The 72,089-nt window shown below is 44.0% G+C and overlaps 1 protein-coding gene and 1 long non-coding RNA gene across 2 annotated transcripts; one reads left to right on the top strand and one right to left on the bottom strand.

Annotated features, from left to right (window-relative positions):
- The first annotated feature begins 430 nt into the window (after positions 1-430).
- Positions 431-2,671, top strand: LOC144586260 (uncharacterized). The gene is made up of 3 exons (XR_013540983.1): positions 431-517; positions 2,168-2,212; positions 2,533-2,671. It is a non-coding gene; the product is annotated as an uncharacterized LOC144586260 (long non-coding RNA).
- A 17,921-nt stretch (positions 2,672-20,592) lies between these two features.
- On the bottom strand, positions 20,593-63,395 carry SKOR2 (SKI family transcriptional corepressor 2). Its single transcript, XM_078384151.1, has 8 exons — positions 60,761-63,395; positions 54,463-54,523; positions 53,311-53,385; positions 44,640-44,705; positions 44,112-44,210; positions 38,493-38,560; positions 25,932-25,997; positions 20,593-21,350 (listed from the first exon to the last, which is right to left on the bottom strand). Exons 1-7 carry the CDS (start codon positions 63,317-63,319, stop codon positions 25,935-25,937), a joined length of 2,991 nt encoding a protein of 996 aa, XP_078240277.1. The 5' UTR covers positions 63,320-63,395; the 3' UTR covers positions 20,593-21,350; positions 25,932-25,934.
- Between the last annotated feature and the right edge of the window lie 8,694 nt (positions 63,396-72,089).

Raw genomic sequence — 72,089 nt, 5'->3', positions numbered from 1 at the left:
AATGTTCTGTTACTGAACTGTTGAGTTGGACAGGACCCCAAGGGTGATGGAGTCCACCACCAAACAAAGAAAACCACAGTTAAAGCATCTCTGACAGGCGGCCATCTAACCTCTTTTTAAAAACCTCCAGTGAAGGAGAAACGACCACCCTCCAAGTCAGTCCATTCCACAGTTCAACTGTTCTGGTTGTCATTTTTTCTGACATTATGTGAGATCTCCTTTCTCATAATGTAAATCCATATACTTTGGGTTCTACCCTCTGACATTAAAGAAAATGAGCCCCTGGATCTCTTCAATCCTGGAGAAAAGATTATTTGTAGTTGGAAGGGGAGGGGAAACAACTGAAAGAATTATAAATTATAACTATACAAAGATAACACAAATATACACATGATTTCAACTCATCATTGCAAGGCAAGGCAACACACTACAGCAAACACACCAGAGACCAACAACAATTGTCATGGATTTCCTTCCACGGATGCAAATTGGCACAAAGCTGGCTTGGCTCAGTTGGGTGAGAACATTATTTAATAATCCTTCATGTGTGTCCAGTAATATGTTTAAAGCAAGCAATCCTTGCTAAAGATTACTTAAAATTATAATTCTTTTTTTGCTTTTAAATGATGAATTTTAGAGATGTATTCTCTGCCTTTTATTTTCTGATGATGCCTTCCAGAGTATAAGCTCTTACATTGTTGGAATGTAATTGAGACATTCTTGTTGTTCTTTTTTACTCTTAAATTGTATTTCTACCATGTTTTGGATTGAATTATGACTTAAGTATTTGCCTGCAACTTAATTTTAGTTTTCATATATTTTTAGCGTATAAAGCATGCTGCTATGTGCCATAGCTGTAAGACTTTGGGATGTTTTCAGTTTTTGAAATATTTTGTACATACAGTATAGCATATAGAGGCAATGTAGGTAAACAAAGCTTGTAGAATTAGAAAAGCTACTCTTGCTTGGAATCATTGCAACAACGAAAGGATTTATACCTTAATAATACTCAGATGAATTTTGATATGATTGGAAATGGTTGTCTGATTTCATTCTGGAATTAACCCTTAATTGGGATAAATGCCAGCTGTGACAAATATGGTATTCTGATTTTTCCCTGGAGGTCTATAAGGTTATGTAGGGCTCTTAGGGAGAGCTGACATGTCAGAATCCCTGACCTGACACCAGAGTGCAATATAGAAAGCTTCATGTCAGCCACGCTCTGAGGGCTTGTCTATACAGGCTCATTTAGAGCGGCCTGGCACAGGCTAAATAGGGTCATTTAAGGTAGGTATGGCATTGGGTGTTATCCTTGCATCCAAATAGCATACTCACCTCAAGGAACCCTTTTTGGTTCACCAGCCTGTTGAAAACAGCAACAGCAATCACCATCTTTGCCCCATTTCTCTCTTGTCCCACTTCCGGGAGGAAGTTTTCATTTTTAAAATATTTTTCCGGAGTGATACAATGCATTAGCACTGCCCTAATACAGGTTTTTAAAAAGAAAACAACAACAGTTTTTACTTCCTTTGTCTCTCTGCAGAACAGAGGAATTGTTTTATTTCACATTATTGTGAAGCGGCTAAGCTGTCTTCTTAAGCCACTTAACAATATGGGAAATTGAAAGAGGAAGGCGAATTTAAAGCTGCAAGTTCTGCTTTTTTAGTTCATTTCCTGAGACCACATGCACTGGAAACAAACCAAAACAAAACAATCTTACCTGCACCAAAAAAGTAGTAACCCCTGGCAAGGACCCAGAAAGGTGTATGTAGGAAAGCTCTGGACAGGCTGGTTCCCTCCAACAGTTACGTTGTGTGGTCGCTGAAAAAAGGAATGAACCAGCCCATCCTTGCAGCTGACCAAACAGCAGGACAAATGCTCATCCGATTCCACACCGAGAAAAGCAATTGGCTGTTTAAATAATGTTTTTTTGGTATTTTGAAAAAAGCCTCCATTGAATTTTTTTTTATTTTTTAACATGACTCTTTCTTGGTCGGTTCACTAAGAGACATTTATTGCCAGTAATAAAATTGTATTGATTGTGAGTTTAATCCGAAACGATTCAAATGAAACATTAATACGTCCTCCTCTGTCCTCTTTTTTGGGGTCTTTCTATGTCCTCCTTTTGGTACCCATGCATCTGGCAACCCTATGCTCAACCTTCCAGAGCTGGGCAATGTGATACACCTTTGGCTACAGACCAATGTAACTTGTAAGTCTTTGTTCCATCTTTCCTCTCAAGTAGTTCCTTTCTTAACAGGACATATGATATAAAGCAGAAGATGGATGCATACTGTTGTGCCTTCCTATGTAGCATGCAGGTTTTCTTCCTCACTTAGCCAACACAATAGATTCCAAAAGTGTGAATGGGACAATTTCCCAAAGTCGAACTGCCACCTTCCAATCCCACCCCACATCTGGCAAGTAGAGAAAAGATCCCATTTGTAGGGGAAGTTGAGATTTTTCTGTGATGGCAACTGGGGAAGGAAAGCGTTTCTGACATTAAACCCCTTGTTTCTTCCTCTTTCACAGGATCATCAGTTCAGAGAGACCCTAATTTAAGAAATTCAATCCGAGTGCCATCATGGATGACAGAGCTGAGTTATATTTGCTTCCCTCGATACACATGTGTGAATCCCATTAGTGTAAATGGGATATAAATGTGTATATATTGAGGGTAAGATAGACTCACAAGAAAAATACATGGGCAGGTGTTTGATCTGTCTAGAATATATGGCATTAAAATATGGTATCTATTGGAAGAGGAGAAAGAAATAGAAAATTTTGTGATTTCAAAGCTTTCATTCTGTCATTAAAGTAGTCAGTATCATCCAAGGTTACTAACATTTTTAGTTACACAGAACATTGCATAGATCTCCAATGATTGTGTGTGTGTGTGTGTGTGTGTGTGTGCGTGTGTTATTGTTACTGTTGTAAAATCAAATACATGGTTTTCCATGGTGGCGAGTGATGCTCTCAGTGTTCAAAATTAGCAGATTTGCAAAAAGAATGTCCCCTCCCCAAGAATCCCATGCTTAACTGTGTGAGTAAGATGAGCTGTGTTGAAATGTTTTAGTCTAATTCAGAATTTACAAGCTGTGCTGACTGTGGGATTCTGAGGGATTCCAAAAAAGAGCTTCTCCAATCTCTGTATTTAACACAATCATGGTTTCTTTTAAACAGAGGGAAATTTCCACCCCCTGTCCCTTGTATTTCTTGATCATGAAGGATCACAATGCTTACTGGGATTTGTGTCTAAGCCTCCATTTACAAAGGACACCCGCAAAAATAGCTTCTCCTCAGGGAATCCTGAAATTTCTTCAGACATTTCTTTCAAAAGAAAAAAAAATCTCCTTCCGTGCTGGAAAAAATTCTTTTTCTGCTTGTAGCTAATTGAAAGATAATTGAAAGCTTCTGACCAGGAGGCTCTTGACTGCAGAAATGAATTGCAGTGGGAAGTGCTGTAATGTTCATCTCCACCAGCAGCAGCTTGACAAAAAAGCACAGAGAGCTACAGATTTTTTTTTTTGCACTGTTCTAACCATGATAAGGCAAACATGCTCTGAATAGTGGGGAAAAAAATAATATCAGCATCAATGTTGTGTCAAGTACAGTACACTAGAGAAAACCATTTCTCTAGTCTTTCTGTTGTTGTTGTTTAGTCATTAAATCGTGTCTGACTCTTCATGACCCCATGGACCAGAGCATGGCAGTCCCTCCTGTCTTCCACTGCCTCCTGGAGTTTGGTCAAATTCATGTTGGTCGCTTTGATGACACCGTCCAACCATCTCGTCCTCTGTCATCTCCTTCTCCTCTTGCCTTCACACTTTCCCAACATCAGGGGCTTTTCCAGAGAGTCTTCTCTTCTCATGAGATGGCCAAAGTATTGGAGCCTCAGCTTCATGTTCTGTCCTTCCAGTGAGCACTCAGAGTTGATTTCCTTCAAAATGGATAGCTTTGATCTCTTTGCAGTCTAGGGGACTCTCAAGAGTCTCCTCCAGCACCACAAAATTCAAAAGCATCAATTCTTCGGCAGTCAACCCTCTTGATGGTCCAGTTCTCACTTCCATACATCGCTACTGGAAAAACCATAGCTTTGACTATGCAGACCTTTGTCACCAAGGTGATGTCTCTGCTTTTTAAGATGCTGTCTAGGTTTGTCATTGCTTTCATCCCAAGAGTGGTCGAAATGACTAGATAGGTGGGGTATAAATACAATAAATAAAATAAATAAGAAGCAGCCATCGTTTAATTTCGTGGCTGCTGTCACCATCTGCAGTGATCATGTAGTCCAAGAAAGTAAAACCTGTCACTGCCTCCATATCTTCCCCTTCGATTTCCGAGGAGGTGATGGGACCAGTCTTTCTAGACAAACCTTATGTTTTTGGTTGGCTGGACAGCTCACTGAATTAGTACCTGGCTGCAGAGCCAGAGGTTAGCAGTTTGATTCCCTGCTCTGCTAACTGGAAGAAGAGCCAGCCTGTGTGGTCTTGGGCCAGCTTGGGCAAGCGGGAGGGGGGGCAGAAGAAAGGAAGGGTAAACCACTTCATAGTACTCTCTAGCTAGAAAACCCTGGAAAGAGTCGGCATGAGTCAGAATTGACTTGACAGCACATGATGATTATTAATGGTTGGTTTACAATTAATTTTACTGGGGGGGTGGTTAAAGCCAAATATGGTTGTATCTGTTTTATTTGTTTAAGTAAAATAATTGCCTTGAAGTAAGCTGTCTTGAAGGCTACCTTTTAGTGGAAAAGCAGGCTATCAATGTAATAAATAAAACAATAAACAAGTAAGTTCACAAGTAGAGACTGATAGACGTCCCTGTCCTCAGTTCTGAGCACTTGGCACGTGGGACATAGAGCCTAACCTATCAGGTCTATTCTGCCTGTGTGGCTTGCAATGAAATCCTGTCTGAAGCCTTTTCTCTCTGGCATCTGATCTTCCTTTGGAAACAACTCTGTTCATACTTATAATTTGGCACGAACCTGCCAAACTAGAAAAACTACAAGCATGATTTCTTGACAAGGAATATAAGTGTGAACAAGTACAAATCTGAATTCTTAGGATGGTATCCTGTGCAGTATTTATGCACATGCGGCACTCCGGATGCGGAAGGTGCCAGGGTGATCTGATGGAAGTCGTGGTTGCACAGAACAATTCACATGGCCGACACATGGTCAGATGGTCACAGCAGCCTCTGCAGTGGAAGTTCCATGCACAGAAATATTGAACATGATGCGTGCCTAAGTGTTCCACCACTGAAGGAGCTTAATTTATGAGAATGATTCATTAATGGGGCAGAGGGACACCCCAAAAAGTTTGTGGGCGAGGCATCTCCTGGCTGCCTTTGCACCTTCTATCTGGGCTTCAAATTCATGCAATATAAAGATGCATTAGCAGCTGCTAAACAGTTGCAGAATTCCTTTCTCTGAAACCTCATCTTGATTTTTTCTTAATTTATTAAAACAAAAAGATCTATGATTTTGCACCAAGGTGAATAGATAAACAGCCAAATCAAGTGCTGGGCTGGTAGCCTGTCGTGGTCTTATTCCTCTGAATTCATATCAGGGCTTGGAAGAACTACTTTCCTGGACCAAACAGCAGGGGATTTGGGGGTTTGTTGTCCAAAAAGTAACTTTTCCAACTTTCTGCCTAATGGTAGTGGGTGCAGGTTTACAGCCCAATCGATTCATAACTTCATCAAGTTAGTGAGTTTATATTTGCAATATTCAGTGCCTTTATTTTATTTTCAATGTTTAAATACTTTACTATGAATATATCAGAAGCACTTCACAGTACTTCCAATGAAAGAAACATAATGCAATTACAAATGTACAAGACACAAACCCATAAGGCAGAAAATAGTATAAAAATCATATCAGATTGTATAAAACAGCCATATAGAAGCAATGAAACACTAAAGGAACAGGAATAACCCCTTTACCTGTTGTCCGGACAGTAAAAGTTATTATACATGGAGATCCCCCCAAGACAGCACTCACAACAATGTTGTAAGGAATGAAATGCATTATGCTGGCTGGATAGCTCAGTGGGTGAGGTCTCTGGTTGGGAGTTCAATTCCCCACTTTGTCTCCTATGAGTACAGCCAGCCTGTGTATCCTTGGGCAAGCTGCACAGTCCCAGTGCTCCCCCTAGAGGAAGGGAAGGGCAAACCACTGTACTCTCTACCTAGAAAACCCTGAAAAGGGTCACCCTAAGTCAGAATTGACCTGAAGGCATGCAATTATAATTAATTAAATGTGTTAAGTATGAAAATACTGGTCCTATACACAGTGTTCCTAATCGTGGGTGCTGGAGTGGCACCAAGTGGGACATAGTGCCTGTTGCTCAGTTATTTTCCACTGTATGAAGAAATGGATTGTAATGCTTAAACTGCAGTCCTATAGTCAAAAACTTTGCTCACAATATGAGTTGATCTCTGTGGATTCAGGTAGCTGGCTCAAGGTTGACTCAGCCTTCCATCCTTCCAAGATCAGTAAATTGAGCACCCAACTAGATTGGGGGGGATGTGTAGACTGCATAATTACTGTAACTTGTAAACAGGCCCAGTGTGTGCTTTAAATGCTATGGGGCAGTATATAGGGCCTCACACTTGACTTTTAATCCAGAAAAGCTCACACAGCAATGAGTGTGTTAATTTTAAAGGTGCCACACCTCACTTTTGTTTCTATTTTGTTATTGTTGATGAAGAAAGAGAGTAATATCTCAAAAAAGATATACCTTTTTGTATTTTTACTATTATTTTTTGGACAGCTCCTAGAATACCCGGTAGAGGAATTCTGGAAACTGTAGTCCAATAAAAGGAACTTTCCCAAGCTCTTGATGAAGACTGGAGCAGAGGACACATTTTCTTGTTAAGCAAAATACAGCCACTTACATATAGGCCAGCTCAGGGTTTCAGGGCAGTTCAAAACCTCTCGTGGGCCTGATTCTTCAGAATAAGCAGAATGCCACAAGGAACAAGTCATATTTACCTGTGTTTTTCATATGTGAGAGAAAACGACAAATACAGCAATTCATGTCAACAATGTAGTGATGGAAAAGCTGGAAAGTGGTTTTTTTTGTTTTTGTTTTTGCTATTGGAAAGAAAATGGGCTTCTGGGTTTTGCTGCATTTCATGTTCCAAGTTCATAACATAGGGCCTTAGTAGCTATAGAAAGAAGGAAAGGACTACATTGAGCCTTATGGTGCAGTGGTTAAACTGCAGTATTGCAATCAAGCTTCTGCTCACGAATTGAATTTGATCCCAACAGGCTCCAGGTAGCCATCTCAAAGCTGGCTCAGCTTTCCATCCTTCCAAGGTCAGTAAGATGAGTACCAAGCTTGCTGGTGGGCGAAGTTGTTGTTTGCATGATTATATTGTAAACCGTCCAGGGAGTGCTTTGGTACTACGGGGCAGTACATAAGTCAAAACAACAACACATTGTTGTCCGATCATAGTTTTTTAACAGACCGTTGTTATAGATGAGTCGGAAGAAGCTGTGGTCCATTCACAATTTTGGAGATGTGTCTGGTAAAATGACAGAAGGTGTGAATGAAACTTTATCACCGTCAGGCTTCGTTTCAGAAGTGAGAACATCACAGAACGGTTTCTTCTTCTCTGATATGTAACTGACACATGCTGGACCCATAATCTCTGCCGTAAAGATTTCTTCACCATCATGGTCCTTATTTGGCACAACTACTTCGGCTACTGAAAAAACTTTGATGGAAGCTCTCAGTTTAGCCTGCCTGAGACAAGAAAAAAGAAGAATGCAACATAAAACTAAGAGGCTGATATCTGCGCCAGAGATGAGAAATGTTACTTGGGGGAGGGAAGAGGAGTACAATTCCTGAAATATTCTGGAATATTCTTTAAATTATATTCTGGGAAGGCAGCCTTTCCAGATTGTCCTGGAGAGTTGAAATGTGCTGACATTGGCTTTTGTGTGTTGACATGAATAATGTCATCCAAAGTTTGGTGCCACCTATTTCCCTAGAACAGCGATACCCAACCTTGGCTAATCCAGGTGTTCCTGGACTACAACCCCCAGAAGCCTTCATCACCAATTGTGATGAAGTCTTCTGGGAGTTCAAGTGCAAGAACATCTGGGGACCCAAGGTTGGGAACCACTGCCCTAGACGATAGCAATGATGAGCCACTTCTTGTTTGTTTCACATACCATTGAAAACTCTATTGTGGTCACTATAAGTAAGAAGTAACATTATGGCGCATAGCAACAGAAAAATTACTTATACCTAGTTGCTTCTAAGTTCTGCTTCTGTGACACAAGGGGTTTTCAAGCACTTTTCTGGGTATACTTTCAGTCTGTTCTACACGTAAATATGAAGACAGAACACAAGTCTCCAATTCTGCATAAATACCTCTGAAAATGCAGTATTCGCTTTCAGATTGTCTGCACTGCAATGACTATCACAGCAAGCAAGAAGAGACCTCCGGAGAGGAACACCATGATGATCTCATAGGTTTGGCAAGAAGGTCCTAAACACAAAGGGACAAAGATGAGCTTAAGCTTAGCTTATAGCACTGCATGCCTTACATCGCAGCTGGAGCAGGTGGAGATCTCTGGCCTGCATAGGTTTCTAGTTTGTTCCCAACTGTTCTTGTCTCCTGGTAGGCAATGGAGACCTTTGCCAGCAACAGTGCCTGTTTGGCCAGAAAGGAGTTAAAAAGTTCTCCTCCTCAGAGTCAACTACTGTAATTGGATCCTTACTGACAGGGGCAAAAGTTCAGACTGCCCAGACCTGGAGCTGATTTCCCTTTTGAAGACTTATGTCAGGAGCCTGATCTCAAAAATCCTGAAAGAAAATTTACTGAAAGCACTCAGGGCTGGGACAAACACCATTGCCCTGTGCTTTTGTAGTGCAGAAATATTTTGAATATACCTTGCAAACCTATATGCAAATTCCCTGGAGATATATTGCAAAAGTCACCCTTTCTGGAGGACTATCACTCCATTGCTTTCTGTAAATAAGCCTGCTTTTTTGGCTCTTCAATAAAAATCTATCTTTTGACTCTGTTTCCATGACCTTTCATTGCCCTACAGCCTCCCTCCCCAAGAAACTGCCACATTGTATCAACTTTGAAAAGCTCTTGCTGGTAAGCCTACCCCATGCATGCTCAATTTATAACAAAGATACTGTTTCCCCCTTTTGAAAGGCCTTTTTTGAAGACCAGTATTTCAGCTCCTGGAGCCTGGATTCTTTGAAATAAAAAAAGGGGTAGTACCAGCCATTCACTTTCAAGATAAGCACATTAGAAAGACCTATTTATATCAGCTATTTTAAATCTGGGGATGTTTAAGGATGGTTATTTCAGGTTGGAGTGCGGGTGTAAAACAGTTTAAATTTTAAAAAATCATAACTTGAAACACTCTGCCCAGTCTTCCCCAAATTTGGCACTGGGTAGGAGCAACGTATCTCTTTCACCTGTGCCATATTTGGTGCTGATCTGATGCCCAGTTTCAAACTTATAGTTTTTGTTTGGGCTGTCCACATTTTTAGAATCGTCTTGTAGAATGTGTGCTGCACAATAACATAGCTGCACTACTTTAGAGCTATAATGCAATTATTGTCTTCTTGATTCCATTTCCTTTGCTTTGATTCCTCACAAAAATGCACACCATGTGTATAAACCTGTGGCCTAGACATTATACTCCATGGCCAGCATCCTATTGCAAGTTCTAACTGCAGTAGATCCACTATATATAAGTGTTGACTTACAGTTCAGTAATTCAATGGACCTACTCTCTAACTGAGACTAGCAATGGGATCCTGGCTCTTGTGACTGAAGAAATGATTGTAATCCACAAAAACACACACTGAAATAAATCTGTTAGCCTTAAACCCTTCAAATGTTTTTCATGAATTGAATGGATTAATAACGTAAAATGTGCTGCTTATGTACCACCCCATAGCACTTAAAGCACTCACGGGGTGGTTTACAATTTATGCAGGCTACACATTATCTCCCCCACCCCCGTGAGCTGAATTTACCAATTTTTGGAGAATGGAAGGCTGAGCCAAGCTAGCTGCCTGAGCCCGTTGAGACTGAACTCAGGTCTTGAGCAGAGCCTTAACTGCAGTAATGCAGTTTAACTACTGTGCCATGCGGCACAATTAATCATATTGACTTATAATGGTTTTACACAGCAGAATACCTGCATTTTGAGGAGGAGGTGATCCAGGAAGTAAATTCTTTGCAGGAGTAAGTGTGCTGTAACACAAAACAGAACAGGATACACTTAGAAATATAAAGGGCATTCATGTGATCTGTTAGAGGAGGCCCAAGTTCCTAAGACAACACAGACCAGAATTGTATTTATTTTTCCTGTGTGGTGGTTGTGCGGTCTGTCCCCTTGCACAAGCAGAAGCCCCATTGCTGTGAATGAGGGGGGATGCTGGCTTTCACAGCTGCAAGACAGATTTGACGTGGAGCACATGGGGCAGGCCCGTCCTTGCAGCCATTAATGTTCCAGGCTTCACAGCAGGCTATTACTAGAAAAGTGTTATGGGTCTGTAAAAGACCAGAGGAAGTCAGTTATGGCACATGGTGGTGATCTTTCATCGAATGACTTGCCTTTGTTGCACAGTGACAAGCACAGTGACAGAATTCGCAGAGAGACTCTGACTAGGTACCGCTGCTGTCAGTATCTTGACTAGACTGAACTCTCAGTTCTATCAGTGCACAGGTCTATCACGTTAAGCTTTTAAGTCTCTACACAACTCCAACTCTTACGGTAATGCACAAACATCTGGTTTGATGATAAACCCTACACAGGCAAAGCGTGGTCTCCTCCATGACCCACCAGGCCTCCTCTGCTATTCTGACCTTCCAAAAATTGTCCCTAAACTGCGAATTTCATCCCCCTGAGACCAATCAAGGGGTGATTTGCCATTTTAAAAATAATGTTAAAGAATTTGTGTCGAAACCTCGCACCAAAAAGGATCCCTGGAGCCTCTACCCAGATTTTGTCACCCTCTGTTGAAGAAAGAGAGTTCTGTGAACAGAGTGGGCTCCTCTCCCTAAGTTGGGGCCCTGATTTCCAGGGCTCTGACTGATGCGGAGTGTTCCCACGGGGAATGGGAGGCTGTCGCTTTTCCTATGCATCCTATCCTTGGGGAGGAAGGGGACAGAAGGGATGATGATGTGAGTGGGGCTAGAAGGCTCTCCCCACAGGTGAGCATTCCCCATGAGTTTCAGTGACTCCACGGGGGCCCTCTCAGCTTCACACTATCCTGCTAGATACTTGTATCACCCTTCTTCTCTCCTCTGTCTCAACTAATCTTCAAACATTCTGCATCTGGCAATCATTCTTCACCCATTCTTCACCCTTACTGCACAGAGGGGGGGAGCAATCTTCAGAAGTCCAGCAGCCATGCCTACTTATTCCCTAGATTTTGGATGGCCACACCAATTCCAACAACCCCCATTTCTGCAAAACAAACAAATAAATAAAGGTGTTTGAATAAACTTTTCCTTGTACCCTTGAGTGGCAGGAAAATGGTTTTATGAAGGTTTGAAAAGCGGAGGCTTCGGGGGGGGGGGAGGGAGGAGCTGTAAGGTTTGCTTAAAACATGACAAAATCACCCCCATGCTCTTAGAGGATGCAAGGGAATTTCTTTTTTCAAGCTAAACTATTTTTGAACATAGCTTTGGAATTTTGGGCGTGAAGTGTGCCGGGATCCTGAAGGGCTCTGGTGGACACCTTTGGCATTGAAACTTGTCTCACATCAACATCACAGATGATGTTTCATAGACTGTAGTCCACTACATCTGATAGATGCTTTATGCGGGTTATTTGTCCAGTATATGTTGGCATGATTGGCAACCGTTGTATGCTGCCTTTAAGAGGGTTTGGCTAGGAGGAAACTCTCTGGGCTGCCAATCAATCCAGCAACAAGCAATGGTTCCCTCTCTGCCTCAGGTTTTGAGGAAATCCATGCCTCTCTACTCGAGAGTTCGTTTCCTGCTATTTTTTCGTCAGCCAGTCATGTAGTGAGTCTGTCATGAAATTAGTTAGTCAGTAAAGTTCTGTTCATATCACCAGCCAGTCCCCCCCTACAGAATGTGCTTTGTTTTGATCTATGCAGAACTGTGAGTAAACTGAACTTTTATTTTTTTCACTTACCAGATGTATCAGAATGAGTTATTGAGACAGTAAGTGCCAGTTGAGGAGAACAAATCAAAAAGGGTGGTCTACTGTGGGGTGAATTTGAAACTAAGTCTGCTCTGTAGCTCCCTGAACTTTTACTGTATCTACCATGTAGCCAGAGGTTTTTTTAAAGCTACAATAATTTTCACACTCTGCCAAGAGTATATACATGCATGGATGTAAAAAGGAATAAGATGTAAAGGTAGGGACGGCATGACAGTGAAGATGTAGCTAATCTTGACTAAACATTTCTGCGGTGACCATTTAACCAGAGCTTCTATTTCTGCAAAATAAATTTACAGCAGAGATAACTGATTTGGTTATAGTTAAGACATCTAGATAGACAGAAACATAGCTCATACTTTTTACTTTACTTTTATTGAATTTATACCCCGCCCCTCTAGACAAAGTCTACTCGGGGCAACTTACATGAGTAATAAAACAAGATAAAATAACATACTGTACATAGTAAAACCTAATATCAAGTGTCTATATACATATCTACATTATCAAAATGGGAATAGTTAAGAAACAACAACAGAAAATAAGTTAATTGACTGGAGGGAAGGCCTGCCTAAAGAGCCAGGTTTTTAAATGGCTTTTGAAAACACCCAGCGAGAGAGCCAGACGGATTTCCGCTGGGAGCGTATTCCACAGCCGAGGGGCCACCACCAAGAAGGCCCGGTTTCTTGTTCTTTCCTTCCGGGCCTCTCTCGGCGTAAGACCCCCTCAGCCGTCCCTGCTGGCTTTGTCGAGGGATTCGGGTCGACCTGGGTGGGAGAAGGCAATCTGCCAGGTATCAAGGTCGTTCATAGATCACGTTTCACCTGCTTGATGTCGTGCCCTCCGATCCACAAACGCTTAAGCTGTAATACAGTCAATCCGATTTCAATAAGAAACCACAAGGTGCTTTGATGAATCTTTGGCACCGGGCTGCCTGGCCAGTGTGTGGATATTTTCCCACTGAGCACAACTTCTGTGTAGATCTACTCAGAAGTATTCAGAGCCTGGATAAATTCTCTCTCTCTCTCTCTCTCTCTCTCTTTTTTTTTTTACTGCAGTGCTCAGAATCTCTCAACCACAATGAGCAGGGATGGGGGCTCATATTGCTGGATTCACTCTCACGTCAGATTTAAGTCACACGCCTGAACTGACTTGGGTTCCCCTCCCTTCCTTCAATGACTCAGACTCAACTAAGGACTCTGAACCCACCCACCTATCCCCTTTTTTCTTGGGGGAAAAGCTTATTTTCCATAGGAACGATTCTGGGAGCACCCCCTCCCCAAGAGTAACTTTTCTGGCACTGGCTCAGATCCACAAGGGACGCTCTTTCGGCGTGGTTCATTCCCATCCTGCCCAGAGCACCTCGCCCATCAACACGGCTGTCTTTTCTCCCCCTGCCCCCCCACCCCACCAAAGAAGAAAAGCTGGCGAGATGAAATAAATGTGGTTACTTATCAGGAGAAATAATATACGTGACCACAAAACTCCAGTTAAACATTATAGCAAATAATTTCAGTGCCGGTTCAGTTCTGAGCCTCCATTAAAGCCGTGGGATTTAAAGGCCTTCCCTCGCCCATCAATTCATCCTAAGGCATTTTCCGTGTGTCACTTGCGCGTTAATATAGTGGCTTCCTTGTGGCATTTATGCACTGACCCCAGCTGCCCCTTATTCCAGATTATAAATGAGGTGTGGAATTACAGGACGCGTACCCTGATAGCACACGCGTTTAATAAATATGTTAATCAACTGTCTACACGGCATATCCCCGGGTGGTGGAGAGAGTCTGCGCCGCCCGTTATGTATGGGCCACTTTAAATGCTATTCTCTTTGCAGCGACAGCCTTAAGTTAAAATGGATTTACATTGGTGGGGATGGTGGGGAGAGAATCCATTCGCCAGGGGTTGCATATATGAAAAAGCAGGACGATGAAAGAGAAAAGAAAACTTTAGGGGTAGAGGAGAGGGGACTAAAGTCAAATCAGGAATCATGTTGCCATTGGAGAAGAAGCAGCCGTGACAGGTGGCCATCGTGGTCGGTGAGGAGGAAGGCCAAGCCAAAGTCAACCTCCTTCTCCTGCTACCCCCTTCATCCTAACCACTCTCGTGTCACACACTCATATATTCGCATAGTGACTGGGAACTGAGGAGGAGGAGGGGGACCCAGATGGAGTACTGACGCTCTGTCTCTGATAAGGAGGCGGGTCAAGCAAAGCAAAGTGTGTTGCTTATATACTGCCCCATAGCACTTGAAGCACTCTCTGGGTGGGGTACAACATAATTTTGCAAGGGACCCTTTGCTCCCCATCCCCAGCAAGATGGGTACTCGTTTCACTGACCTTGAAAGGATGGAAGGTTGAGTGAACCTGATCCAGCTGCCTGAGCCCACCAGGATCAAAGTCAGGTCTTGAGCAGAGTCTTGACTGCAGTACTGCAGTTGAACCACCGCACCATGAGGTTCGTGTGAGGTAGGTAGGGCTCTTCCACTGGACATGGGATTGGATATAGCCCAAGTCTGATGTGGGGCATTGCCCCATTTTCCTTAACTGACCAGCCACCAGGGAGTGAGTTTGATGGCCAAATAGAGATGTCCACCTAAGGGATCATCTGCCTTGTTGTGAACCTGTCAGGATGTTAAGAACTTCAGCAGAGGCCCTCTTAAAAAGTTTCAAGGGCCTTCCTACTAAGCATGTGGGAGACAGCCTTCTCCTGTGTGATTATGCAATGTACTCCCTTCCAAATTGCGATCTGTTTCTACTCTGATTGATTTGAAGAAGGGAGTAAAACCACATCTTTCTAGACTAGCGTATAATGTGCAACTGTCCTGCTGCATACTTTGCTGGTTTTAATAGTTTTAATGTATTCACTGAGCTGGCTGGGTAGCTCAGAGGTTTATGTCTCTGGCTGGGGAGGCAGACGTTGGGAGTTCGATTCCCTGCCATGCCTCCTGTGAGTAGAGCTGGCCAAACCCTGAGAAGCATTGCTGGACATCAGAACTGATCCGATGGCACATGATTATTATTAATGGTTTTATCCTGGGGTTGGTTTACAATTCCTTTTAGTTTTTTTTAAAGTTAAATGTGGTTATATCTATTTTTATTCTTTTAAGAAGAAGAACTACCATACCTTGAAGTAAGCTGGCTTGAATGCTCTCTTTTAGTCAAAAAGCAGGATATAAATGTAATAAATAAAGTAATAAATAAGTTCAAAAGTACAGATAGAATTCACTGTGTATTCACGAAGGCTTTCACGGCTGGGATCTGATGGTTGTTGTGGGTTTTTCGGGCTCTTTCTGAAGGTTCTGAAGGTCGTTCTTCCTGACGTTTCGCCAGTCTCTGTGGCCGGCATCTTCAGAGGACTCCCCGAAAACCCACAACAACCATCAAAGTTCACTGTCTTCAGTTTTTAGTGCTTGGCATGTAGAGGTAGATTTTTCATAAATCCAGATGCTTCACTGGACTGGTATAACTCACAACAAGAATGGACAGAGCCTTCATCCAAGATGTACACAAACTGCTACCAAGCGCTTTGCCTCAGAGACCACATAAACTTGCAAGTTGACATTAACCCACCCTGTGTCTCAAGGTGGTCTTTTGGAAGGGCATCGCGGTGCCTGTAAACTCTTGAGTCGAACATATTACTCTGAAAGTGGAAAGCAAAACGAAGCACAATTTAAGACTGAAGAAGAACCCCGGACTTACCTTGTGGCTGTAAAATATCCTTCCATTGGTTTCTCTTGACGGGATCCTGAGAAAAAGAAGATCTTCTTTCCAATATAATCATGCTGAGCTTTCGGATCGCTGCCTTTCCGTGGACACTTCCACTGGTTCCTGGTTTACATGGAATTCACTTTTCTTTAGCCTTCTGTTGAATAAAATCAGGAGAGCAGTAGTAGCTTTCTCTGTCTTTTAACCTGCTGATCAATTTCTTTGTACAGAAAAGCAAAACTCACGCTGCTAGCTCCATTTTTGCACCGATGAACTGGCTGGAAAGCTCAGTCAGTTAGAGATCTGGCTGTGGAGCCAGAGGTTGGGAGCTCAATTCCCTGCTGTGCATCGCAGAAGAGCCAGCCTGGGTGGCCTTGGGCCAGCTGCACAGTCCCAGAGCATCCTCAGAAGAAGGGAATAGCAAATCACTTCTGAGCACTCTTTACCTAGAAAACCCTGGAGAGGGTCATCATAAGTCAGAGTTAACTTGGTGACACTACTAGTAGTAGCAGTCACCGCATTTAAAAGTATAGTTGTGTGTTACTCATTTACTCAGCAGTTACTCATCTTCCTTTTTCATCTGTTGTCCCTCACAGATATGAACCCTTATTTTAAACAGCTTTTTTTTTTTTAAAAAAAAGGTTCTATCATAATCTTCCTCAAAAGGTAAGATGCTGTTGAGCTTGGCAAATGATTTATACATGAAGAATCCAGCTAGCATCTACCAGGAAGAGAAAAACGGGAAATCCAATACACAGTGCCAGATCTTCCAGCTGAATCTCTTTATCTGAAAGAAACTCCGAAGGATTTTGCAATTTATTTCTTCTTGGCTGAAACTGTTCTGTACAAAGATAAGATAAGGGTGACCTAATAAAATGACTTGTAGTGGAGCAAATTACCTAGCTAGAGATGTGAAACTGGATTTGATCACACGGTTGTCTTACTGAATGACTCACTGGATTTCACCTAAAAATATTCAGAATATGTAACCAAAGGTGAAGATGTTCTTCACAGTCATGAGGTAATGCCCCAATGGAGCTGATCATATACTGTATTTTCTGCAGCCCCAGATAAGCCATTAAGCAAAATAAGCATGTGCTTAGGGCATCAACAAGGGAAAAGGGCACCACAGTGTTTTTTTCAATGCCAGAGTTACCATGGACCAAATGGTGCACCTTCCTTAACAAACCACATCCATCTGTCCATCCATACCTGTCCGTTCTCTCTCTGTCTCTCTCTCCCTCTATCAAGAATCCCAAGAAAACCACCTCCCTACCTAAAGTAATTGAGTGTAAAGGTAAATAGACCTTTGGTCTAGATGGGTGGGATAGAAATTCAATTAATTAATTAATTAATTAATTAATTAATTAATTAATTAATTAATTAATTAATTAATTAAATAAATAAATAAATAAATAAATAAATAAATAAATAAATAAATAAATAAATAAATAAATAAAGGTAAAAGTTCCCCTTGACATTTAGTCCAGTCGTGTCCGACTCTAGGGCACGGTGGTCATCTCCGTTTCCAAGCTGTAGAGCCAGTGTTTGTCCAAAGACAGTTTCTATGGTCACGTGGCCAATGCGACTAGACATGGAATGCCGTGACCTTCCCACCAAGGTGGTACCTATTTATCTACTTGCATTTTTACATGCTTTCAAATCACTAGGTTGGCAGGAGCTGGGACAAGCGATGGGAACTCAGTCCGTCACATGGATTCGATCTTACGACAGCTGGTCTTCTGACCTTGCAGCACAGAGGCTTCTGCGGTTTAACCCGCAGCGCCACCACGTCCCTTTAAAAATTGAGTAGGAACCGGCAAAAACTAAAAAGTATAAAGATGCGCCTAGTGATAAACTCATATTTTGAAGGAAATTATCAGTCATCATCATCATCATCATCTCTTGGTATATTTATTTGTTTGTTTTGTTTGCTTTTACTTTTGTATTTTTGAGAGCCTGAGTGGGGATAAGGATAAAAAGGGCTGCTGGTCTTTTAGACCCATGGCCTCTGCCCTATAGGTGCAAGTCAAAGAAATAACAACCACTGTTAAAATTACCCCAAAAGGGGTAATTAAGGGCTTGTATGAGCTGTTCAGTTTACAGATTTTTACAAGATCTGTGTATAGTAATCAAAGTGTGAAAGTGCAAGATTTGGCTGGAAGCTGGTAATTTGATTGTATGTAGTTTCTTTGCATATATATGGTTCTTTTTTGCCACATGCCATTCAATTAAATTAGTGTCTTTTCATGCATATAAAGTGCACATTATATATTTTTTTCATGCCATGGGACCTGCTGCATGTTATATTCATAGGGGGTATCATAATATTTTCAGTGTTTAGGGCCTCTAAAGTTCTTAATCTGACCCTGATTTCCTGTAAACTTTGTAATTTTGAAAAGACATGTCAAGTTCATTCCTTATGTCTCCCCTCTTCATCATCAATGTCTCCATGTGCAGAGTGTTATATATGAAGAGGAAAAACACATTCATGAGTGTAGGCTGTACATGTGGGCAAGAATCATAGAATCATAGAATAAAGGAGTTAGAAGGGTCCTATAAAGCCACTAAATCCAAATCCCTACACAATGCAAGAACTGGAATCAAAGCAGATCTGACAGATGGAAACTAACTTTCCAGAGACAGTGATGATATGAAGAGGTGGAGCTAAGCACACTGATCAAAGGTGGGGAGGTGAAAAATTAATATGAAGAACAGCTATGTCTGACTGCTACAGTCTTCTGGGAATATCCTTGGATCTGATTTACAGATAACTGTTTATTACTTGATTATTCGATACTTGGCAAGTAGCTTTGATGTCTCACCAGACTCTATTTTCTAGTACAGACGGAAAAGGAAGAAAAAGCAACATATTGGCTTGGGAAAAAAACAGCCAAGGAAGCCTAAGAATACTAGTCTGCCTATAGATCTAAAAAAGGATGACCAACAAAAAATTAACCTGGGCCCAACTGGCTATTCATCTGACCATTTCTCCTTTTTAGGGGCCGGTTCATGTGACTTTCTTCTACATGCATTGCTGATCTGTTCCAACAATTATCAGAAACATTAAAGGATATTGCAACACCTTAAAGGCTAACAGATTGGTGTGGCCTGATTCAGTGATGACGTAGCTTCAGTAAACCAACCAACATGCAGAATTGGTCAAATCCTTATCTTTAGATAGAAGGTAGCTGTCCCTTCAGGAGGCAGATGCTTGAGAGGCTCCAGTGCTAATTTCTCAGCTGTTCCTCCTGGATTATATTATTTCCTTTTAAGGGGGAGGATGCAGCTGCCTATGGCACATGGCAGGACCAATGCCAGCAAAGGTTGCCTTCCTGCCTGTAGGGAAGCAGAGGGCACTATCCGTACATTAGTGCTGAAATAAGATTCATCTAATTTATTCATCTTATTCATATAGCTGGCATCTGGATGCCACCTAGAGTAGACCTTTGGTCTAGATGGGCAGGGTAGAAATCCAATAAAATACAAATGAATGAATGAATGAATGAATGAATGAATGAATGAATGAATGAATGAATGAATGAATGAATGAATGAATAAATAAATAAATAAATAAATAAATAAATAAATAAATAAATAAATAAATAAATAAATAAATAAATAAATGTGAAACAGTGGGTAGTGGTACATTGCCCTTTTCCTCAGACAAGCAACATGTTTGGTGTCAGCCCTGTTTACATGGCACCTTTCTGAAATGAGAAAAAAAAATATTGTTAAGATTGGGTACAACAAAGGCCAGAATCCTCTTCGCGTTCACATAAGGTTTGCGCAACTTGCCATGGCTAATTGCAACTAAATGATTAGGTGCTCAGTCATGTCTGGTCATGTGTCTGATTGCACCGCCCGAGATGTACCCCAGCACCTCATCAATTAGCTGCAATTAGCCGTGGCATGTTAGACAGATTTTATGCAAATACCAATAGGATTCTGGCTGGATGTTTGTGGTATTAGGTCCTCTTTTACACATTCATGTTATGGTGTTGGCATCACAATCATCATCAGTATTAGGTTAGAATCCTGGCTCTTGTACTTGTAGCCATGAATCAAAAGTCTCCTTAAAGACAGCCTCATCTTCTTTGTAACGGAAGAGCATTTCTAGACAACAACTTCCAGGGGAATGCTTTGGCAAGCTGGCACTCCTTCCATATCAAAGTTCACAAAGTGCCTTAAACATAGTAGAGAACTTTGGAAAAATACAAGCTGAAGCCACCTAATGGTGGAGAGAATTTTTTTTTATTTAGTAGAAAATAAGGTAGACAATAACCTAAGAAACATGACTATGGTGAAATCTGATTTACATGTTGTGTATACTGACACAGTATGTTTAACTGTAGAAGTTATGTTTAACAGTGCACGAATTTCGTCCCTAGCCTTTGCAGTTGCACAAATTTTTGAAAAGCAGGTTCAAAAATTTTGCATACTCAGATGGCTTTCTAACAACAGCCCAGTTTGGGTAGGATGATTCTTTTCTGAGGCCAATATAAACAATGTGAAGTGCAGACAATGATTGACTCTGCACATGGCATCTTATTTATATATGTCCAAGGCCACCAAACTACATGGTTTTCACCATCCTGGATGAGTGATGGGGTAGAGGGAAAACGCAAAGAACAGCCGAACAGCAGAAAAGCACCACTCTTACATTGTATAGTTTTTTGTTTTTATTATAGACTTTTTTTTTAAATCCACATAAATGTTAAAGAAACTACAACAGAGTTAAATACCTTTGTTTCTTTTTAATCTCAGTGGTTATATCTTTAATTACACTCAATCATAAATTGTAAAATATTTCTGGAATGGTACAATCTTCATTCATACATCAGGCAAAATATCGGGAGAGAATTGGGCAAAGTCTGAGAAAGGGGTTGGGTGGAATAAGGTGGAATTCTTGAAGTCTCCAGGTTGCTTTCAGAAAGCCCTGGTTATGGCTAATGCTCGTCCATCCGTAGGTCTTTATGTGATGCTCGCCCATGTTTTTTCTGAATGGCGTTTCTCTTCCAGAAAATAATCACGCTTCAAAAGCAAAACCGCTGACCCTCTCGGAAACGTTCATGGCATTTGGGCTGGGAAGCGCCAGACTGTTCTTTGTATGGGCTTTATCCACACAACCAGATCAAAGCATTTCACAGTTTCTATCATGTTCAGGAGTCCGTCTAAAAACACGAAACCAAACTTTGGTACCACCAAAAAGATCCAAGATAGGCCTTCTTGAATTATTCCAAGTTTCCCCTTCTTTCTTTAAAATTAATAAATGGCTGCTACATTCTAATTTACATTGTCCAAGAAGCTTTGAGGTCACTTGCCCTTCGATTCAGTGGAACCTGATTTTTTGTTTGTTTGTTTCTTCATTATTTTGTTTTAATACCCAAAGCTTTTCCATTTTCAGTCTTTAGGTAAAGTCAGGGTACAGAATGATGGGTAGTATCTTTACAGGTGGTTCCTTCCTATAAGAAGAGGTAGAAGAAGAAAAAGGAAAAATTAGAGATGCTGGGCCAGGGCTTGGAAGTAACTAGTTACAAATAATATATTTACCTACAACAAATTATTTTTGGAGTAATGAGGATATCATTAAGTTATATTTTGAGTAGTTATGAAAGTTTTTTTCTAGATACTTTCAAAATAATTTTTAAGGCATTTAAAGGAAATTTTTTATCTGGAAAATCTTATCAAACCCAAGTGTTAAAAAGGCAAAGGTTCCTCTTGACAATTTGTTCAGTTGTGGCCAACTCTAGGGGGTAGTGCTCATCTCTGTTTCCAACCCATAGAGCTAGCGTTTGTTCGAAGACAATCCTCTGTGGTCACATGGCCAGCGCAACTAGACACGGAATGTCGTGACCTTCCCACCGTGGTGGTACCTATTTATCTACTCGCATTTTTGCATTTTGCATGCTTTCAAACTACTAGGTTGGTGGGAGCTGGGACTAGCGGCCGGGGCTCACTCCATCACATGGATTCGATCCTACGACTGCAGGTCTTCTGACCTTGCAGCACAGAGGCTTCAGCAGTTTTACCCGCAGCGCCACCACGTTTTGAACCTCCAAACAAACCCAAGTGTTAAAGGTGTACAATTTTCTTTATTGTTGTTATATGCAGTCAAGTTTCATTCAAGTTATGACAACCTTCATAGTGCTTTCAAGAGATTAAGGAGTGTTGATTAACAGTGACACCTTCTAGACAACTTCTGTGGCCGTGAAGGGATTTGAACCCAGGTTTCCTGAGTCCTAGTCTGTCATTCTATCCACTGCACTACACCGGATCTCACAATAATAATAATAATAATAATAATAATAATAATAATAATAATAATAATAATAATAATAATAATAATAATAATAATAATAATAATAATAATAATAATAATAATAATAATAATAATAATAATAATAATAATAATAATAATAATAATAATAATAATAATAATAATAATAATTCATTTTTTACCCCCGCCCCTCTAGACAGCGTCTACTCACAATTTTGTAAAACGTCTGTATTTTTGTAAATATTTTCAAGGTGTAATATCAGGACTGGTCACTAGGGGGAACCAGAAAGTATTTCCATGTATTTTTTTAATATTCTGTTAAGGAAAATGCAATATATATATATTTACCAGGATGCAAGGCAACCAACTACATTTCTGAACAGAAATGAAAATGTTTTCTTGGCTGCCTTAGGATAACTATTTCAGAGAGAACACCACGTTAGTCCAGGTTTTTTTGTGGAGGACCAAAAACAAAAGCATTTGTGGCATTCACTGATAACAAATTTAAGACGGATCAGGTTTTTTTCAGTATGAATTTGGGGGAAATTATGTTTCACTCACATAGGCTGAAATCCAGTTGTAATAAGAGTCGGCCCACTGAATCAGTGTGGCTTTGGTGAGCCAATTCTATAAGATCCATTGCTTCAATGAGCCTATTCTCACCTCTGGATTTTAGTCACCAGAGTCCAAGATCTAGGCCAGATGCTTATATATTTGGGGACGAGAGTGGGGACCTGGTGGAAAGGGAAACAGAAATGCATCTTCCCAATGGGTAAATAGCTTCCAAAGTCACAACATCCTTATTGACACAGGTTGTGAACATTCAAGGTCCTGATGAATATCCTACCAATCCTGGAAGTCAGCAAAGACAAATGCCATGACGTTTCAAGATTTGACAGTTCAAGACATTGTTGTTTCTGCTGTAGCCAGAATTTTGGATTGGAATGGGAATGGAATGGGAAACAGGAGAGGACCTTTGCCAGTGAGCATCCAAAGTGACAATGGCATGATTAAGACAGGCAGCATACATTCAAAGTATGGGTTACATTAACATATAATCCTGGCAACAGGTAGATGCCAGTGACTTGAGTTTTCAGAAAGGAGGTCAGGATCATGCCAAGAACAACAGTCTGATGATATACAAGACTTTGGTGGAAACCAGCTTATTGTTACATGCAGTATGCTCAACATTTCCAATCTCTATTCAGTCCTCTGGACTACCCAATATGGTGTAGTGGACAGAGTGGTTGACTAAGACTCAAGAAACCTGGGTTCAAATCCCCACTCAGCTATGGAAACTCCCTGGGGGTGGCACTAGTAATGCCACTCCTTAAATACACTATTTCACTCACCTTGAAAATTAGGATTGCTATAAGTCTTTTGTGTCTTGATGACACATAGCACACATTCAGTCCTCTAGAGCTGTGTCTCCCAACCTTGTATAACCCAGGTGTACTTGGACTGCAACTCCCAGAAGCCTTCACCACTAGTTGTATTGGCAAAGATTTCTGGGTAACGAGACACTGCTCTAGAGTCACACTGGAGTTTATAAATGTAGCTCCCTCAGCTCTTTCCCTTTCAAATGCCTTTTTGTCATTCTTCCCCACCCCCATAAAAACCAATCTGAGATCAGTAACAAGAGTGTTCTGGGAGATTCTGACGCTGCCCATAGGTGTTGTCTTTTCTGATACCAGATCTGGCAAAAAGCTTGTGCTAGCTTCCTTATGTTGAACACAGAGGAATACCGCTGACAGAGAATGGCGTACGTCAAAACAGAAGAAGGAAAGACAAACGGACAGAGAAAAGTGTGAGAAAAGTAGCCAGGAAAAAGCTACTACGTATGAGACCGGCCCAAAAGAGAGTATCACTGACAACACGGCAGCTTCCTCCACGGCTCTGGAGGCTAGTGGGTTAGCATGGAGGACACAGGGCAAACCATGTGGGACCCATAGGGCTGCCCTCCAAAGTCCCCCCCCATCAACACTATGCCCCACTTCCAGGATCTGCCACAGAATGTGCCTGCCTCAACTCTTCCATATGAGTGGGCCAGCATATTTAGCCATCTCTTTAAACCAGGCATCAGCATCTCATCAGCATCTTTCCAGCTGCAGAAGGGCTGGATCTGTCTGGAAACTGCCATTAAATCAAACTGGAAGTTCCAAAACAGGCACTGATGATTTCGGGGTCTGGAGGTTTGGTGACCCTTGAGGAATTCCCCCCCACACACACACACACCTGCCACCATCACTAATATGAAAACAATCATTCCTCAAGGCTACCAGGAATAGAGATGAGCATATATATATATTTTGTTTTGCTTTGTTTAATCACAGGACCACAGTATTGTGAGGCTGGACTTCAAAACATCCTGGCTGCATACACACACACACACACACACACACACACACACATTTTGGCTGGGTCTTTTTTTTAAAAAAGTCAAAATGAAACAGGAAAAACTCAACTGCGATTCCCTGCTTGGTTAACCTGGTGTAGCATTTAAGCAAACACTAATCTTTGAGTAGCACTTCAGTCTCCTGTCTGCAGGGAAGGCTTGTAAGTGACAACAGGCACAGCATGAGGAATTTATCCACTCTGTGATTCATTGTGCATGAAAAAGCACAATGCTCTTCCGTTTTTCCATGGTTACTTTTGGCTTATGGATGCTGTGGCCTTCGGTCCCTTAAAGCAGTGGTCCCCAACCTTGGGCCTCCAGATGTTCTTAGACTACAACTGCCAGAAGCCTTCACCACCACCTCTGCTGGCCATGATTTCTGGGAGTTGAAGTCCAAGAACATCTGGAGGCCCAAGGTTGGGGACCACTGCCTTAAAGAACAGAAGAATCACCGTGGATTAGGCCAAATTGGGAGCACCGAGCAGTGTAAGGTGACTGTTTCAGGCATCAGAACTGGGTGTCACAAAAGGCAGAGCTTGGAATAACACAGTAAATAAGAACTAGTTGCTTTCTGGATAGCAGAGGGTAACTGAGTCACAGTTCAGAAGCAACATAACAGCTGAAACACAATAATACGGTAGGCCCATTAAATCAGCAAGGATTTGGTCAATCAGCACCTATATAAATTCCACTCATTCAATTGGCCTGCTCTAGTTATGACTTACTACTGGATTTCGGCCAATGAATAATTGCTAAGATGTTTGGTATAAGAAGCAACACTTCCCAGCTGCTTTCAAAAATTAATTATTAAGTAGATTGATTTGCATTTTAAGGAGATTTTGACAAAAGCAAGCTGAACTTCAGCAATACGTTGCAACTAGAGCAGTTGAATCAGTGGAACTTACAGAGAAGTTGACTCACGAAATCCCCACTGATTAAAAGGGCGTACTCTAGTTGCAAAGTTTTCAAGTTTTAGGTCTTTTTTCCTTAAATTTTGTTTTGATACATATTTTTCTATTTTTGCAGTGCAATAACAGAATTGTCCACTAGGGGGAAATGGAGAGTACTTCACTGTATTTCCCAGCTCTTGGCAACCACCACGAACAAAGCATTTTGCTGCCTAAGGCAAAGGAAAAGACTGTAGTGATGGCAGGAGGTTAGATTTTGTAAGGCAGATTGTACCCTGCCCAGATTTTGGGAAGGATAGTTCAGAAGATATTTCCAAGCTCTGTGGACAAGGGAACTGTGCGGACATTGTGAGTCTCTGGAAGGAAAATATCTTCAGAAGGAAATCACCTTCTGTTTGTGCAGAAATTAGCAATGTCTTATTGAATCTGGAGCATAGTCTTATTTCGCCTCAAGCTCTCTCACCTTTTAGCTTTTGCTGAGATGTGTGCCAAGTTTTTCTTTCCTGATCAAGCTTGCTGCATAGGGGATCTGCAAGGAAAACAAGAAAGTAAAGAGGAGGTTGCATAGAAGAAGCCTTTGCAAGAGGAAAGAGCAAATGTTTCCTTAGAGACTCATACAGGAGCCTTGTAAGGTAAGCAACAAGGGTTCCATATTACAGACATGGGGAAGTCTACTTATTTTGAACAAGGCTTACGTCTAAATTCATGACAGTCAAAGAACTGCAGATGAAATCACCCGTGGAAAAGCAAGGCAGCATCAACAACTACACTACATCATCAAAAAAGCTGTACATCTTGTACTAGGGTGCCCAGACATCTCCAGTTTTGCTCTGCAGGCAACATAACCATGTTACCTTACTTATACTATCTCATTAAATTTTCCACCAACTTTTCAGCGACTGGCATATATCGAGGAGAACTTATATAATAACCAATACAAGAAACAGAAGAACAAGACAGGAAAAACAAGGGATCTCAACGATATTATCCAAGAAGTCACAGGAAAATTTAAACTTAAATCAGGATGCTGATAGATCAACAGGGGAATGTATTATATAGAGAAGATGGAAACAATACACTGAAGAACTATATCAAAGAGAATCAAAGATGATAGATTCCTTTGAAAAAGAATCCCATGGCGGAGAGCCTGTAATTTTAGAAATTAAAGTGATTGCCCCTGTCCAAACACTCAGAAGAAATAAATCACCAGAAGTAGATGGGATACAAACAGAATTATTTCAAGTTACAGAGACTGAATCTGTAAAAAGCCTAACAAACAGGCAATCAGAAGAAGACTAAGACTTGAAAGGCAGCTATAAAGGAACTACCAAAGACCCTTAAGAGAAAGGATGTGTCACTGCAAATGCAGGTCAGGTCAGAAAGTCTGATGTCTGAACACCTCCCTAAGAGCTTTATTGACTTCTATAAACTTTTAGGAAGAATCAGAAGCCTGTGTTCATTACAACTGCCTTTTATCACTAAAAGGATGAATTCCAGTATGGACTAGACAAATATTTTGCACCTCTATACAATTTACTCTCCTCTTTTGAATATCCTTTAAGTTTTTTGCCCCATGCAAGACAGATAAACTGAGTGTCCAGAAAAATCTCTATCTATTGAATATCCAAACATTTTAGCTACAATGTATTCGCGAAGGCTTTCATGGCCGGGATCTAATGGTTGTTGTGGGTTTTTTGACCTAAGAGCCCGAAAAATCCACAACAGCCATTTTAGCTACACAATTTTAATATGATGTTTTAGGAATATAACTCTGAAAACTGAATGAAATGCATAAGTATTTTAACCAACTCAATATGGTAGGCAAAACAAAAATAAAATATAAGGCAAACATGTAGCACCTTAAAAACCAACTGCTACGTATATTTTAATGTGAGTTTTCATGGACATGTCTAAAACTACAACTTAATATATATGTGAAGATTCTCAGTCATCCAGGTGAAGTTATCATGAGAACTGGACTTCTTTCTTGTTAAAGGTAAAGGTAAAGGTTCCCCTTGACAATTTTTGTCCAGTCGTGTTCGACTCTAGGGGGCGGTGCTCATCCCCGTTTCCAAGCCATAGAGCCAGCATTTTTGTCCGAAGACAATCTTCCGTGGTCACATGGCCAGTGCGACTTAGACACGGAACGCTGTTACCTTCCCACCGAGGTGGTCCCTATTTATCTACTTGCATTTGCATGCTTTCGAACCGCTAGGTTGGCGGGAGCTGGGACAAGTGACGGGAGCTCACTTCGTCGCGTGGATTCGATCTTACGACTGCTGGTCTTCTGACCCTGCAGCACAGGCTTCTGCGGTTTAGCCTGCAGCACCACCACGTCTTTCTTGTTAGATTGAAACATTTTACTCCTCATCGAAGTAGCTTCTTCAGTCTGAGACGAGTTGGTAGGAGACCCCTGATATATCCTCCACATTGGTTTCACTCCCCCCTGGTCTGAATAGGCTCGTTAGAAGGATGATGATGACCATCTAGCACCTTCCCCCGGAAAGACTAGAACCACACGCACCAGAAAGACAACTGTTAATGACCCTTAATGACCCATGGCAATGGATGGAGAAGGACTGCAGAAGTGGGATTATCTCTCATCCCCAGTCCTTTGTCCTTCTAAGGAGCCTATTCAGACCAGGGGGGAGCATATATCAAGGGTCTCCTACCAACTCTCTTCAGGCTGAAGAAGATACTTGGATGAGTAGCAAAAGGTTTCAACCTAACAAGAAAGAAATCCAGTTGCCTTGACTCAAGTTCCAGATACACCTTAATACAGTATTTCAAAATGGAATAATAAGAAATTAAAGTATTTCAAGAACTTAACAAAGTATAAAAGTATAACAACTAAGTTAAAAAAATGCTCTACCCTGTTGCACAGCTCTGTGTGCAAAACAGGAATGGTATCATCATCAGTAAATCACTGCAGATTAAAGGCTTTTTTGCTGGTTTTGGGGTGCATGTGACTTAGTCACACTGAGAACTATTTGTGGACACCCTGAAATTGTAAAAGGAAGCCTTTAATGAGCAACAATTTGACACTGAGAGTGATGTCATTTCCATTGTGCACGTGGAGCATGCAACAGGATTTCAGCCATAGTCTCAAGTTCTTTGTTGTTATTTAGTTGTTAAGTTGTGTCCAAGTCTTCATGACCCCATGGACCAAAGCACGCCAGACTCTCCTGTCTTCCACTGCTTCCCGGAGTTTGGTCATATTCATGTCAGTAGCTTCGGTGGCACTGTCCATCCATCTCGTCCTCTGTCGTCCCCTTCTCCTCTTGCCCTCACACTTTTCCAACATCAGAGACTTTTCCAAGGAGTCTTCTCTTCTCCTGAGATGGCCAAAGTACTGGAGCCTCAGCTTCAGGATCTGTCCTTCCAGTGAGCACTCAGGGTTGATTTCCTTCAGAATGGATAGGTTTGTTCTCCTTGCAGTCCATGGGACTCTCAAGAGTCTCCTCCAGCACCACAATTCAAAAGTATCAATTCTTCGGTGGTCAGCCTTCTTTATGGTCCAGGTCTAACTTCAATACATCACTACTGGAAAAATCAAGTTCTTTAGGAACTGCTATATAGAGGCAAACTGCCCCGGCACTGGGGGTGATGTATCTTGACTAGCAACTACTGAGGGTCCAGGCTTTTGTGAATTTATCTGTTGTTGTTATCTGACACACAACTAAAAGAATATAATAAGCCAATAAGCTGCCGTTTTGAACCTACCTGTAGGAACGGTAAGCCTATGCATCAACACAAGTTCTACTTCAAAGTAACTCCCATGCAGTTCTACAAGGCATACTCTCAAGCAAGTATTTACAGGAGAGTTTCCCAATCCAATCTGCTCCAGATGAAGTCCCCAAGCAATGACATGTTGGCTGGAGATGATGAGAACTCAAGTTGAATACATCTAAAGGGCTCAAAGCCATGGAAGTCCTACTGTATAGAGTTGCAACCTTAAGCCCCGCACATTGTTGTTGTTGTTTAGTCGTTCAGTCGTGTCCAACTCTTCGTGACCCCACAGACCAGAGCACGCCAGGCCCTCCTTTCTTCCACTCCCTCCCGGAGTTGGGTCAAAGTCATGCTGGTACCTTTGATAACAGTGAATTTATCTAATGCCCTTTAAAATCCCTCCAGATTGACAGCCATCACTACCTCCTGTGGCAGTGAATTCCGCAGTTTAATTGTACCCTGTAAGAATGAGTACTTTTCCTCTTTTGTTGAGGGAGGTTTTTTTTTTTCCTTCTGTGCTAAAAATGAAAATTAGTTGGGCTTGGTAACTGGACATGCTGTTTTTGGGTGGGTGAGATATGCTATTTGATGGCCCACCTTAGAGGGCATAATGTCTCTGGGACAGCCCTGCAACGCGTCAAAATGGACCTCTACTGCTACTGAGCTGAGGCAACTCTCTGTGTGCACAGATGCTTTGGTCAAGAAACATCAGTCAGAGGTTTAAAGTTCTGGAGAGGGAACCTTTTGCAGCTCAAAAATGACAATCCAGCAAATTGAGAAAAGATTTAATAAGTAGAGCTTACATTGTTGGATGACCATCCTCAGAACTGGCCAGTCTCACTGAGTGGATTCTGGGATTTGTAGTGTCCAAAGCCTCTGAGCAGAAGAAGGCATTTTCCCAAAGGCCAGAGCAGCCTCACACGCAACCATACACACCAGCTTCACCACTAGTGCGGGGAAAAGGCAAGTCGTCTCCAGCCGACCTCCTTGTGGGTCCGGTTCCCCACATATTACAACTCTTCATGTACCAGCCAGGTTTCTTGCTTCACCCCCCAAAAAGTACAGAAACACAACTGGTGTGATGCTAAGCCAGCCAGCTCAGGTGGCAGATCTCACTGCATTCAATGGGGGCTTTTTCACTGGGGAGTAGATTCAGGATCAGAGTCTTAAGCACCCCACATGGCGCCACAAATCCAAAGTCAAACGATGTGGAGGAGATGTTCTCATTGTGTTTCAAGGGACACATCAACCCCACATGCGTTCCCTGCAGCCTCACTTCCATGCTCCTTGCTTTGTTCCAGAACACCCGTTACCCGTGGTTCCACAAGAGCTACAGTTGTCTTGCCAGTTTCCCTATTATTGGGGGAAGGCGAGGAAGTCAGTCATTCAGGAAGTCGTAAAAAGCGCATCTTTACAGCTCCTCAGAGGGCAAAAAGCTGAAGCTGAAACCTATTGATTGAGCAGGAATTTCAGTTTTAAGCTCTGAGCTGCTTTTCCTGGATGGAGGTGTAGTAATGAAACCGATGCAGAAGAGGGCACTGGGCCATTTCAAACTAGACGTGTTCGCTCTTAGCTAGCCATGAGCGTTCAAAGAGGAGGAGGAATGAGAAGGCCTTCACAGCATCCCTGCTTTGCAGGAGGTTTTCCCCCTACGTACATGTCACATTTTATAGCGAAGAGTTGGCTCGCAGTCAGGGAGACCAAAATAGCCCTAAAAGAGGAGGCTGTAGAAATTCGCTAGAGAGAAAACGAAGAGGAAACCGCTGCCTAGTGCAGAGATGAGCAAAGTAGCTTTCTCCGACTTCCCAAAAAATCAAGGCTGGCTGTGGGTATCCAGGAGCTTAAATTCAGAAGAAAACTTTTTTTCTTACCTCTTTCCCCTAGACAGATCTATTCGATTTAACGCTGTGCTACTGCTTTGACTGGATTTTTAGTACTACTTTTTTTTCATGCTTGTGTTTTCCATTTCTCAGAGTGGCTTTTTTTAAAAAAAGTATATTTATTGATCTTTGCCTTAATATGGCCGCTTAATGATGTAAGATGCCTCTTTCTTCATGGTTTGTAGTTTTAAATTTTGACTTTTAATGATGTTCGCCCCCATTGTAGATTCACGGTTTTCGACTTTAAATATCGTCTTCTCATCGTTGTCAGCCACCTTGGGGTCTTTTTCAAAGAGAAAGGTGGGGCAAAATATTTTAAACAAACAAATAAACTAAGGGTAACAACTAGAGGTCCAGCACATTGCAAGAGGTGGCTGTCCGGTCCTTAGAAGTTAAAAGTAACCAGTAATGTAGCTGTAGATAGTCTGTGCAAACTCCCTCATTTTTGCTCAGGCTTCCTGTCTATTTTCTGTCTCCCTGGAATAATATTTACAACAAAGCCATAAACAACTGCATATAGATATACCTCACCCTTAAATGCTCCTGCAGCGGATGAAGATTTAGAATTTTCTCTTTATGAAACTGATACTTCATCCAACATTTCATTCTGTTTTCATATGCCCAACAAAGTGGACGTGTCCACGAATGCTCATGTTATAAAATATAATCGTTAGTCTTTAAGTGCCACATGTTTTTGTCTTTTAACAACAACAACAACAACAACAACAACAACAACAACAACAACAACAATAAATGACTTTGTTTTCTTTTGTTTTCTTTCTTTTGTTTCTTCGGATTTTGCCAGTCATGTAGTTGAAACTTTAGATCTACAAATAGTGTAATGTAGTTAGCTGTAACAATTTCATTTTTGGTAATATACAATGTAACAAGCAGTTACAAAGTTGCAGCCCAGAACGTGGCTGAAACCATTCAGCATTTACTGTGAGAAGAATCTGCTCAATGTAAATTATGAAAAGATTATGGTCTTGAACAGAAGATCACATCCTTTATTTATTTAGACTTCCATACCACCCCATTAGTGTCAGCCCTGTCTTGGCATTTTACAGCCCATCTAATGACATAATTACAAATTGCAGAAAACAATAGCCACAACATACAATGTCACATAAATCCTCTCACTAGCGAAATCAATAAAACTTGTATTGGAGTAAAATACAAACAAATTTAAACAAATTTAACATTGCAGGTCAATTAGTTAAGCATTAGTAAAGGCCGCTTTATACCACTGTGTTTTACTTAACTTCCTAACAGCTGAAACGGATGGTGCCTAACAAACCTTTATAAGAAGCTTGTTCGAGACGGAAGGGACCACAACCAAGGAAGCACCATTCCTGGTGTTGGCTCTTTGGGCCTCCTTAGGTCTCACGATTTTTAGCACGTAGGACTGCGAGAGGCAGGTAGGGCAGGCCACTATGTTTTGGGACAGATATTATGAAAAGTATCAAGATGCTAAACTGTTAAGGGCTTTATAGTTCCTGTGATCAACCTGTGATCAGTCTGGCAGCTGCATTTTGGATCTGTTGAAGTTTCTGTACTGACTTCAAGGGCAGCCCTATGCTGAGAGCACTACAGTAGTCTATTTCAGAAATCCGTAGAGTCCCTTCCAGCTCTGTATTTCTAAGATGATGATGATGACCAATGCATGAACCACAGATGTTAGGTGTTTCTTGTCCAAGTAGGGGTGAGGCTGAGCAAGCAACTGAAGTTGATAAAAGGCACTCTTGGCCACAGCAGATATTTCCACCTCCCTAGAGAGAGCCAGGTCCAAAAGAACAGCCAAGACGCAAACTCAGTCTTTCAGGGGAAGTGTAACCCCATCGAGACTGGGTAAATTTCCCTCTAACTGGTTGGACAATCCACCCAACATTAGGGTCTCTGGCTTATCTGGATTCCGTTCCAGTTTGTTGTTGTAAGTGAACAATGGATGGGAGGATAGTTTTTATTTTATTTTATTTATTTATTAAACTTATATGCTGCCCATTTAGACGATGTTCCACTAATCAGACTCCTGGACATTTGATACTGAATTTGCTAAGCAGAAATTTGAGAAGACCATGTTTGGCATATTCAGAGTCTATAGAAACAGAAGAGGCTGTTCAGTTCCTTCCATTTGTGAAAGGTTCAAAACAAAATTGCTACTTCAGATACAGTTTGGAGCAGAAATTTGGGGGCATGGAAAGTACATCCATTGGATGTCATCCACAATAAATTTACCTGGCTACTGCTGGCAGTCCCTGCACACTCTTCAACTCATACAATTCTAGTCATCCTAAAATTGGCATTAATACCAACAACGACCTTAGCTTACAAAGCAGTCATTAACCATTGGTTGAAAATTCTATTCTGTGCCCCTTCAAACTTTAAACCTTGTCCTACAGGGAGATGAAACTTAGTTCATTGAAAACCATTGTATTCCACATAACAAAACAATTTGCACCTGCAATCAAAAAATCAACTGAGAATTTGGTGAACGGCATATCTGACTGTCTCTTGTGCACAGAAGAGCATGCAAGACTATTTTAGAACAATTTCCAGAAAGATCTGACCAAGAAAAACTCAGGATGTTACTTTCAGATAAGGATACATTTGCCATGTTTTGAATGACAAGGTTGGTTGGTTTCCATTCTGATAAAAACAAATCCTGCATCTTTGGTATACTGTGCTCCCCGTGATCCAGCCACCTCCCTACCGGAGCTAACCAACTTCATCTCCGTGGCTCTGCTGGGATCCCTGAGACTGATTGTCTTGGGCAATTTCAACATCCATGCGGAGGCGGAGGTTACCGGTCTGGCTCTTGGGTTCTTAGAAACCATGGCTTCCTTGGACATATTCCAACATGTTAACAGCCTCACACATATGGGTGGCCACACTTTGGACCTGGTTTTCTCCACTGACCAGAGAGAGAGTGGCCAGATGGTGACTGACCTTCGGTTGGTCCCCTTGTCGTGGTTGGACCATCACCCGATAAAGTGCAATCTCACAGTGGCCCTCCCTCCCCGTGGGGAGCAGAGAACCTATTTTCGTGGTCTGCCCTTTCAGGCTACCGGATCCTGTTGGATTCCAGGATGCCATGCCTGGTATTCTGACCGACCTGGCTGGCGCTCCTGTCAAGGCTGGTATGCTGCCGCTGGCAGGGTTATAGACATGATCGCTCCTAAACACCCTCTCCACCGCAGAACCTGACCAGCACCTTGGTTTAACCACCAGCTGCAGGCTATGAAGTGGTATAAGAGAAGGCTAGACAGCGTTTGGAGGTGGAACCTGATGGAAAATAACTTAAAATTAATTGCTATAACTGTGTCTTTGACGATTTTTATGTCATATTGTTGTGTTTTTATCCATGTAAGCTGCCCTGAGTAGACATTGTCTGGGGGGGGGCGGGGCAAACATCTAATAAATAAATAAATAAATAAATAAATAAATAAATAAATAAATAAATAAATAAATAAATAAATAAATAAATAAATAAATAAATAAATAAATAAATAAAGCTGCCAAGGTTGCATCTAACCTCTACCTTGCTAAGGTACAGGCTGTTAGGAAAGCCCAACTTCACTGTCCTGCTAAGCGAAGCATCCAATCAGCAGGCGGACCTTTTCCGTATAGTACGTGACCTATCCGGAATTGGCCGCAACGATTGGCCTCCATCTAGCATTTCTTGTGACCAATTTGCAGCATTTTTAAAATCAAAAGTGGAGGCCCTCTGCTGGGATCTTGCACCCTATTTGGAAACAGTGTATAAAGCTGAGACGTCCAGCACAGTGCCTTGTCTGTTGAGGATTACTCAATTTCAGCCTGTGATGTCTGCAGAGGTGGACAAGATCCTTAATCGCTGCTGAGCCATCTCCTCCTCCCTTGACCATTGCCTGGCCTGGCTAATCAAAGCTGCCAGGACGGTGATAACTGAACAGGCCACTGAAATAATAAATGGGTCTCTTCCTAATGAGGAAATGCTCATTAGGCCCCTTAGAAAGAAACTGAGCTTAACGGCAGACAACATTGGCAATTATAGGCCTGTCGCCAATGTTTCTTTTCTCAGCAAGGAAGTTGAGAGGGTGGTGGCCGACCAGCTTCAGGCTCTCGTGGATGAAGCTAATGCCCTGGATCTGTTTCAGTCGGGCTTCAGGCCGCACCACGGCACGGAAATGGCATTGGTCACCCTGCTGGTTGACCTACTTAGGGAGGCCAACAGGGGCAAAATGTCCTTGCTCATCCTCCTTGATATCTCAGCTGCCTTTGATACCGTCAACCACAATATCTTCCTGGGGAGGCTCTCTGAGTTGGGGATTGGTGGCCTTACTCCTGCTTGGCTCTGGTCCTTCTTGGGGGGCCATCCCCAGAGAGTTCAGCTTGGGGAGAATGTACCGGTCCCATGGTCCCTCAGTTGTGGGGTCCTGCAGGGTTCGATCATCCCCCCCAATGCTGTTGAACATCTATATGAGGCCGTGGGGGGAGTCATCTGGGGATGTGGAGCTTCATGTATGCTGATGTATAGCCATCTCTCCATCTCCTTTTTTCCATCTGCAGTGGATGCCGTTGCATCCCTTGGTTGCTTCCTGGAGGCCGTTCTGCAGTGGATGCAGTCGAATGGATTAAGGTTGAACCTGGACAAGACAGACGTCCTGCGGGTGGTTGGCCCCAATGTCAGTGGTTTGGGGGACTCCCTCTCTTTTGGGAGGTGACTCTCACCATAAAGAATTTGGTTTACAGTCTGGGGGTCCATCTTGACCTGGCACTTACCATAGAGACCCAGGTAGCATCTGTGGTTCAGTCTCGCCACTTACATCTTTGGCAAATCACCCAGCTGCGTCCCTATCTAGACACTGGGGTGCTCACCACGCTGGTCCATGCGCTCATAGTCTCAATAATAGATTACTGTAGCACTCTCTACATGGGGCTTCCTTTGAGACTGACGCGGAAGCTTCAGATGGTCCAGAAGACGGTGGCCAGGCTATTAACAAGGGTGAAAAGATTTCACCATATTTCCCCCACTTTGGCCACCTTACACTGGCTACCTATCTGCTTCCGCATTGATTTCAAGGTGTTAACCATTACACATAAAGCCCTTAATGGTTTAAGACCTCAATACCTGGCAGAACGCCTTCTTCCGCCCAGTTCTATCCATATCACCTGCTCCAGTCAGGCCGGGAGGCTGAGGGGCCTAATGCCAAGAGAGGCCCGGTGGGGGAAAAACAGCAATCGGCCCTTCTCGGCAGTGGCTCCTCGCCTTTGGAACAACTTACCTGTTGAGATCCGCCTGGCTCCCTCACTGAGGGCCTTCAAGACTAACTTGAAGACATGGCTGTACAGGCAGGCTTTCCCTATAGCCATTACCTAGCCCAGTGGTCCCCAACCTTGGGCCTCCAGATGTTCCTGGACTTCAACTCCCAGAAATCCTGGCCAGCAGAGGTGGTGGTGAAGGCTTCTGGGAGTTGTAGTCCAAGAACAACTGGAGGCCCAAGGTTGGGGACCACTGACCTAGCCTATCTCCCCTTTTCTTCTTTTTCTTTTCTTTCCTTCTTCTTCCTCTTCTCTCCCCCCCCCTTTCTTTTTTCCTTTCCCATCTTGGATTAATCTGGATTTTATCTTAGTTTATTTTTATATTATACGTAAACCGCCCAGAGTAGACATGTTGTAGATGGGCGGCATATAAAGCTAATAAATAAATCTTCTCGAGCTAACCAAGCTGCCAGTTAGATTATTGCTACTCAGGGTCAGAAATAGGGTTAAGGTTTTGCAGGTTTTCAGTGACTGTCACGTAGAGACAAAGAGAGCTACTTGTACAGCAATCAGTGCAAAAAAAGAAGAAGAAGGAAAGAGGTGGGTGGGGGAAGAGGAGAACAACAAAAGGGGATAAACAAGACATCTCTTCCAGAAAAATCTAAGAAATCAAAGGAAAATTTAAGCCTAGATTAGGAATGCTGAACAACTAACAGGGAAGCACAGTATCTGACCAAGAGACAACAAAGAGAAGGTGGAAACAGCATACTGAAGACCTATACAGAAAGGACAAAAGGATGGCAGATGAAGAACCTGCAGTTTTAGAAAGTGAAGTAAAAGCAGCTCTGAAAGTACTAGGAAGAAATAAATCATCAGAGGCAGGTGCAATAACAATAGAACTGTTTCAAGCAACAGAGACGAAACAATGGCTCTTAGACTAGAAATGTTTAATATACATTCCAAATCCCACAAAAGGAGGAGCCAAGGAATGCAGTAACTATAGGACCATTCCTTTAATTTTCCACACAAGCAACATGATGCTCAACATGTTGCAACAAGGGCTTTTACCTTATAAGGAGGGAGAAATGCCTGATGTTCAAGCTGAATTTCTAAGAGGAAGTAGCACTCGAAATCATATTGCAAATATCCACTGATTACTGGAGCGCACCAAAGAGTTTCAGAAGATCAGTCTACGCTTTAAAGACTACAGCAAAAACTTTTACTGTGCAAAGCATGAGAAATTATGTGTATTAAGTGCCAAATTCCACATCAAAGACTCTTCACTGCTTTTTGGCACCAATGCAGATCTTGATACAGGAGCCATAGTTTTTGAACTTGCTAGCAAGGGCTTTTTTAAAAAATATCACGGTTCTAAATTGATTCCTTTCAATTTGGTGTGGTGGTTGTGACCGCTGCTGTCATTTTAATTTGTGGTGATGTGGATTTGAGGCTGCAGCAGGGCACCACCATTTTTCTTTTCTTTTTTTAAAAAAATCTTTATTTTGGGGAGTCGCTTAGTGCAGTGCGACCGCTTATGAGGTAACTGGCAATGTGGACAATCACTCCAGCTGGTGTCTTTGAGAGACCTAGAAGTATGACACCAATGAAATGGAAAGAGGCACTGTATGTTATGTATAATCTTTATGGATTGCCTACTGGGCTTTGAAATAATTTCAAAATAACGCAGTGATTTAGCGATGTATCACTTACTTAAAAAAAGAAATTACAGCCAAAAATTTAACCGAGAGTGTGCTCTTCAAATGGAATGGAAATTGAATTGATTCCAGAATAGATTCCCAAACTTGTTTTAAGTACCAGAAATACATTAAAGTGAATTCAGTCAAACTGAACTGTTCACAAAATGAATGTGCACTGATTTATATATCGCAAGACTTTACATCGATATAAATAAAATCATGACTGGAATCTACGTAAGTCAGAAATGTTGCCAAGCCCTCAGAAGTTACTTGACGGCACATAACAATAACAACAAGTTTCTGCACTCAGAGAATTGTTGTTATTAATATTAATACGCTGGTAAGACCTGTATTGTGTACAAGACTGTTCTCCTGTTGGTCTTCTTCAATCACCTTTAAACTGACTTAAAAGAAAGGTTAAAAAAATCCACCAATCTTTAAATTTTAATAAGTTTTAAGCAGAGGAGAATCTCTTACAATTTGTAATTGTTGAACCATTTCTTCTCTGTAGGCCAGTTCCCGCTTCATCTGATCTTGAAAATTATCTATGCAGGAAAGAAGAAAGAAATGAAGATTTGTTAACCATCTTTCTTAAACAAATGATATAAAATCAAACTAACGCAGGGGATTCAAATCCAGTATGGCATTTATTATACTTTTTAAAATGGTGGAATTGTTTTCCTCTTGGTGAAATGTTATGTTTATTATTTAGAATAACAAAATTATGAATTTCATGACACTAGACAACTAGAAGACTATAATAAGCCAATAAGCTGCCATTTTGAACCTACCTGTAGGAATGGCAAGCCTATGCATCAACACAAGTTCTACTTCAAAGTAACTCCCATGCAGTTCTACAAGGCATACTCTCAAGTAAGTATTTACAGGAGAGTTTCCCAATCCAATCTGCTCCAGATGAAGTCCCAAAGCAGTGACATGTTGGCTGGAGATGGTGAGAACTCAAGTTGAACACATCTAAAGGGCTCAAAGCTATGGAAAGCCTACTGTATAGAGTTGGAACCTTAAGCCCCGCACTTTGTTGTTGTTGTTTAGTCATTTAGTCGTGTACGACCCTTCATGACCCCATGGACCAGAGCATGCCAGGCCCTCCTGTCTTCCACTGCCTCCCGAAGTTGGGTCAAATTCATGTTGGTAGTGTCGGTGACACTGTCCAACCATCTCATCCTCTATCGTCCCCTTCTCCTCTTGCCTTCACACTTTCCCAACATCAGGGTCTTTTCCTTCAGAACAGATAGCTTTGTTCTCCTTGCAGTCCAGGGGATTCTCAAGAGCCTCCTCCAGCACCACAATTCAAAAGCATCAATTCTTCAGCAGTCAGCCTTCTTTATGGTCCAGCTCTCACTTCCATACATCACTACTGGAAAAACCATAACTTTGACTATGTGGACCTTTGTCGGCAAGGTGAAGCCTTGGACTAGATAGGATGCTGAGCATTTGATCAGAGCTCATACTACAGTTTAAGAAAAACAAATAACAACAGTGGGTGCAGGATTCTCATGTTTTCATCAGCATCTCAGAGCACAAAGAGCAAACTAACTTGCCCTGCCCTGACAAAAATCCTGCCCTCAGTTGTAGCCATGAATGTGAGGAATTTCTCATCAGTGCAAAGGGGAGTTTCGTCCTGCCACTCCCAAATTCATCCAAGAACATTTGCTTCTTGGTAAATGCACATAGGACTATGTTGGGGAGTAAGTATATATGCACAGTGAGTCAGTCTGGGCTCTGGGATTTGCTTCTAAGTAAATGTTAAGGGATCTGGTTCAGAAATGACATAGCATTAATATCGTCCTTCCCCAACTGTTTATAGTCTTGTTATTTTTTGTGTAGTTGCAGTCTGGAACAGAATTGACCACTGCTTTGTGGTAGATGAAGACCACACATTCTTCAAGCTGGCAAATGGCTCTGCCACCACTTCCCTGGTCAGCAGTGCAGGACCATCCATTTTTCATTTCAGTTGTATTTTTTTTTGTGGTTTCATTGCAAGCTTTATTTACATGATGAGGGAGGCAAGTCTTAAATTGTGCTGTGGCACAAAAGGTTACAAGGGGAAATGTGGACGGCTAAATCCCAAGCCGCCCTATTCATGTTGCCTTGCAGGTACCAAATGTATGGCAAGCAATTTTAGAGAGCATGTTTGGGATTGCTCTGATTCTGTAATGATGTATCAATGCATAAGGAACAGTACAGTATTATTTATCTATTTATTTATTTGTGCACCATATTCCTACCCAAGAGCTCAAGGCTGCTAGCCTGGCTCCATCACTGGATCGAGCCGTTTCAGTGAAGTTGAGCATCGTTTTTAGTTTGATGCTATGCTCTCAAAATGACAGGGCTAAACTGACAGCAAAGAGTCTGATTTGCAGATCTGCAAATCTGCAGATGTGCAGATTGAATGATTGATTGAACGATTGATTGAAGCTTGCTACAATGATTTCTGTTGAATGAAAATGTATTTAATTTTTAAAAGGGTGGGTTTTTTTTTAGACTGAAAAAGCATCATTGTGCCTCCTAGTGGCCATAATTTTTTTGTTTTTTAAAAAAACTTTAAATACCTTTGCATGATTTGGGGCCTGCACAGAACTGAAGTGTACCTTTCAAAACATAGTTGGTTGCTTCCTTTTGACCTCTACCAAGGGGGCACAGGGGGACTTTTAGAGCTTTGTTTGTTCAGTCGTTTAGTCGTGTCCGACTCTTCGTGACCCCATGGACCAGAGCACGCCAGGGCCTCCTATCTTCCACCGCCTCCCGGAGTTGTGTAAAATTCATGTTGGTTGCTTCGATGACACTGTCCAACCATCTCATCCTCGGTCGTCCCCTTCTCCTCTTGCCTTCACACTTTCCCAACATCAAAGTCTTTTCCAAGGAGTCTTCTCTTCTCATGAGATGGCCAAAGTACTGGAGCCTCAGCTTCAGGATCTGTCCTTCCAATGAGCACTCGGGGTTGATTTCCTTTAGAATTGATAGGTTTGTTCTCCTTGCAATCCAGGGGACTCTCAAGAGCCTCCTCCAGCACCACAATTCAAAGGCATCAATTCTTCGGCGGTCAGCTTTCTTTATGGTCCAGCTCTCACTTCCATACATCACTACTGGAAAAACCATAGCTTTGACTATTCAGACTTTTGTCGGCAAAGTAATGTCTCTGCTTTTTAAGATGCTGTCTAGGTTTGTCATCGCTTTCCTTATAGAGCACTTATAAAAAATTGGGGGGGGGGAGATGTGTGGAATCTCTAAGAGGCCCAAGTTTGCCGGAGAAGTGCAGAAATGACAGGCTGCACATTGTCTACCCCGTGCCATTGTTTCCTATTGAGTCCTCACAATAACCCTCTGCGGTAGGCCAGAGGGAGGATGTGATCTGCTCGATCGAGGTCACCCACTGAGTTTCAAGGCCAAGCGAGGATTCGAATCCAACCCTCTGGTTCTAGTTTGAGATTTGAAAGCCATTATGCTGTGTGGGAGGAACATTTTGCCCTGCAAACGTACATGTGGCTTCCCACTCATCTCAAGATAGAATATCTATATAGTACCTCCCTTAGAGAGGGTAATATAGTATGATAAACAAGGAAACCTGTCATCCAGTTCATGTATCGGCACCCTCCCCAAAATCTGTTGCCTTAAACTAGCTGCATTGGTTTGCCCATTTACTTCACGTATCTTGCGACATCGCAGTGTGATATTCAGACATGATCACCTGTCGATCAGAGGGGCAGTGTAGGGAGACTTGTTGATTTTTTTTAAGACAGATTAGGAACATCATCTTTTAACTGAACTCCAGTGGAACATTATGATGCAGATAGCTTCTGAGTATACTGTATTTCTAAATGGATCTCTACCTGTCAGAGCAGCAAAAATGGGCTATTTGGACGGCAAAGACAGGCCCGAGACAAACCTCCAGGCCCAGCCTGGACAGACAAAGGTAATGGAATAAGGGCATTGCAAACATAAAAAAAGTTACTCTTTTGAGCCAACTTCCAGGATGGCAAATGGTAAGGATTAAATCACAGCTCAGGAATATTAAAAGTTAGCTATTTCGTATGACATTTCTCAGAAGCCTTTTCCATCAGGGCCACTCAGTGGAGTGGTCCCAAAATGTTACTGTCTGTTCAGAAAAAAAAAACATAAGCCCTGCCTTAACCCCCCCCCCCCATTTTAATCTGCAAAATAGTGCTGCTGTATGTAATCTTCTTACATATGCAAGGCAAAAAGATAAACGAATGGTCTTCTTCTAAAATGATTTATGCCCACCTCTACCAGATACTGTATAGAGGAGGCTATTTGTTGTTCTACCATTGCTGGGAGGCAGCCACTTCAGATGGTGGGCCCCCCAGATTGGGGTAGGCAGAGGGGGGGAGACTCCAGCTCCCCAGACCTATGACCCTCCGCCACCCCCATGTCACGCTCCTTTCTTGCAAAACTGGGCAGCGTGAGCCACAAGGCCTTCTGACCAAGCCTCTGTGATGGCGGGTTTTGTCTCACCCCGAGGGTCAAAGAAGGCTTTAAACGCAACCCCTGTTGGCTTGTTGGCATGGCATGGCATATAATTCCATCTTCCACCTCAGGTGAAAAAATAATGGTTTGGTCTGGCCCTGCGCCAGGCATGGCATTTTGATAAAGTGTACTCTCTCTTGTGAAATCTCGAGCTACAAGTGAATTCATCTTGAAGATGCCCCTGTAGTTGAACATGGCTACACTTCTGATAGAGGATCACATTTCAGAGTTTGGAAATGTTGCCTTTTTAGGGCTATAATTTTCAATGACTATGCTGTTTGGAAAATTCCAGGAGTCATAGTCCAATAACGTAACTTGGCCAAGATCTGATGGTATAGGAGAATCATCCAAAGATGTATTCCCTCATCACCTACACAATGTTTTTTTAAGTACAACTGAAGTGGACAGTAGGATTATCTGCTCCAACTCCCTGTCAATGCAGGATTTCTGCTACAGCATCTCTACAGGGCCATACATTACTGGCATGGAAACAAAGACTGAGATTTCCACATGTGTTGATTCACCATTCAGCAAATGTCCTTAGCTGGAACTAGCCACTGGCCTCAGGTCTCTGTATGGAACCTTGTTCTTTTATTACTGTGGCAAGTTTTTGTGTTGAGCTTTGGAAGCTGCCTTGACAGGGAGTTTTCCTCAAAAGAAATTGCAAGTGTCTCAAAGAAATACTGTGCTGCGAGGTCAGAAGACCAGCCGCCTTAAGATCGAATCCACGCGACGGAGTGAGCTCCCGTCGCTTATCCCAGCTCCTGTTCAACCTAGCCATTCGAAAGCATGTAAAATGTGAGTCGGTAAATAGGTACCACCACAGTGGGAAGGTCACGGCATTCCGGGTCTAGTCGCGCTGGCCACGTGACCACGGAAACTCTCTTCAGACAAATGCTGGCTCTATGGCTTGGAAGCTGGGATGAGCACCACACCCCAGAGTCGGACATGACTGGACTAAATGTCAAGGGGAACCTTTACCTTTACCAAAGAAATAAATGCAAGGGAGAAATAAGAAAGGCCCATGTGGGAGGTATCTGGCTGAGGATCCAGAACTTAGGAGTTCAGTTTCCCACTACACATCTCAGAAAAACCAGTCTATGTGTTCTTGGGGAAACTGCACAGACCCAGGATGCTCCCAGAAGAAAGGAAGGGAAAACCACCTCCGAGTACTCTCTACCTAGAAAACCATGAAAAGGGTCACCGTAAGTAGGAACTGACTTGATAGCACATGATTATTACTATTACATTGCAGTTTATCTAACAGGCACATATGATTTCCCAGAAAGGACTTCCTTCTGTGTAGTTCTGTTGTTAAGCAGTGGTAGAACATTCACGAGATTGAAGGCAGATCATTCAGGAACCTCTAAGAGAAGACTTGACAAAGTGGATTGCAACCCAGGAAATCCTACTAGGTATCTGTCAGTCTTCAAGACACCTCACAACGGTTGTGTTGCAGTAACAAACGAACCGGATAACCCTTTGAAAACAGCACCAGAACTTCAGCACACAATTTTACCAAGTTGTTACCAACAGAGAAAAAGCACTGTAGAGAATAAGAGAAACAAGAATAAAAAATATTGCCCTTACTGAATACTGGGAAAGAAGCCGTCCCTTTTAGAACTTGGAATTCCTGCTCTAACCTCCTTCGCAGATCGATTTGTTCGAACAAAACTTTCTGGAGTTCTTCTGGAACAAGAGAGGAGGAAAAAGGGAGAGAGTCCTGCTCACTGGCTGAGACAATTCTTGAAAACACAGCTTATCTCTGCAACTCAGTGCTACAAAGGCAAAAAAACGATGTTTGGCAGTGTAAGGGTGGCCCTGGCATGATTTGCGGAGACTAAGCATAGATTTTGTGCAGAAATCCATGAATATAAATCAATGCAATATATTATTTTAAAGTATTACTAGGACAATGTCATGTATTGATTGATACATATGCATTAATCTCAATTATAGCCACACAGAAGGCCCATATATTATTCATATGTTACTTGTCAAGCTTAAAATATGGAGGGGAATTAAACAAATGTATTACCCTCAATTGTCTTTGGATTGTACCAAAACAAAGGGCTCTGTGTCTATTTATCTAGCTATATATAATTTCCACTCTTTTACCTTTCCCCATGTTTTCGACATCCTTTTTCAGAGAATGAGGTGGGTTGGTTCCTTGTATGGGTTCACCTTAATGAAGAAAGAACTTCGACATTATTGATTTACATACAGGCGACTCCTTATTAGAGATCATGTTTCATTTTACAACTTCATTAAGGGGTGGGGGAGAAAAATACTGTGAACATGCTTTTAATGCATCTGAGGGAGCCTCACCTTCCTGCCTTTGTTCATTCAGCATCACCCATGACTCTGATTTGTGAAAGAAGCATTAAGTGACCTCAAACAGGCTAAGTTCCCTCTCCCTCTGCAAGATGCTGAGGTTAGAATCCTCACGCTAGAAGCCGATCGAGTCTCACATCCCAATATTAATAAATGCAGCTAGTTGGACGTAAATGCATTTTTTTCCTGTCCAATTCAATGGTTGTCATTATAATATCTACCTGTCCGTTGGTCCCTGAACATATTTTAGCTTCACTTGTGTGGTTTGCCTGTTTTCGTTTTGACTCATATGGCATCTTCAGCTTAATATCCTACTCTGAAACAGTAGCTCTTAGACATGTCTATTTCAATTAGTCACAGCGATCACATAACCACCCTTGTTACAGTAGCTCCAATGGCTGCTGATCTGTTTCCAAGCAGAATTGGTTCTACCCTACAAAGCCCTATGCGATCTATCAAGGACCACATCTCCCTTTAGGAACCTGCCCAGGTGTTAAGATTTTCAGGGGAAACCTTTCTCTCAGTCCCACTACCCTCATAGACACTGGAGAGGGCCTTCTCTGTGGCTGCTCCCAGACTCTGGAACTCCCTCCCACTGGAGGCCTGCCTGGGTGTTTGAAATAAACATCCAAATGCAGTGAGGCTTATTTTCAAGCACAAGATTCCAATGCTTTAAAAAAAAAAACACTAGAGGACATATCAATCAAACTGGTGGAATCCTTGAATACATCTAAGGTGTAGTCCATGACCATTAAAACATTAGGGTGCAAGCTTTTCCCCTGCACGTACCAACCACTGTCTTACAGAGGTGAATACTGTGCAGCAGAGGTTCTGTACAGAAAATGTCTTTAAATAATACATTCTTATGTGTGGCTTGGCATAAACCATGTAAGCCGAGAGAACCTCAATCAATGGATGATTTCCCATTGGCTATAACGAATGTAGCTAACATCCCTGGATATTGACATCTATACCAATGACAGAGCTACAAATTTTATTCAGTTTAAATGATAGATTAATCAACTAAAGTTTAGATTCATTGGAGATCAATCCTTGTTCCTTGAGCTGTGTGCTCAGATTTGAGTGATTTATTTATTTAGAAAGTGGATGTAGGTTTTTTTGTGTTATTGTACTAAAGAATAGCAAGAGCAATACTAAAAATGCCATTGCTTCTTAAAGTGGGGTGTTGTTGTTTGTTTATTAAATTCTAAAATTACGATCCGATGTTTCTTCACTCCAGTGCACAAAACGGTACTTATACTGAAGTTTTGGTAATATGTGTTTAAATGTAATTGATCAATTAATCCAGAAGAAGGTGCTTACTCGACTAAAATGATTAAATGGGTTGACAGCTAATATTTCAGTGAGATATGTGAAACAATCTTCCTATAAATCGTGAGGAGTGGTTTAATATGTTGCAGTCACCAAATGGAAATGATTGGAAGGGGAAAAAATATATAAGTTAACCTTTCTGCAATGTGCAGCTCATTAGGCAGAGCTTCCAAATGGAAAGGGCCGACAAAGGCCCAAAATTACCTCATGGCAACCCTTCCTAGAGATACAGTGAGAATGCAGAGGAGGGGGGAGAATCCTAGAAAAACGAGGAGCGACCAGTCCCTATACAATGGGGTCTTGACTTAAGAACGGCTTGAGTTAAGAACATTTTGACTTAAGAACCACTCTCATAGGAAAATATTGACTTGACTTACATACTTAGATTTGAGTTAAGAACTGAAAAAAAACCACGTGGGAGGCAGGGAAAGTGCAAAATTTGAACTTTCAGTTAACTGTTGGCCAGTGAAAAGGGTGCCTGTCTGCTTCCTCACTCCTCCCAGCGTTTAGAGAGTGGACTGGGAGACAGTCTTCGGACTGCCTGGTACTGCCTGGACTGTATTTTCCCTGCCTTCCCTGAACCTTTCTTGACCTAAGAAAAAAAAAGAAACAAAATATCCCCCTCTAGTGGTCGAAGGCAGAATAGCAGCTTCCCATTAGTTTCTATGGACGGAAAAGAGCAGATACGGATCAAATGGTTTTCAATGCATTCCTATGGGAAATGCAGATTTGACCTGAGAACTTTTTGACTTGAGAACCGCCTTCCAATACGGATTAAGTTCTCAAGTCAAGACCCCACTGTAGTAATTGATCTGCATCATGAGAGACTGCAGTGCCTGATTTTAAACGACAGAAGGTGAAGGTAAAGTCTCGAGGACGATATTTCAGTCTCAGCTGGTCATCCTCAAGATAGCCACACACACTTCCCTATGACATGATCATTGGGTGACTTTCAAACAGGCTTTTCCCCATTCTGAAAAGATTTAACACTCAGCTTTCACTGACCTCACAGGGTGGCGAGGTGAACATTCGGGTATCGCACAATGAGCTCTTTGGAAGAACGGTGGAATAGAAATGGGACAAATGAATGATACAGAAAATCGAGGGTTTGCATTTCTTTGAGAATCTTCTTGTCAGTTTTGTGTTGCCTGCCTCAAGAGAGTGGCTTCCTTGAGGCAGAAGGAACAGCCTAACTTGCACACATGCGCCCTGCTTATTCTGTTTCAGAACTACATCATACAAAAGGAACACACACACACACCCCGTATCCATGGGATTCGTATTTAGGATTCACTTATCCACTGTCTGAAAATATTAAAAATATTAAAAGAAAAATTCCCAGAAATATATATTTCTAATGATGAAGTTACCGGAAATGACCACTAGAAGGAGCCAGAGACAATATAGTACAGTATATAGAATTTGCTGCTATAATTGTTGTTGTTTAGTCGGTGAGTCGTGTCCGACTCTTCGTGACCCCATGGACCAGAGCACACCAGGCCCTCCTGTCTTCCACTGCCTCCCAGAGTTGGGTCAAATTCATGTTGGTCACTTCGATGACACTGTCCAGCCATCTCGTCGTCTGTCGTCCCCTTCTCCTCTTGCCCTCACACTTTCCCAACATCAAGGGCTTTTCCAGGGAGTCTTCTCTTCTCATGAGGTGGCCAAAGGATTGGAGCCTCAGCTTCAGGATCTGTCCTTCCAGTGAGCACTCAGGGTTGATTTCCTTCAGAATGGATAGGTTGGTTCTCCTTGCAGTCCAGGGGACTCTCAAGAGTCTCCCCCAGCACCACAATTTAAAAGCATCAATGCTGTTATAATAGTGTTCGTTATAATCTGCATTTTTTTTTAGCATCCATGCTGGGAGTCTTGGAACTGAGCCCCCACAGATATTTGGGTCCTACTCTATTTTAAACAGATATCTTGGAAGTATAAAATATTAACATCTGAAGCAGCTCCATGATACAGTAATATGGAGGGTGATGAACAATAATCATAAGTTATCTGAAAAATACCAGAATATGAGAGGTGGAAGAAATGCCTCTTTCCCTCAAAATGGTATCCTAGGACCCAGCATTCTCTAAAAGAGTGCCAGCTCTTGGAGAACCTGGCACCCCTTTGGGGGGGGGGGTCTGCAAGTCTTGGGCTGTTCTGTGTAGCAGAACGGCCCTTCTTCTGTTGCTTCTAATTCTTATGGATTGCCCTGTCCAGGGATGTACTTACATAATTATGCAACGGCCACAATTCTATTGGGATTTACACTGGCATAAGCATAAATAAGGGACGTGGTGGCGCTGCGGGTTAAACCGCAGGAGCCTCTGTGCTGCAAGGTCGGAAGACCAGCCGTCGTAAGATGGAATCCACGCGACGAAGTGAGCTCCCGTCGCTTGTCCCAACTTCTGCTAACCTAGCTGTTTGAAAGCATGTAAATGCGAGTAGATAAATAGGTCCCACCTCAGTGGGAAGGTAACAGTGTTCTGTGTCTAGTCATGCAGGCCACGTGACCACGGAAACTGTCTTTGGACAAACGCTGGCTCTACGGCTTGGAGATGGGGATGAGCACCATGCCATAGAGTTGGACACGACTGGACTAAATGTCAAGGGGAACCTTTACCTTAAGCATAAATAAGTAAACTGCAGTGGCAAATTGCCACTAATTTAAAGAACTGCTGCTCACATTCCTGATCATACACCAGTCACACAACTTGTCATGTGACTGGGAGTGAAACTGGTAAATGCTAGTAAGGAACAACATGCCAGTAGAACGTATGCGTTTACACTAATGCATATAGAAACCATGAGAGAAACAAAAAGCCCAGTTCCTCATAAATGGAATTTATTTATAGGCATGATGTTGTTACGGGGGTAGGTGCAGATTTGATGGGGTTAGGGCCAAAGATTTGCCCTTAGCACGGCTAGTGGAAATAACAAAATGAACGCATACATGCATGCATGCATGCATACATACAGTACTTTCAAAATTGGAAGTGACAGAAGGTTTAGATCTGGGTTCAATTTTGTGGTTGACGACTGGCGCTTCCAATGCTAAACTGCGACACGGTCGCAGGCCTCTAAAAGTGGCAGGTTTTGCTGTGGGTGGGATCTCAGAGGCCTCCAAGGGTGGAAGAATCTCTTTTTCAGTTCCGGCTCCCCTTCCCCCTGACTTAAGGAAACACACACCATCAGCAGAAATGGCTTTGGGATCACCAGGTGTCCACTCTGTGCTGCCCTGTGTATCATTAATGGTAAGTGGAGGAGCAGAGGGAATAATGAATGAGGGTACCATGTTTCCAAAGTTGCTACTTCTGTTGTAAAGGATCATAGATAGATGGGATCAGTTTAATCTCTCACATTACATTTCCTCTTCTACATGAGGTTCCCCTTGACAATTTTTGTCCAGTCGTGTCCGACTCTAGGGGGCGGCGCTCATCCCGCTCTTCAAGCCATAGAGCTAGCGTTTTGTCCGAAGACAATCTTCCGTGGTCACATGGCCAGTGTGACTTAGACACGGAACGCTGTTACCTTCCCACCAAGGTGGTCCCTATTTATCTACTCGCATTTGCATGCTTTCGAACCGCTAGGTTGGCGGGAGCTGGGACAAGCGACCAGGTGCTCATTCCGTTGCGTGGATTCGATCTTACGACTGCCGGATCTTCTGACCCTGCAGCACAGGCTTCTGCGGTTTAGCCCACAGCGCCACCACGTCCCTTCATGAGGAATAGCTGGCAACAATATACAGTACTGTTCCTGGGGAAAACTGTTTTCTCTCCCAGCTAAGACTAGAGGCAATGGAGTAGTTTCAGACCTTTGATGGAGGAGGAGGTCATAGTCCCTTCCACTCAGAAGGTCCCAGAACTTCAGCCTTGCAAGTCCTAGTTCCAGTACACTACGGCTTGGAAGAGGACATAGCGACAGAGGGGGGGATTATTATTTTTTTAGTAATTATTAGAAAAACCCTGTGCCTTACCTAGGCTACACCTACCCCATTTCCCCAAAAATAAGACCTAACCTGAAAATAAGCCCTAGTACGATTTTTCAGGATGCTCATCATATAAGCCCCCCCCCAAATAAGCCCCAGTTAAGAGAAACACCACCCTCTATCCTTGTGCACCCTGGAACATCCAAACATAAAGCATATTATGATTTATTGGTTGAAACCCAGCAGTAAATTGCAAGTAAAATACATCCAATTCATCAGTGTGGACTTGGTCAGTCAACTCAACCACAAGTTGTATTGATTCAAATGGGCCTCTCTTGATGAGCCTTATTTGCAAGATTTTAGCCATTATGGACATAGCATCACAAATATGCACACAATTCTTCACAAATTACAAAGTGACCGTTCCCTTCTCTTAGGTGTCTACAGTCCAAATAGTTGATAATAGTGTAGCAAAAGAGGATGGTAAATGAGACAATGGGAGGGATAAAGAGGGTCCAATGAACATCGCCTCCCTTAGGTTTAATCCTAGTGGAATGGGGGGCAGGCAGCCCAACACCCTCCCAACGTTTTAGACTACAGTTCTCACTAGCCCAAGATAGCCTGTCTAATAGTCAAAAAATCTGGAGGACGCCAAGCTGGGGCTGGGATTCTAGGAGGGTTGTTAAAAGTGGTTAAAGAAAGGAATGATTTGGTAACTGGCCAGATGACTCAATTCCCGACCAAGTCTCCAGGAAAAAACAGCCAGTCTGTGAATCATGAAATCATAGAATCATCGTAGGGTTGGAAGGGACCTTGGAGGTCTTCTAGTCCAACCCCCTGCCCAAGGCAGGAGACTTCAGACCATCCTGGACCGCATATCCTCCCGGACAGATGGCAGTTCAATCTTTTCTTGAAAACCTCCAGCGATGGGGCACCCACCACATCGGGAGGCAAGCTGTTCCACTGCTTAACGCTTCTCACCATCAGGAAATTCCTCCTTATTTCCAGGTTGGATCTCCCTCTGACAAATTTCCATGGGTTCTCGTCCCACCCTCAGGCGCAATGGAGAATAAATCGATGACCTTTTCCCTGTTGCAACCCATCAGATCTTGGAAGACTGCGATCATGTCTCCCTCTCGGTCTTCTCTTCGTTAAGCTAAATATACCAAGTGCTTTTAGCTGTTCAGGCTGCTCAGTCCCAAGGCGCCCCCAAAAGAAGGGAATGGTAAGGCACTACCGAGTACTCTCTACTTAGAAAACCCAGAAAGGAGTCACTGTAAGTCAGAACTGACCTGACAGTACCTGGTTCTTTCTGTTATTAAAGAATGGAATGATTTGGTAGCTGGTCGCTGGGAACAGGTAAGGACCCCTTTCTGTGACAGGTAAAGAATAAGGCTAATAGGCTTGATGAGACCACAACTAGTGCATGGCATTTCCTGACTGGGGTTTGGAAAACTATAGGTCAAAAGAGTCACATTTTCAAACTCTGGAGCCAAAAAACAATAACCCACATCAAGGAATGATAATGATGAGAAAAGGCAGGAGTGTCGGTCCATTGCAGGAGAAGCAACAAAGGAACTTGAGACTCATAAAAGGCTAGCAAATTGGTTGTGACTTAAGCCTTCGCAGACAGAAGACCACTGCACCCATGGGTTGCATCGGCTGCAATGCATCTTCATTCCTCAGTTATTATGACACAATAAATCTGTTAGCTCAGCATGTGTGTGTATGTCTCTGTGTGTGAAGACATATACATTGTATAGCAAGAATGTAAGGCTGTAGAACAGCTTTCCCCATATTCCCCATAAGTTTATGAAACTGTATTATAGGAGAAGGACCCAAGAAATACACACATTCATCTTCATAATTTACTCCAGATCATTTTCCTGCTGATATTTGGTTTCCCTTAATACCTTGGAAATGATCAAGGGTGATTAGCCTTTGCCCTGCTTTAATATCAATTTTCGTCTCTCTTCGGCTTTATTTAAAAGGCCATTCTTTGTGCCTTCCTCACTTCCACCTTCAATCTCTCTCTCTCTCTCTGTGTGTGTGTGTGTGTGTGTGTGTGTGTTTGCAAATCCATGTGAAATCCTTTGAAGGAAGTAAGGTTTTGCAGTGCATTAAAATTATAAACCCACTGGATCGATTATACACTTAGGCACACTTACACACACACAGAGCAAGAGAGTTCTGAGTTATCCTCCTCACTGTTACATAGGATTTTTTTAGGACTATATTTTCAGCGCTTTCCATTCCACTAGCATCTCTCTCTCTCTCTCTCTCTTTCCCTTTCCCTCCCTGGTCTCTCTGTCTCATTTGACAAGCAAATTTGCAGACATAGCCTCCGGATAACAACCTCGTTTGACAGTCAATTAACCGTGAATAGTCAAAGCCAAGACAGTTTGCATTACATAAATGGAAAATTAGATTTCCCTTTTTTCCCCTCCTCTCTCTCTCTCTCTTTTTCTCTCTCTCTCCCAAGAAACAAAACCCACTTTCTTTATAACCCTCCCTGGCAATAGACAACTTCGTATCAAAACTTCTAATCACGTCTTCTCTCCCCCCCTGCGTCCCCCACTCCAAACCCCTTGGAGACATTTAGCAATCAGTAAAAGGTGGTTCCATTTAATTTGTATAATGTAATTTTTGTCAATGTATTATACATTTTGTGTAGAGATCATTATCACGGAGATAATATAAATGTTGCCATAGATCTCATAAAACACCTTTAATGTCTCTCTGACAGATATTAAAAGCAATAAGCTGTGATCCTTTTTAATGGAAGGTTTCAAAGAGAACATTTCAATTATTGTCATTTTATGTTTTTCCCCCTGCCAGCCTGCTCCATTGTGTAACCTGATATATTTCTGAAATTTCCTGCTGAAATATGCCCAGCAATTAATAATTGTATCACTATTAATGCCTCTCCACCCCTCCCCCTCTTCATTTTCCTTTAGTTATTAGATGTATCTAGGAATGCCATTTATTTATATATTTGTTTGTTTGTTCGTTCATTCATTCATTTTTCCTTCAGCAAAATATTCAGTCATTTGATCAGGAATTTTACGACTGCCGTCCCACGCAGATCAAATTGGAGACCATGCCCCACCGGGCTCAGTGGGGCTTACTTCCTGTAAACATAGATAGGACTGGGTTGCAGGATATCTATCGATCTCCCCGCCCTGCACCCATTGTTCAGCCTACCAGCGATATTCCTCCAGAATTCTCCTCCTGAGTGTTCAGATTCCGCAATGAAAAAATTGAGTTCCTTGTTCTTATCTAAAAAAACAAAGAAACAAGACAAAAATGAACTCTCCCAAAATATAAGGGGCATACATGCATGCAAATGAATTTGACACAACTCCGGGAAGCAGTGGAAGATAGGAGGGCCTGGCGTGCTCTGGTCCATGGGGTCACGAAGAGTCGGACATGACTAAACGACTAAACGACGATGACATGCACACAAACGTACACCTACATTTGGGGTGAAAATGGGGATTCGATCCACCCTGTAAAAATTCAAACATCTAGAAATCATCATCATCTTCTTCTTAGAACTGCAGAACTGGAAGGGATCCTATGGATTCGTCGAATCCAGCCCCTGGCAAGAAGGCTCAGTGGAGAACCGAATTCCGAACCAGACACCTAAACCAGTAGCTCTGTTGCCTTGCTTAAAAGGTAGCCTTCGCAGAGTTTGGTGCTCAACTAGACTATTAAGCAGTAACACATCTCACAGCATCTTAAAGGTTGCCACAATTGTAACGGCACAATGCTTTTGTGGACTACTTCATTAGAGAGAAGTAGACAGTTAAACATAGAATGTATGTGCTAACAAAAGTGTTAGGGCAGAATCCTATTAAACATGCCCTGGCCTGATCATTCTCTTAGGGGAGGGGGGGGTCTCCCCTTGCACATGGGGAAGGCTTATGCCAGAAAGCTGTGCAGTCCTCACCTTGGACGTTGACTTTGCATGGAGCAGAAGCTCAATAAGATACTGAACTTCTTATCAATATTCTCATCAATACCTGTAGCAACCTGACTGCTCTCTCTCTCTCTCTCCCTCCCTCCCTCTCTCTCTCTCTCTCTTACACACACACACACACACACACGCACACACACACACACACACACACACACACACACACACACACACACACACACACACACACACACACAAAATCAAGGACTCAAGCTTTCCCAAGATTATTCAACAGTCACTGTCTCAGTGGCCAACATGCAAGGACACAAGCAGAGGGACCCCAATTACCCACTCGATCTATTTCAGCCACCCTCTTAAGATCTGTGATCGGGAGGAAAACAACAACAACAACAACAACAAATCCCCTCATGTCTTGCCTGAGAAATTATTTTCTTTCGGGGAGATGACGACGTGGTTGTTTTCCTTGATTTTCTGCATCTGCCGGAACGAAAACAACAAACATCACGCACAAATTAAAAACAGGACCCGCTACAATCAATGATCAATTAACAGGCTCGCCAGAGCGAACAGAGAGAGAGAGAGAGAGAGAGAGAGAGAGAGAGAGAGGAGCTAAAGGAGACACGAAACAGGAATAGATGGTGGGGCTGATGGGATTCCCTGAGAGATGCTGTGGGGCATCTACTCTGTGAGGGAGGGATCAACTAACAGTCCCAGATGGGTCTCCTATCTATAGGGAGGGTCGTGTTGAGGGAAGGCTGAAGTAGACAAATCCAAAGTGAGTTCCTTTATACTCTGGTTTCTTCCAAATGTTGCCCCACCTTGAAGATCCTGTGAACCTTCTTGCCCACCTCCTCTACCCACCAGCCCTTCCTAAACTAGGAGTTTCATTTAACTGAGTAGGACATGCTTCCTCGTAAGCATGCACCTGCTGGGAGCAGGCCGGATCCTGGCCCTGGATCTTCCTGGTTCCTGCCTGATGGAGCCCCATTGGAATCCAAGGGAGAGGAGCTCTGTGTTTACTCAGATGTAGAGGTCACTTTGTGTCAAGAAAGGGCCCTCCTACCAAAGGCGTTCGGCTGGCTTTAGACTAGTTTGCAAGCAAGGCTGGCTTAAAGTGCTTAGGGATCTGGAACTGTTCTAAAACACCAGACCTTCTTGTGCGCATGTGCAAACTCTTACAGGCAGGGTGGCTTTGAAGGTAAAGAAATAAATGGGCTCATTATAAATAACTTTTTAAAAATAGTAAGGACGATGTATAGAGACACACAAAATACCTTACAGGTCCGCACACATGCGCCTCTATGTCCTCCCTGAGATTAATGGCTTCATCTCACACATATTTATTCAAGGAAGTGTTGGTACAACTGCAAATTTAGCAATTAAAACAAAACCAATACAGCTACTGTTGTGGGGTGGCAGCTATTCCCAACTTCAGTTGATCCCTGGATGTTGGCTGACTCTATTTCCAGTCAATGCCTGCCAGTATGGCCAATGATCAGGGAGGATGGATGTTGATAACATAACTCATCTGGTAGGCCAGGAGTTCCCCAAATGGGGTCAGAGGAACTCCTGGCTAACTCAAGGGCGTTTACTTAAGTCTCAATGGGAACTTTCTATGTGAAGGGAAAAGACCCCTGGTGGTTTAGGTCTCTGGCTGTGGAGCCGGAAGTTGGGAGTTCGATTCCCCACTGTGCTTCCTGCAAGCAGAGCCAGCCTGGGTGGCCTTGGGCCGGCTGCACAGTCCCAGAGCTTGCACCCCCCCCGGAGAAGGAAATAGCAAAATGTTTCTGAGAACTCTGTTAACTTGAAAAATCCTGAAAAGGGTCACCATAACTTTGAATTGACTTGACCGCACATGCTTATTAACATGCTAGAGGTTGCAAGGGGGAAGGGAAGAATAAATAACTATCAGAAGACCACCCACAAGAAATATCTGTTTAGCTTTGCTTTCCTCAGCTTGTAGGTCCCTTGGACTACAATGCCCATTCTTCCCAACTAACATGCCCAATATGGTTGCAGCCCAGGACAAAGATCTGCAAGGTACCTAGTTTCTCCATTGTTAGAGTAGGCCCATTGAAATTAAAGGGTCTTGAATGAAATCATGATGATGCCTGTCTCCCACGATACGTAGATCCACACCCAGAACTTGCAGAAGTTACTAGAAACCTATCAAGATGGGTGAGGGGGATTTTGGGAATTGTAGTTTAAGCAACAAACAAATCAGGGGAGGAGGGGTGCCTGCATATAGGATCCGGAACGACTACTTGTTCACAAAGCTTTTCCTTTATGGATCTCATGTGGCAGAGAGTTCCAACAGCATAGTGTTATCTATGGTATAATCTCCAACCAGTCCATGTCCTTGGAGGAGAGCTGCCCCATTCAAGGTCTGGGAGTGCTTCCAGGCAGGCAGCTCGTACCGCCCGCACTCAAAGGCTAAAGGGCCACTGTCCCTCTTTCCCTCTTTAAGGAATAATTTGCAGGAAGGAAACAAGGCGGGGTGACAGAGGGTGGGGAAATAAAGCTATCTGGATCTCCCTGCCTTCAGATTCCTTCTTTAAAGCAGGAGGATGAGAAATTGTGATCTAAAACACTGCCTGGAAGAGGTAAAATCTATCTCATGACTTCTTCCTTTCTTTAACCCCCCCCCCCGCAAAACAACAACAACAAATGTCCTAAACCTAGTGATCTTTCTTTCTGGACAGTTGGCTCAGCTCCCAATCCATGATCATTTTTATTCCATTTTCTTCTTCGCCTTTTCCCTTGAGACGATATCCTTTTTCAGACTTAGCGTGTCAAGTGTTGCAATTTGGCTGGCTTTTCTTGGGTTCGAAGGGGAGCGTGGAAAGGGATGGGCTACCGTTTTGGGCTTCTGGGACCCAGTTTCCCCCCCCCTCTCCACAATGTCCTTCTGAAATTAGACTCTTAGGGTCCACTCCTTGAAAATAAAGCATGGATACAAAATCGTGACTCAGAAACAGGGGCCTAAACGAGAGGGGACGGGTCTCTGAGCACCCACGCAATGCCTAGACAGATATATTCTTGTTTGCCCTCAAGATTTCTTGATTTAAGTTCGGTAGGAAAGGGAAAGGCTTTTAAAAATGTCCTCTACCATCAAAAGGGACGTGGTGGCACTGCAGGCTAAACCGCAGAAGCCTGTGCTGCAGGGTCAGAAGACCAGCAGTCGTAAGATCGAATCCACGCGATGGAGTGAGCTCCCGTCGCTTGTCCCAGCTCCCGCCAACCTAGCGGTTCGAAAGCATGCAAATGCAAGTAGATAAATAGGGACAACTTCGGTGGGAAGGTAACAGCGTTCCGTGTCTAAGTCGCACTGGCCATGTGACCACGGGAAGATTGTTTTCGGACAAAACGCTGGCTCTATGGTTTGGAAACGGGGATGAGCACCGCCCCCTAGAATTGGACACAACTGGACAAAAATTGTCAAGGGGAACCTTTACCTTTACCTTACCATCAAACTACTAGGGATCCAAAGTGTTTGCATATCCATTATGGACCTCTGGGAGATCTACCATCGGTTGTAATCAAACGTCTGCCCCTGTCTAAACTAAGGTTGCAAATAACAGGGACCCCACAGGGGAAGGGACTGTTGGCTGCTTTCTCTATGTCCTTAGCTGACTCTTTTTACTGCTAATGTGTTTACTCTGACAAGAAGGTGAGATCCAGATCCCTGTACTGAGAATGTCTTCCTCTGGACATCATGAGAAGAGAAGATTCACCAGAAAAGGAAATAATGCTAGGGAAGAACAGGAGGAAAAGAGGAAGAGTGATTGTGAGATGACTTCACTCAGGAAAAGGAACCTCAGCCTTTACTTTGCAAGACTTCAGCAGGGCTGTCAATAATAGAGCCTTCTGAAGGTCATAAATCTCAAGGGTCACTGTTACCCAGAAGCTATCTGGTGGCATGTAGTAACAATAATACTACTGATAGTTCCTTCTTCCTTTCCCAAAGATGACCACCTCCATCAGATCTACCATTTAGGTGAAAAAAAGGAGAAGATGTAAGCAGTTGAGCAGTAGAACACTGATGGGCGCACAGGTGACTAACTAGCCCAAGGCTAGTGCAGAAGATATGGAAACAGTTGGGGCAGGTTAGTTGATCATGAGCTGTTGGGTTTATGAGTGCTACTAACAACAATTATGATGACGACAACAACAAGCATTCTGGACAGAAAGATCTTAATCCTGCTTCCTCCCTGACACACTAGCTTTCTGCAGGAAGAGATTATCATGTCTATCTGTTTTGGGCAGGATGGAGCAGCATTCAGTAACGTGACCCACCATCTTGAAGTGCTACAATCTGGAAACCCTGTTTCCAGTTTCAGTGGTTGCAGATAAGGAAGATTTAATGCACGTTCATAGTCCTGGAAGTTTAAGAGGGGTCAAGCTGATGCAGATAGACTCCACTAAGCTCTCAAAATGGCATCTTGTTGGTTTGGTACTAAAAAGAGAGAAGCAGCTCACACAAACAGATTCCAGGGTATAGTCCTATTAAAAGTAGGAAATCTGTCTGCAAACAGACTTTCTCCTTTGAGAACCGCTCTTGTTCCAAAGAGAAACCAGCACTGCAGGGCAAAGGGGGCCTTCAGAGGCTTCAGACAGCAATTCCCACAATCCATTGCAAAGGGCCATGCTCATTTGGGCTTCTGAGAGTTGAAGTAAATATATATATATATACTGTGTATATATATATATATATATATCTGGAAGCCCAGGCATTTCCCAGGCTCTGCAATACAACACAATGTTGTAAGTGAGATTCATTGTGTCAACTGTGGTTTGTAAACATAAGTAATTTACTTATGGCTAAATCTATAGCACGGGTTCCCAAACTTGGGTCCCCAGATGTTCTGGGACTCCAACTCCCAGAAGTCCTGGCCAGCACAAGCTAGTGGCAAAGGCTGCTGGGAGTGTTAGTCCAAGAACATCTGGATTACCCAAGGTTGGGAACCACCGGTCTATGGGGCTGGTGCCTATGTGTGCCTATTCAGAACAAAGTCTCATCAAGACGGATAGAATTTACTGTCAAGTGGGGTTGGGGTAAGAGATTACAGTTGAACAAATGAACATTAAGGAAAGCCAGCATTGCAAATTATGCTAGTGAACCGGTTTAAAACCAGGTTGCCCTGTTGGCGAATGGCCTTGTGTGCCTTCCAAAATGTACCTACGCCCCTTTTTCTTTGGGGTCAACTAGTAACCTAATGGGGCCATTTCCCGTTGATGCCAAGGGCAGCGTCACTGTCATGACAATGGACCCAATCCCAGTCCAATGCAAGCATATTCCGTTTGTGATGGCTTTCTACTGAGGAATCCCACCAATGCAAAAGAAATGGGACTTGAAGCATGTTGGATTATGCCCGAGGGCATGTGTGCCAGACTCTTAGGACAACGGGTGCATTTATTTCAAATTAATTGGATTATGGCAGAGGGAAGGGGGGGGACCCACAAGGCTATGTTCCAATCAAATCCAGCTTTTTAAAGATCCCATTGATGTCAATGGGACATATCAATGAGAGCTGGTATTTCAATCCCTGGTTAAAATATGCTAGATTATCAAGGTCTCATGACATCATCCTAAAAGGTGTGTTATTCCAAACAGTTTTTCCTCTTGTTACTTCTATCATCATTGCCACTATCCTCCTCCCTCATTATTCCAGGACCTGTGAGATGTAGCATGGTGTAGGCAGATAGAGTGTCAGACTCATGAGATTTGGGTTCGAAACCCCACTGGGTCATGGAAATTCAGTGTGTCATTGGAAAAACCACCCCCTGAATATCATGCATACCTGATCTATAAAGACGTAACCTACTTTGCCTTTGTACTGGGAAACCCTGTTAGGAATTGACTTGATGGACGCATTAACTTCCAATACCTTTAAAATGTTGCAAACAAGGTGTGCTTTTGAGTTGACCAGATCTCTTCACCAGGCAGAGATGTATAAAGTGTAGGGTCCAAGGAACTAGACCAACATGTGATGTAAATGTGATGCTCATTTCTCTCTGAACCAGTGCCAGCAAAGCAAAAAGGATCCCTGGTTCACCTTGCTGATGGATTTCACTACTGCTGTTCTTTGGAAAGGGCTCAAAATCTCAGGCCCTACCCGGTGACTCATTTCGGCTAGACCTAAACCCATGGGGTGCCTCTGTGGCTGAAATCCGGTCGCTGAAGTCGACTCACTGAGTCAGAAGGGATTTAGTGTAGCGACTCCTCTGTAGGTCTCTCTCCCCCCCCCTCCCAATTCAACGGGCTGATTGCAGGGAGGACAAACAAGTACGTTTCGGACCATCGGGTCTAAATGGCTTGATCCTGCACCCTTTTTCCTCAAGCACTGCTCCCCCGCTTTCGAAAGAGGTTCTGACTTGAGAACGGGGCTGGTCCTTGATCCCAAGAACTCATTGACACAGACCGAGTCTCTGCAGAAAGAAAAGGGGTGACCCGCCACTTCCCCCCCCCCCACCCTCAGCTAGAAGTATCCCAGCAGAGAGGGAAAGGTGGGCGATTTCTTTTCTTTTCTTTTCTTTTTTTTAAACTGGGTGGGCATATGAGGAAAAAGTGGTGCGGGGCGGTTTGAAAGGAGCTTCAACCCCCCCCCCCCCCGTTGCCATCCATCTTCCTCTCCCCGCATCGGGGAGCTCCGGAGCCTCGAGGCGCATTTCAATAAAAATAATTGGCTTGAAGGAGCCTAAAGGGGTATTTACATCTTTGTAGGGCGGCGGCGGTGGCGGCGGCGGCGGGGGCTGGTGCTCCTCGGCTGATGGATGGTGCGCCGGGCTGCTCCCTCCGCTGCTGCTGCTGCTGCTGCTGCTGCCCCCTTTTGGGGGGCAAGGGGGCAGAGGAGGAGGAGGCGGCAGCTGGTCCGAATTGGGGGCCCCGGATTTCTCCTCCTCGGGCCCGTCCCGGGCGAGGCCCTTGTCCGTCAGCCCTCGGCTGGAGGGGAAGCGGCCGGTGCCCCCGACTGGATCCACCGGATCCCTCTCGCCTCCCTCCCGCTCCTGGTCTTCTCCTTCCTCCTCCTCCTCTTCCTCCTCCTCCTCCTCCTCCGGGGGCTTGTGGCTTTCCACGTCCACCTCGGGCTCTTCTTCTTCTTCCTCCTCCTCCTCTTCCTCCTCCTCCTCCTGGCTGCTGTCCTCGCTGGCGTAGCTGCAGCTGGTGCCCCCCGGGGAAAGGAGCCGGGGCCCGGCCGGGCCCTGCAGGGGCCGCTCGCAGCCCCCCGGCTCACCCCGCTCGGGCGGCAGGAGCAAGAGGGGCGGCGGGGGCGAGGCGGCGGCGGCGGCGGCGTGGGGCTGCTGGTTGGTGGGCTGATGGTGGTGGTGGTGGTGATGATGATGATGATGGAGTTTGGCCAGGCTTTCTGAGTCCTCTTTGCCCCCGACCGGGCGGAAGGCACTGGAGTGGTGGTACGACGGGGAGGCCGCCGGGGCGCCTTTGCCGCGGGCCGGGCCGTCCAGCAGGGGCGGCGGGTGCGCCGTCGAGCCGCGGGCCGCGCCTCCGGCCTCGGCGGCGGCGGGAGAGCCCCCCGCCTCGCCACCGCCGTCGAAAGCCCGCGCCTCCCGTCCGCCGCTGACGGCCTGCGGGGCGGGGGCGGCCGCCGTCGGGGTGCCCAGCCCGGCCGCCCCTCCCTCGCCGCTGGGCTCGGCCAGGTCCAGGAAGGCTTGCCGTAAGAGACCGGGGCTCTCCCCGCCCAGGGCCGGGCAGCCGGGAGGCGGCGGCGGCGGGGGCGGCGGCGGGGGCGGCTGGAGATAGGTGGGCAAGCCCGGCAGGGCCCCCGGCGTCCGCGGCGGCCAGAACATGCAGAAGGGCGGGTAGAAGGCGGCGGCGGCGGCCGCGGCGGCGGCAGCGGTGGCCGCATCCTTCCTTGTCCCCGGCCAGAAGAGACCCGACAAGCCCGGCCCGGCCCCCGCCGTCTTGTGTCCCGCGACGGCGGCGGCAGCAGCGACGGGGCTTCCGACGGCGCCCAAGCCCTCGGCGTCCTCCTTCTTGTGGCAGAGCCCGAAGGCGGCGGCGAAGCCGTAGGGGTGAGGGAAGAGGCCGCCGCAGCCGGCGAACTTGGGCACCCCGCCGCCGCCGCCGCCACAGGAGGAGGAGGAGGAGGCGCCGCCCTTGCTGGGCACCGGGATGACCGGGTAGCTGCGCGGCCCCTTGCCGGCCCCTCCGCCGTGGTGCGCCCGGGCGGCGGCGGCAGCAGCGGCAGCCGCGACGGCTTCCTGCAGCTCCGCCTCGTCCTCGTCGTCCTCGTCGTAGCGGCCCCGTTTGTGGTGGAGCTCCGGCGGAAGCGGCGGCGGGGGCGGCCCCGGGGGCGCGCCCAGGAGGTGGGGGCCCAGCAAGCCTCCCCCGCCGCCGCCGCCGCCCACCACCGCCGCCTTGACGGCCCCGAGCGGGTGGCCGTGGGGCCCCGAGGACCCGCCTCCGCCGCCCAGGCCGAGCGCCCCGAGGGGTCCCCCCAGGCCGGCCGGGTGGGCGGGGGGCGGCGGCGGGAGGGCCCGCTTGCGGCTGCCCCCGTTGAACATGGCCTTGACGTCCTCCCAGGCGAAGACCAGCTCGTCGGGGGGCGCCTTGTCGGTCAGCTTGAGGTGGCGGCGCCACGAGTTGAAGTTGGCGGCGTCGGGCTGGGTGTACTTGGCGTCGGGGGTGCGGTGCGAGTGGAAGATGAACTTGTTGGGCGAGAAGTAGAGGCTGCAGTAGCCGCACTTGATGCATTTGGCCCGCGAGCTGTTGTAGCGGGCCGGGATGAAGCTGCCCCGGCAGCCCCAGGCGCACTCGTGCGACACGTCGAAGGCGAAGTTGTCCGGCAGCTTGGGCGGCCGGTTCTCGCCCAGGAAGGACTTGCAGAGGCGCTCGGCTTCGCGCTTGGTGATCATCCCGCAGCGGCGCGACGAGATGGGCATGGCCCCGGCCCGCCGCAGGATCTCCAGCTGCACCGGCGTGCACTGCACGCAGGTGATGCCCAGCGCCACCCGACGGTTGTGGATCTCGTTGTAGCTGAAGTTCTTGAGCAGCGTGTTGGAGATCTGCGCCAGGCACAGGCGCTCCTGCCCGTCGATCACCAGCGAGACGATGGGGATCCCGTAGAGGATCACCTGGCCCACCTGGTTGGGCTTCATGGCGGGCGCGTGAGACGAGGAGCCCCGCTGGACGGGCGGCGGCGGAGGAGGAGGAGGAGGCTGAGGAGGCGCTGGGTTCAAGGCTTCCGCCGCGAAGGCGCTGGACGGGGCGGTCAGGAGGAGGTCGGGAGGGCCCGGCAGAGGGCTGCCGGCCATGATCCGGGCTCCGGGAAGCGCCTCAGGCGAGCTGCGGGAGAGAGGGAGAAAGCAGAGCGTGAGGACCGACGCGCGAGGAGGGCACAGGATCGCACCCCGGGGCTCTGAACAGCTGCCACTGAACTAAAACTCCCGAGGAGTAAAATCTCGGCCTAGGAAACCCCCCCCCCCTTTTTTTTTAAAGAAAGGTGGGGGACTGAAAGAAGATGACCTGTAGCTTAATCAGGAAAAGCTCACCAGGGAGGCTTCTCCGTATTTTTGTGTTCAAGCGAAATGTATTGGAACAAGGGAGATCCAAACCCTCATGAAAGGAGCCGGCTGAGCCCCTTCTGCCGCGCAGCCCGGCTGAAAAGCTTTCCCCTGCAGCTTCAAAACCAGACTTTCGCTTCCACTCCTCTGGGAACGCTTTACAGCAAGGGCTTAAGGGGACCTGTGTTCCTCCAGGTATCCCGACTCTCAGGATCGCTTGCCCTTTGCTATGCTGGCTGATGGGGCTTGTAGTTCGACTGCATCCACAGGATGGCAGCTTCCCATTCCTGGTGGTGTAACATATGCCTTCCTGCTCAGAAGTAAGAGGACAGGACCTCCCTCCCACCGAAATGTATTTGTGCGTGTAGGGGCTGCAGCCACGCAATGCCATCCTGTGGATCTCTGTCCCAAAAGCAGTTCCATACAACTCACTGAAATGCAGACCGGGGCAAATATTCTTAGGATTGAATTCAGCAAGACTTGCTTCTGAACCGCATTGCATTGCAAAGGGAGCTGTCTGCTGATTAAACAGATGTGTAGTCAATCTTATGCCAGCTAATTTAAGGGAGGCAAGCCTGATTACTCTATCAGTTCCAGAGATGGGAGCTATTCCATTTATTTATTTATTTATTTATTTATTTATTTATTTATTTATTTATTTATTTATTTATTTATTTATTTATTTAGTTATTTAGTTATTTAGTAATTAATTAATTAATTAATTAATTAATTAATTAATTAATTAATTAATTAATTAATTAATTAATTAATTAATTAATTAATTAAAATGTTTGTACGCTACCTTTCTCCCAAGGGAACCAGAGTGGTTTACAGTATTGCAAAGAAACAAAGTGAATAGTCAAACAATAAATTTATTTCACGGTTTAAAAAGCCTTAAACAACTATCATATGGAAACTCATAGGAAGAGCAGTATTAAAAACGCAAGTAAAATGAAGAATAAAAAGCTCGCTTAAAAATGGGCCAGAATTTGTGGGAGCAGAACGAAGGCTGGGAAACAAGCCTTTTACTCTATTGAAGCAAAATAACACAGACCAAAGCGTTCGTTTGGGGCACCACCAGCTTCCATAAGCCTTCCGAGTGGAGGGAAGCTTCATTGTAAGAGTAGGCTTCTTTTCGCCAGACAGGTGCCCTCTCCCAGATCACTGACAGGCAGATCCGGCCACCTCTCTGCCTTCAGGGACTTTGCCCCCATAATGTTTCAAAGTTATCTTTACTGTCATAAGGACAAGAAACATGATTTTTTTAAAAACGATTTTTGCAGACCACATGCATACAGGTGAGAGCCGGCTGCTGGATCCTGTTTCAAAATTTAAGCTAACCCATAACCATAGCAATGAATATGCATGTAAGTAACCAAGGAACATCTGGACGTTGAGTCATGGCAACTGGACGTCTTTCTGGATACTTGCCATGTTGCCATGACTCAACTTCCAGATAATCACGTGGATGACTCTTGACAGAATCTTCACAGATATAACCAGGGAAGAGTTAATAATAATGGCCACCACAGCACACTAGCTTGGGCTGGTAGAGGAAAAAATGTCAGATTCCTTCAGGCAGTCTAGGCTTTTTCAGAGGGGGGGGGGTGGTCATGTTGGTCTTCAGCCACAAAACCAAGGTGATCCCTTAAAAGTCTAACAGGTTTTACCTGTAGGGCTTGTGAGACCTGATATAGCTTGGTGGGTTGGGATACCTGCCCATGGGCCACCAATCTGCATCTCTACTGTGCCTCCAGGGAGAGAGGCCCACCGAAATCTCCTGGAATGTGCGTGGCTGGTGGGGTGGCGTGCCTTGCCACCTGCGAAGCTTTGGGTAACCTGCACTGTCCCAGAGTGCCACCAAGAGCGACAGGTAAACAACCTCTGAGTACTTTATGCCAAGAAGACAACACATGACTATTATCCCTGATCATGGACTGTAAACTGTTTCTTTCAATGCATCCTGTTTCATCAGAAGCAGCGGCTGGCAGGTGCTGTCGGATGTGGCACAGCCTGGCATGGGTTTCAACAGCAGTGAGAGCTGAGTCAGTGAATGATGCTGGCCATACGTAGGGGCAAGCTCGTATTTTCTATTCCTTGGGGCTACAATCTAGGTTTTACAATGGTCCTGAGAACTTGGAGTGTCCTCCAATCTAATCCTCATCGCCATCATAATCATCACCTTAGAACTGCAGAACTGGAAGGGACCCTGTACGTTATGGAGTTCAACCTCTTTCTGGGAGGTATGGTAGGAAATTAAGCTCCTGACCTTTGGCTCCACAGCCAGAGACCTAAACCACTGAGCTATCTAGCAGTCCGGGTGTCCAGCTATCCAGGAGTCCAAGCATTCAGACAGAATTTTCCCTGCACTCATGCACAAGCCCCATAGCTCAATGCTGCCCTACATAATTAAACAGAGTTATTCATATAAATTCACACACACACACACTACTGTGTCAGAACCCTTCTGTTCAACTATCTTTCAGGAGAATCCGTTTTTCATCCGTATGAATGTCATTTCACTTAGGCTGTAATCACGACTGGAGGATTCATACCCTAACCTAGCCTTTGTCTCCAGCTGCCTTCTAAATCTGCAAGCTGTAAAGTTTATAGTATAAACCCTCCAACCCAGAGCCCTTGGCACCCTTATGCTGAGTTGGTAAAACAGAATTTGGTTCCTGGTTGCATGGGTTCTATACTTTTGAACAGGACTGGCCAGATTTTCTGTTACCGTATCCTTTTATTCTTCAGTGGGGGCAAAATCGCCCTTTTCTTCTCCAGTGATCTTGACTTTGGAAGCATCCTTTGATGCATTGTTGGGTCCCTTTATGAGTGATCAGGCAACACACAGCTCTAAGGACTTTTCAGCAATTAAGCATGTGTAGGCATTACAGAATTCGCAGAGAAATGGTAGGGCCGGCCCTACCATTAGATCAGCAGTGGAGAGCTTTTGGCTTTCCAGAGGCTGGGAACTATATTCCTCTGGAGCCATTTATGGTGGATGGGTCTGATACCCGTTGTACTCCAAAACATCTGAAAGAGGTTTCCCACCTCTTCCTTGCTTGTCTTTCTAAGGAGGAAATATGCTACTTCTTTTCTGTGTGCCTTCAAGGGCAGATGTCTGTCTAGGTGTGATTAAGTTCTTAGGCTTTTCTACCTTGAATGTGACTTTCTTAATTAAGTGGAACTGTCTGTTCTTAAATGCTTCTCCTCCTTTATTGCTGAACAAACAGTCCATATGTCTAGGGAGTGCTTACTCTGCTAGTGAGATAAGTCTTAATTGTTCCCCCCCCCTTTCCCACATTGCGAACATTCACAACATGCCTCAGACAGCAAAATGACTTCAGCTGACCTTGCCTCCAAAGCAAGGTGGGAGCACCTGCAAACCTACGGTGCCTTCATTTTTGCTTGAACAGTAACCACTTGTGATTTCCTTTTTCTCTCCCAGTTGCTCTGTCTTTCACCTCCAGTTTATCTTTCCTCCAGAGTTCAGAAATGTTATGTGCTCAGACTATGTTTCCCACAATCCTTGGCCAGCGTGGCCACTTGAATTTTGGGAGTTGGAGTTTTTAAAAATTGTCTGTACAGTATAGCTGAGTAAATTGGGTATCTGAGTATGGAGGCTGCATTGCTGAGTTCTATTCCTCACTGTGAGTAGAGCCAGCCTGTGTAGCCTTGGGCAAGCTGCACAGTCCCAGGGCTCCCCCTAGAGGAAATGAAGGGTAAACCACTTCTGTGTATTCTCTCCCTAGAAAACCCTGGAAAGGGTTGCCACAAATGAGCATGGACCTACAGCATGTAAGTACTCTTACTAGTTTGACTGACATAAAGGGGCTATCCAGCCAGCTCATTCACAGAACAATAGTGAAAAAAAAATTGTAGCTTTCACTATCTTTGCTTCCAATGCATGATACTGAATAGGCTTTGTGAATTTCCACCAAATGTTTAAGGAAGGGTTTTATTCCAAGTCTGAACTTCAAACTATAGATACATCTAGAATTTGGGATTTCTCAGTGTTGCCTCGTTTATCTTAGTTGTTGAGGCTACTCTGCAGAGATTACTCGATAAAACCAGAAATGTCTTTTACACTGCCCCCCCACACATAAAAACTAGGCTTTCATAGATTGTCCAAGGCTTGGTTCCATTGAAGTCCAGTCATTCCTATTTTTCGTACATAACCTACCACACAGGTGGTGAACCACTGGCACTCCAGATGTGTTGGACTACAACATCCATAGTTCTTTATCATTGGCGAAACAGTCCAAGAATTCTAGGAGTTATTGTCCAAAACATGTGGAGTACCTAAGGGTTGCCACCCCCTGTTCTAGGCACTACAGCGTTGGCCTTACATGGAAATGAAGCAGTGATGGCAGGCAGATACACTGAAAAGGATTAAATAGTTTCCCAGAAATCACACAGAAGCTTGATCAGCCAGTTGACTCAATTTTGAATGAATGTATATTGGAAAGAGCTGCACAGAACACTAAAATTAGCATTGAGTTGAAAGAATGAAAAATCAGCACCAGCAGCTTTTCAATGATGTGGGCTGGTGGCAGCTGCCGAAAGTCTTGCAAAGCAAGAAGGATTAGTGGGTTGAGGAAGGGATCCCGGCAGATCACGTTGTTGTTGGTTTGATGTGTCATCTTTAGCTAGTAGACAATAGATCCTATCACTCAAGCCTAGCATGCCAGCTGGGGAAAATGGGAGCAGTTGTAGGTTGCCAGATCAGGACAGGGTGTTTTAAAGGATTGCTTAGGCTCTATTTGGGATGACTTCAAAGGTCCACTTCTTTGAGAGCAATAACACATATTATGTTTTAAAATAATGTATAAGCCTTCTCAACCTCTTGGGAAGTCTGGAATATTGAAGAAGAACAACCAAAAATGAATGAAAATGAAGCACTGATTTACATGGTATTGTTTTTTTGGATTATGTTGATTTGGTATTTTGCGTGCGTATGTGTCATCAAGTTGCTTCCAGTTTATGATGAATTAATAACCTTATAAAGGTTCTCTCATTAACAGCCCTGCTGAGGTCTTGCAAACTGAGGGCCGTGGCTTCTTAACAGAGTCAAACCATCCCATCTGTGTCTTCCTTTTTCCGCCCACTGGCTTCGGGTTTTCCTATCATTATTGTCTTCTCCAGCAAGCCTTCTCTGCTCAGGATATGCCCAAATAGGATACCCTCCGTTGAGTCATTTTTGTTTCTAGTAAGAATTCAGATTTGATTTAGCTTAAGCACTCTTCCAGAATCTGGACAGAGATGCCTGCCTCTTTAGGCACTGTTTTTATCGGCAGAAACATAAATGGATGCACCTTTTCCTGTCATGCTGACGCAAAGGGGAAGAAAGCTGCGTCTGCTGGATGCGTGTCTACCATTGCCGGGAAAGACGGGAACCACTTTCTCTTTATACTGGAAAGGCCTGTTCAGTGCTAAGAAGGTTTTGCCTTTTCTCTCACTAGCTGGATCAAGGAACGAATGCATTTTCTTGGCGACACTTGCCTGCGCTGTTTCACTCAGATTGCTGCATCTGGAGTAATAGTATCATTATCTTGGTTCTCTACTGCTGCTGCTGCTGCTGCTGCTGCTGCTGCTACTACTACTACTACTACTACTACTACTAATGCTAATGCTAATGCTAATAATACTAATACTAATACTAATACTAATACTAATACTAATACTAATACTAATACTAATACTAATACTAATACTAATACTAATACTAATACTAATACTAATACTACTGATGATGATGATAATGATGATATGCTGTCAAGTCAATTCTGACTTATATAGGTCTAGATTAATCAGGTGTAACTAGGGCTGTTAATTGAGGCAAGGCAAACAGGGCTTTGACCCCAAAACATGAATATTTAGAGGTACGGTCATTCATTCCTGAACAATTGCAAACTTGGCAGCCCAGAATATGCCCCTCGGGGGTTGGATGGAAGCACAAAATGGGGGGGGGGGTTCTCCATAGAATCTCAGTGACACCCCCCCTGCATTCAGACCGCGGGGTTCTCATACCATGGGATGCCAATCTCAACTGATCCACCCTTCACCCAATAGGGCAGTGAAACCCTCTGCAGGTGGCATTTTTAATGAGGAAAATTGCAGTCTTACATACTCCTTAACGTGGAGTATCTGTGGAAGAGTGTCTGCTTGTTGTTTTACTGCTTGATGCTAATTTGATCAATTGAGTTTATTCTTGCCTCCATCATTGGAGGCCAGCTCTTTCTCCTGTTTGTCTTGGATTCCTCTGTTGTTGTTTACCTCTCCTCCCCTGATCGACCTTTTGAGAAGAAAGCATAGAGGTTTCCTCTAGGCCAGAAACTCCATTTTTGGATCCTTTTTTCCCCGACTGAAACTACGTAATTGGTAAATGTAAGTTTCTTTCTTCTCAAGATGCATCTAGAACAGTGGTTCCCAACTTTTGGGTCCCCAGATGTCTTTAGACTACAGCTCTCAGAAACCCTGGTTGGCACAGCTAGCAGTGAAGGCTTCTGGGAGTTGTAGTCCAATCACATCTGGGGATCCAGGTTTGGGAACCACTGATCTAGAGTGATTACTTTTCTCTATAAAAGGGCTAGACTGTGTGATCCAAGGGAGGGCTGGTGAAACTCATGCTTTCTGTGGTTTTTCTGCCCTGTGTTCTACTGACGAAAGGAACAGCCATGTTTCTAATATAAAATATTATTTCTTTTACAAAATAATTTTGCACCTCTGACAAAAATGACCAGCGGTTTTCTGCCCTGCAGTTTGTCATGTGGGGAGGGAGAGGAGGAGGAGAGAAGGGGTGCCAGAAATGGAGAGACAGAGAAGTAAATGATTCCCCACACGGCCATGCAGTGGATGTCTGTGGCTAACGGTGCATATAACGTTGGAAACCTCCTACCATCCTCAACAAGGATCCACACAAGTGGAGAGGAGTGGGGAATTACAGGTGGGGTCAAATGGAATGCTTGCAAAAATGAATATCTTTTTGGACAGCAACTGCAGAGTCTCCCAGCCAGGACTGATGGCTACATTTTGTAGGAACAAAGTCATATTTCCAAGTTCTGCAGATGGTAAGGGGTCATGGCTTGGGTGATAGTGATCTGAGCAGGAGATCAATTATGTCATGTTAAATGATTTCCTTGTGTATGAGTCATCTTCCCCCATGAGCAGCCACAGAGTTGTACAAGAAGTTTAGAAAGACAACAATTAAAGGCTGTGGCCCCCAGATTTGTCTCTTTTTAGACTGGCCTTCTGCCTTTCCGGGAAGTGTGTGAATCAGCAGGAAAAGCAAAGTTATTAAGATGTTTGAATACAAACTCATCAAGTGATAATAGCAGTAGCTCTTCCAAGCCAGGCCAAAAGCAGAGGTATCAGTGACTGTGATTGAAATGGAGAGACAACCACTGAAGGCTGGAGATTTTTGGGGGGTGGGGGGGGTGGGGAGGTAATGCTGGTTAGGAGATAATGGGTGTTGAAGTCAAAAGAGTAACTTTGCCCAGTGGTGTTCAGCCAAGCATGGTTATCACAGTCCCATCTGGCTCACACATGGCAAGAGCCCCTCTGTGCGACCCTAAGTGTTTTCCTGTTCTGCTGGAACTATTGTTTGTAAGATCTTCCATGGCTGTGGGAGAACAAGAGAGAGACAGATTCCATTTTTAGTCTAAAGTGGCACTGTTCAACCTTTCTTCTTGACCGGCTGAAGGATTCTGGGCAAAGTAGTCCACAAAGGTAATGCTTCTCAACTTTGTGAGTAATAGAAATTTGTTGGGGTTGAACACCCAGGGTGGATGAGTGCTACCTATTTAGAAGGCGAGTCACACTTCTGGAAGGGACCTATGAACAAAATAACTGTTGTTGTTGTTTGGCTGAAGAAGACAACTTTTTTTGACAGGGATGGGAGGAGGGCCAAAAATGTCAGACTGAATACAATACAAAAAAAAACAAACCAACAACAACACTCTTTACCCACCCCTGCAGCAAGAGAAGGTTTCAGTCTTGGTTTTTTGGACTGCAGTTCTCAGAATTCCCCCAGCATAATTCTGGGAATTTAAGCTTCCAAACACACAGTCAGACACACCAAGATTTCACTCACCTGGAATAGGCTCTGCCTCTGAGGTTTCATGGCCTTCTCCAGCCATAGTTAATGTTAAGAAAGGTACTGTGTATCATAGTCTCACCACCCACTAGATCCTGTAGAAGATGCCTCCTGAGGAACTATGACTGCCCCAAAGCACCATGGTAGCTTCCTGGTTTGTTTGTTTTTAACATTAGCAACAGGAAGCTAGGCCCAGATGGGCCCTATTCCAAGCGAGTGCAATATAGCTGTCTGTAGGTGTGCATTTTTAGGTTGAAACCCCCAGAATTCTGCCTGGGGAGTTCTTGGAGAATTATGGGAAATGCAGTCTGAACAACCCCATCCCCCAAACAAACAAACAACCAACAACAGCACACCGGTAAAGGAAGTATTCCTCAGCATGTGCTGTCCAGGGTCCTAAAAGATTCTTACACTGTGCTATAACCC

Source organism: Pogona vitticeps, chromosome 2 (genome assembly GCF_051106095.1).
Source record: "Pogona vitticeps strain Pit_001003342236 chromosome 2, PviZW2.1, whole genome shotgun sequence".
NCBI classification, from domain to species: Eukaryota; Metazoa; Chordata; class Lepidosauria; order Squamata; family Agamidae; genus Pogona; species Pogona vitticeps.
The sequence above is the reverse complement of the archived record's forward strand: the minus strand, read 5'-3'. Positions and strand labels throughout refer to the sequence as shown.

Bases quoted from the DNA above. Each gene is read 5' to 3' on its own strand.
- SKOR2 (XM_078384151.1), bottom strand. From the start codon at position 63,319: ATGGCCGGCAGCCCTCTGCCGGGCCCTCCCGACCTCCTCCTGACCGCC. The intron at 54,524-60,760 runs GTAAATACCCCT...TCGTTCCGGCAG, and splicing joins CGCCGCCGCCCTACAAAGAT to ATGCAGAAAATCAAGGAAAA. The intron at 53,386-54,462 runs GCAAGACATGAG...TTGTTTTTTTAG, and splicing joins GAAAGAAAATAATTTCTCAG to ATAAGAACAAGGAACTCAAT.